Genomic DNA, 54,492 nt, shown 5'->3' on the forward strand with positions numbered 1-54,492 from the left:
GTGCACAATAATATCTAGAGTACTAATACACATGTAAGGACATATACGAGGCGTGTGCCAATATAAAATGGGCAATGTTATTAATTTAGAAAAAAACATATCTCTATCCATACGGCAGAATAATACATTGTGACATTTAAAAAATGAAAAAGAACACTACTTTCACATGGCTACTGCACCTAGATACAGAAGCACATGAAAATATCACCCTGCACCCTTCCCCCAAATGAAAAAAAAAATTCACATATATGTTGAAGCCCATGTATGCACTCTCATTTGACCCCACACTGGTGCAGGAATAATTATCACCTCCAATTCGCGGGTACCTCCAATTCCTTCAATTCCTCTAATAGGGTGAGTGGACCCCATCTTAGACAGTGTTTTTGGGCAGGGGGTAGGGTGGTCATTTCCGCTTCCATGTGAGGAATTGGAGGGGACAACGATTCACTGGTGCAGGCACTACATAGTATATTAAAATCCTCTGCAGTACCGGCGGGGTGGCGGTGCACAGCAAAGGCCATGTGTGCCATGTGTGCCACCTGGACAATGCTGTGCCGTCGGATGTGCACCGCCGCCCCATCGGTACTATAGAGGATCCTGGTACCTACACTACTAGTAACTGTTTCCTTGTTTTGCAATTATCTCTGTCACATGGAGGATCAATTTCATCATTCTTGCCATTGGAAATGCTACGTGTCCAAATTAGTAAGCACTCAATTAGATGGCTCATCATGTATTGGATTCTTCCTTTTGTATAGATGTATTTTCTTAGAAAAACATGCATTCCATTCCATAAACATAAAGGTTTAGATATTACCTGAACGGAATGGAGATGCAGCGGAAGGGATGATCGAACACGGCATGCAGTTACGAGCACTCCACGATCTCTATAGGCTTCTCTCTCTTAGAGAAATCCACACCACAAAACCCTAGGCTAGGATGGAAACCCAAAGGAAAACACATAACTTTAAAGAGTGGATAGACTGTTCTCAGTTATCTGTTTTAGGGTTTAAGCCAATTTTTATTTATAGGCTAAAACTCTGGGCACCCCACCTATCCGATTCCCTCTGGGACTCTGGAGGATAGGAGAGGTAGAGTGAGGATCGGTCACTTAAGTGACCGTCCCTCTCTCTCTCTCTCTGTTTGGGTTTGACCAGTCTGCCCCATGTGGGCGAACCGGTTGGACCCGGTGGCCCATCCATGATTTACATATTATTTCTATGGAAGAAAACAAAAATCACGCTAAAACAAACTTAGGATTGTGTCCCTTACATAATCAACAGCAAAAACCCTAATTCCTAATTCTATCATCTGTGACCTATATAGCCATAGTATTAACAAAACATATACAATCATCCGAAGTTCCTTCCAAATAACCAACTTAAAACATTTTAATAAGCAATCAATATTAAACAAAATATGAAAAAACTCCGATGGCCATTGCTTGGTTGCTCCATCTGAGAAAAAAGGAAAACAGCATTAGACTGCTCAGGGCTCCCGAATCTTGAGAATCTGATTCTCAATGGTTGTGAAAGTTTGGATGAAGTCCATGAAAATATTTCTTTCTGCTTAAAACTTCAAACCCTGAACGTGTGTGATTGCAAGAGACTCGAATTACTCCCAATGCTTCCATCAAGTTTGCGTCCTCTTAATGCATCAAATTGTTGTGCATTGAAAAGGTTACCAAATTTGCCAAATTGTTAGAGCTTTTGAAGTCTACAGAAACGATAAATTTAGAAGACTGCATTAATTTGAGTTTGTTTGTACAAGAGAGAATCTTTCAGGTTCAGGAAAAAAACAAAGAATTTATTTATAGGACCGAGTTTTCGGTATTGGCAGGGTATTCTAGGAGGGGTTTGTGAACCTTAGGATGGTGGGTGAATCGTCCTCTAAGGGTGGAGTAAAAGTTTGTTGTAACCACTTGGTCACAATAGAACAACCTTTATCATTGCACCGAGGCCCACCCTCAGTAAGATTTAAAAACAGATCAAATATGGTCATTGAAAGATGAGATCGTGCTGCTGCAGACAAAGTGGGGGATTTACATGTTTTATTTTTTTGGGAGATTTCAGTACTTGATATGATATCATTGACATTGGCATTTCATAGTTATTGGATTATCCAATTGTGTATGCATGGTTCATTAAGTGCACCAAGTTTTGTATTTCCATCCCCATCTATCTCCTTCTCTAATCCTTGGTAGTTTTTTTTTATTCAAGCATATAGTCAAAGAATTCTATAAATCATATGGTTAGCATGGTCAGGTCTGAGGGTGTTTGTTCTGAACCCAAACCGATAAACCGAACTAAAATCCGGTTCAATTTTCACTATGAATCATTGATTGCAAACTGATAAACTAATAAAACATTATATAATATTTCTTATAAAAAACAGGAGCTTAATACAAGGAGTGGCTGAGAGTGAGAGAAACAGAGTTTTGACCCCTCTTTCTTTCTTTCTTTCTTTCTCTCATCTATGCAAGAAATGTCATTTTTTACGACAGGAAAAAATATTTTGAGCGATGGAAAAAAGTTCTTTTTACCGCCCAGATTACGGTTGGTAAAAAACAGAGGTTGGTTGTTTTTGGCGACGGAAAAAACATGATCTCCATTGTCCCATCCAAAGATGGGCAAGATGAAGAGTAGAAGTAATTATGGATGATCACTAAAGTAGGAGAATAAAAGTGCCCAAAAACTCCTTAGAGCACTGAGCCGCGTGGTCTAATAACCGATTGGGTGAATGAGTGAACTGGTAAACCTTACATATAAGGTAACACAAATTTCATATAGCCAAATTAATATCCTTCAAAATTAAGTCTAGAACACACAATTGATAGTAGTCAAAAAAAATATATACATACATAAAGGCAAGAAGTAGAAAATTAACCATGTACAACTTATAAATAAGAATACACTTAGAGTTCACTAGGAAGGTAACCAAATCCATTCACTGTAATAAAAAAAATTAAGTTTCATTTATGTTAGGTTATCTATCATTTGTTTGGAGTAAACCAAATGGGTGGTGAGAAAGGATGACAAGCATAACCAGAGTAATGAGGCTCAATGTGTCCATCTTCCAAGTGAAAGACTCCCATGTCACTACCACCCCAACCTTTGAAAGTAAAATGATGTGCTTCAAGATAGTCGTCATCTGTGAAATAAATACAATTTCTCTTAGACTCCTGTCTTTGAAGAGTCATTACAACAAAATGAGAAAGAAGTATTGTAACTTAAAAACAACGATTGATCACCCAAACTTTTTATCCCAATCCACTTCTTCTTGTAGAAGTTTAGCTTGAAAACATTGAACCCAATTGTTTTATGAGTAGGAGAATCATCTTCAATATCTATATGTCTTATAACCTGTAATAGCTCCCCTGAACATTCAACCAAGTACTTCTGCCCAAAACTTGGTATCACAGGAGGAGTTGTGATTAGGGTAGTCTTTGGATGAGCACCAACATCAAAAGACACAACCACCCCCCCCCCCCCCTCCAATTTATGGCATAAAATTGTTCTTTGTAGTATATGACATCACAAAATATAGACCTTTCACATGATATGGTAGTCCATGCTTCATCTCCAGGTCTAGCAATTGCCAGTTTCGAAAAATCATAGATGGCCATAGCTATGTAGTTAGGGTTTGAAGGGCTGGAAGATAACACAACTTTTAGAATGAAGATGTCACGCAAGTTTTCTGAAGTGAAACAAGGTGGAAAATGGTTTTGATCCTGGAATGTCATTAGATGTGGAAGTTGAATTTGAACTCTGGTATATGGATTGAAGAGATGGATCGATAAACTTACATCCACCATTACAAGCCAGCCTTTCGAAGATCCGACGCAACGCTTTGCATGAGCTTCAGGTAGCTCTAATTCAAAAACATTTCTATGAGATAAAATGTAGAAGCTACGGATCATGCTATTGTCTTCCCTCTCAGGAAGCAACAAACATGGATCTTGGAAAGTTAAATGGTGATGCATTTTCACCATAGTAGATTTCCATGACTGGCATACTGCACCAAATCGAACATAATCAAGGAAACAAGTAAACTTCCCTACAATAATCTCAAGGAGTTCCTCCAAAAGTTTAGACCAAGTAATTGCATCGCGTTTCTTCATTCTTCTAAAATGTCCTACAAGACATGAAATGAAGTTAGAGAGTTCAGTTTGAGGAAAATTTACAATAATTTAATATAATTATTAATTAGAAGGCGGGCCTTGGTGTAACAATAAGGTTGCTCCATTGTGACCAAGTGGTCACAAGTTCGAGTCTGGAAACAGCCTCTTGCGAAACAAGGGTAATTCTGTGTACATCATCTCTTCTTAGCAATGATATATAAAAACTGGTTTTAGGGATCGACCAGCTGCGGATAGGCAGACTTGGATTGGATCAGTATCAGTGGAGGGCGATCCTGATCCGTCACCAATTCTGTATCGACAGATTGGTACGGACAGGGGCAAATCCATCCGATACGGACCAATCCGGATTGGTATCAGCCAAGACCGAGATGATTAGTAAAACCCAGTACAACAGTACTAAAGATAGGCTCTTCTCCAACATAACATTATGAACGATAAAAAATAATAAGTCTACAGAGTTCAGATTTCAATAGAGAGAGAACTATCAGGTTGTGTTTGGTATGCATTCTAGGTCGATTTCATATTTTTGGATGCTAAAAATTTATTGTCCGGGAATGTGAAATCGACCTAGAATACATACCAAACACCTTTTCTGGGGTTAAAGTGTCTCCACAGCTGCAACGCACCTAGTGGAAGGAGTAGTTCCTTTGGACTTTGGCCTCAACTCAGAAAGCAGTGGAACAGCCGACACGAGCAGAGATAGGGCGAGAGTTAGATTGATGCGGCACTTGCAGCGGCGCTATTCTGTACAGATTTGCCAAACACAGATTCCTGCCAAAACCTAGTCTCTGTTCATCCGATGACTCGACCCCTCACACCTTATAATACAAAATTAATTGGGTAACAGAGGATTATATTTGGAATGGATTGTTCAGTTTCCTATTCGATAACAGTGTCTTTTTGAATGGGTTTTTCAGTTTACTATTCGACAAGGGATTCCAGTAAGATAGGGATTAGATTCCGATAACAGAGGGAGAGGAGATTTAAAAAAACAGCAATTAGCGTAATTGGAGAGTCCAGCATTGTTCAGAGTCTGTAACTTACAACCATAGGAGAGGAGGGAAAACCGGGAAGGAGTTCACCATAAATGGGCTCTCTCTCTCTCTCCCTCTCTAACAATGGCGATGAGGAGAGATTTCAGAGAACTGATCATAAAAATCTCCCTTGACCCAACTTGGTTTTCAGCTTAATTTTGCAAAGCTGTGTGTATTTAACAAGGAGAAGCCTAGTATGAGTGAAACACTTGCATTATATACTGATTATTTATTTATTATGGTAAATACATGTCAAATCTCAACATCCATAATTTAGTATAATTAAAAGGGCAGGGAGGTCATTACACAAAGGGAGGGGAGAGATAGACATATAGGTACAGGGCGTAGGGTATGCTGCTGGACAGAAACATTCTTCCTTGTTAAAAATAATAGGATAAATTACATGTCAACCCCTGATTTTCAAACGAAACTCAGATCACCCTGGTTTTTTTGAAAAAACTCAAATCACCTCTTCTACAGTAATGGTGTTAGTTTGCTGTTAGTTATTGGTATGAAGGGTCTATTTTACCCTTGTACTAAAACATTAGAATTAAATTTTCAATACTACCCTTCATTCATCTTCAACATTGGTCAATGGTAGTTTAGGGATTTAAATTTATTTAACTGGCTGACATCATCACTTGACAACATAAAAGTAACGGCAGGGACTGATTTGTCATATTGGGGTCTTAACCAGGGGGTGATTTGAGTTTTTTTTAAAACCAGGAGGTGATCTGAGTTTCGTTTGAAAACCAGGGGTGACATGTAATTTACCCAAAATAATAGGTTATCTTATGATTTTGCTATATTAAATTCCCACAAGACAATTTTTTGTGCAAGTGAATGGAAAATTGAGGGATGTTTGTCACCTAAAAAGGCTGAAGAGATTGCCAAGATAAAAAAAGAGTGGAGCATGCCAAGGACATGGGAGTTTTAAGCTCTTTTTATGCATTCTGAGGCTAGAGAAGTGATATATAATTTGCTTATTTCAGGTTATGAAGAATGTTGACTGGGACATTTTATAAAAGATTAAAGACTCAGCTTTTGCTATTCTTTAACAACTCTATTGTTTTTACTGTTTGAACAACTTGGATTGATCATCAAGTTGGATCTATTTTGAAAAACCAAGCAATCTTTAATCAAAGTTTGGCTTGTGAAAGTGATTCTTCAATTCATGTTACTGACAACTTTTGTCCTGAACTTTCCAAATGAGAAGGGATGGCATTCATGAAGAAACATCCAGACCTTATCTTGTTGCCCATTGTAAGAAACTACTAGCACCAACTGCTTGATCTGTGCTAGCAAAGAAACGTGGCTTGGGCTCAGGATTAGGATACATGCACAAATCTGTTGCCAAGAGATACAAATGATTTAAGCACAGACACGATAACATCGACAACCCTAGAACGAAGCTAAGACATAAACATGATTTCTCTTATTGAATCAAACTCGAAAAAGAACTATACATAAAATATTTGTCCAACGTTCAAAAGACTCTCATGAGGAACATTGAAGATCACACTGTTCTCTCTACAGATTTTCCTAAGAAAAGCATATATGTAATCTATGGAAATTTTCTTAAGTAACCTCGAATCTCTTCTTGCCCTTATCACTGTATTCCCCAGAATGTGCACCACCCCAGAATCTCTGCAACTGTTCAAGAACTCCATCTCGTCCGACTCATGGCTGGTGTTCCCTGACGACCTCACCATGGTCATGTTGTTGGCAGGCAATGGGGAATCAACGGGTACAATTGAGTCATCACCCGATGTTATGCGATCCATGTTGGAGTTCACTGTGCTGCTACTCTGGGTTAGTTGGAAGTCCCCTGACTGCATGGTTTGCTGACCATTCAAAGTGTATTCCTCTGAATCGGAATATCCCTCCATCATCGACTCAAGACGGACAAACAAGATAAGGCTGTCAAAGAGCATCTTCTCAAAATCATCATCCTTCTTGTGGAGATCCTTGTAACCATACCTTACAACACACCGAAACATATGATAATTCTTAGGCCCGATCCGCTTTACAAGGAATCTCTCATCTTGAGGCACTGTGTATACAGGGAGGTACTTCACACACACAAATACAACAACAGAATGGATGGCAGGGAGGTTGGTGATAAAATGAGAAAAAATGTGGGGCACCCCGCTTGGTAATTCGGAGTACACAAATCCTATACCAGGGACTCGGACCAACCCCAAGCTGGGACCTAGCCCAAGGATCCATGCCATGGAAACTTTACTGTGCATCTCAAACTCATAACGCTTCACTGTTCCATAATGCCAAACATACATGATGACAAGAAAGGCTGCTGCAATTACGAGTGGGACCCAACCACCTTGATCAACCTTGAAAAGTACAGCTGAAAGGTATGGCAGTTCCACAGCACATGATAAAGCAGTGAAGATTAGCACAAGACTCCAATGGCAGCGCCAGACAAGCAACATGATTAGAATCATGAGAAATGTTGTCACCAGCATAACTATCACAACTGCCGTTCCTATTTTCAAAAAACAAGATAAGATCTTATCAACGCAAGTGTAATTCCAAGGTAGAAACTTGTAGTAGGATTAGAATTAATGAAAAAAAAAAAAAGATATCGTATTTATGGCCTTCTAAATACTTATGTGGTCCCAATAGTTCTTTCTGTAGTCAAAATATCATTAATGTTTACACTAAGTAGGATAATATTCCACGTAACCTCAATGTGCATGTTGTTTTCAGCTTCATTCTCTAACGTTTGGTGCAGACACTAAATTCCCAACAAATATTAGAACAAATTCACCAATTATAACATGTTACACAACCTTTTGTATTCTTGAAATTCGTCCCTTCTGTCAATGGACTCATTTGTAAGAGTCACTTCATTGCCGAAATATTTTATCACCCCCCCCCCCCCCCCTCCCCCCTACTCTTTTTGCTCTTACAAACTACAGTTCCAGTCTTCCAAATTGCCACCTCTCTCAAGTCTCATCTGTGAAGACACCAAGTGTTGCCACTGACAATACCATTTTCCAATCTGATTTGGAAGAGTTCTCATTCATTTCACCTGTTAGGGTCTAGAAGTTCAAAACAAGGATTATGATGTAGTCCTACCAACCATGGTATGGCAAGAAGCATGGGATCAAATCATCAAAAAGAACGGACCCCAACTTCTAAGTGAAGGGAGAAACAAAGGAGATGGGGCATTAAACAAAAGGGCCTTTGTCAAAAAAAATAGCTGTCAATAAAGGACCACGAAGGGTCATGCATCTCAAATGGTCAAGTGGGGATCCAAGAGAACAAGTGTTAACGATGACTTTGTCCTTACTTGAGCAGCTGAGTATGAACTGATGTAAACAGGAAATGAGGAAATGTGATGAAAAAGGATCACTCATGCTTTATGTTTGAAGGTAGAAGCTGCTCATCAAAAGGAGCACTTATGCAGTATTGAGGATCAAGACTAAGCTTAGGAAGACCACAAAAGATTGGCGACAAGGCCGAAGGGTAGTTCAGTCTCTTAGTTTGTTGTGGTTATTGTAATTGAAGTTAATTTGAATTGGGGTCAATAGGTGCCATATACAGGTATTTGGTAGAGTTTTAGTTTCAGTTTTTGAGTCTTTGTGTTAGAATAGGAGTTTTAAACCAGGCTGCACGTTTATTAAAATCATGTTTAAAGTTTCAAAATTATATTCAGTGTTAGGGACCAATTAGGAGTCCAAATATGAATTGAGTAGGACTTTTCATAGCTCATTTATGTAATTATTCAATAGAATTTGGATTTTTTTAGAAGGTTGCTGCTGTACTGTGCCTGCGTGACTGGTGACATATCCAGCCAAGATCTTCAACTTCTTTCCTCTTTTACAACTGATTTCTCCTGATGAGGTGTGATCTCTCCTCCTACTTCTGTACTATTCCACTTCTTCTTACTTCTTAGTTCTTATTCCTTCTACTACAGGCGGTCCCCTGTTTTCTCAACCAGTTTCAGCTTGCTTTAATTTGTCATGTCTCAAACTTTGTGGTTAGCATTCTATTTATGTTTCTTCTTGAATTCTTTCATCAGTTTCTAGTTTATTGTCCTTTTCTGTTATTTCTACTCCTCAGCCCTGTTTTAGCTCGACACCATATGAGTTCCAATCCTTCTCTCTATACATCTGTTAATCCATTAGGATAAATCGATCCCACTCCCAGAATTACAGATCAGTTTTCCTAAGTCTTAGGAACTCCTGCAACTCTTTTAATTAACTTGTTGGCCGTCCCACTCTTCTTCTAATTTCTAAAATTTTTAAAAATTATTTCTGTTAGATACAAAGTCCAGTTAGTGTTTAGTGATTATCTGAATAACTGGTTTGGTTCTAAATTGCATTAATTCCTGGATCTTGTCAAAATTCTCAATTTTTATCATTCTGGTAAGTCTGATTCTGGACTGTCATTGTGGTTCCAGCACTGTTGTGCTTCTAGATTCACTTCTTGAACCCTGAACCACATCAAGATGTGGCTTGAGCAGCATGAGACACAGGATTGACCTACTGATGCTACTGATTGTGGTTCTGTTATGGCTGTCGCAATGTTCCTATAAGGATGACTATACTACCTCCATAAGACTGATCATGCCAGTTGAATGATTGAATCGTATTTGAGAAATATTACAATTAAAATCTGTCACTTTATCCAAAATAATGTATTAAACAACCAGCCTAGAATTTTTGCATATTAAGAGGTCCATCTGATCTGGTATTAGCTAAATCCACTTGGAACCCACTGAAGACTTTCCAGAAGGTACATTGATACTATCCCATGTACAAATTTTTGGTAAAAGCGTCCAGCTCTTCTTGTGACACCTTGCTATATTTTGGCTCTGATTATAATGGTTGGCTAGGGAAAGTAATTTCTGAGGTCACAAGAAGAGCTGGACGCTAAGCATTTCCAATCAAGAAATATATAATCACATGAAGTACTCGAACAGAAAAACCTACCATAAGCATTTCCAATCTGGCTCTGATTTTTGAATCCAGCAGTAACAGCAATGCATAGAATCATAAGGACCCAATTAATATCTGGAATATACACCTGGCCAAGGAACTTCTTTGACGTATGAACCACCTTTACTCTGGGAAAGCAGCCAAGTGCTTGGGCCTGTTTAATAATTGAAAACGTTGCAGATATGGTGGCCTGACTAGCAACAATAGCAGCAAATGTTGCAATAATAAACATAGGCCAGTACACACTATCTGCAAATAAGCAATTACGAACCACCAGTGAATGGATGCTTCATGATTCACTTTTAGTGAGTAAATATAATGCCAAGTAAAAGATCAGAACAGACCTGGTATGGAATGATAGAATGCATCTATCACATGATCCTGGTGTCTCAGAAGGTAGGCAGCTTGTCCGCAATATGCTAAAAGTAGGCAAGGGAACACAACTACTGTGAATGCAATCTGAACAGCCAAGACAGGAAAATGTCCTAGGTCAGCAAAGAGTGCTTCTGTCCCTGAAACAATTAGAAGTACCCATTGTAACCTTAAGATACAAGTTTTTTTCTATCAGATTAGAGAAGAAAATACATTGCATGATAGAAATATGACCTGTGATACTAAGCATGATCCCTCCGAGTGAGGTCCAACCATCTTTCCCTTCTCGACTGAGATATCGACCAATGTAAACAGGGTAGAAAGCTTTCAGAACACTACTATCATACTTCCATATGTTGATCGCACCAATAGTTCCAATAAGGAGAAACCAAAGGAGGACAATTGGAGCAAACAGCCATCCAACTCTATCTGTGCCAAAATGTTGCATGCTAAACAAACCTACTAATATTATTACTGCAACTACGATAACTACATCTGTACAAGAGAGAAAAAGATAAGAATTAGGCAAACTTGAGGTCCCCGAAAGAAGAAAACAAAGTTGATTCACATAGAAAAAAAATGTATAGTCTCAGAAGCGGAAACTACCGTCACTCATTTTAGGGTGGTCTACCCTTATTCCCCCAGCAGCTGAAAGAACTACAGCACAAAAAATTTAAAAAAAATAAGCAAAGGTTCAGGTTCAGCACAATTTAAAAGAACTAAGGAGAGAAAAGTGTCGACTTCTAACAATACCATGGGCTAGCATTTCAAGAATTCATAGTAGAACAGAGACTGAATATGGAAGACAATAATGAGAGAGATAAATGGAAAAGATTGCATCAAAACACCTAGCTTACACACATTAGAGAAGATATTGAAGATCATGATGTTTGATCTGTGTCTAGTTTGAAAATTTACTCCAATATATCAGCAAAGGATTTCATTTTTACATTTGATTAGTAAATATGTTTAATTTGTAATGAAAGAATTTATACTGCACCATATATAAGAGTATACTGGCCTTATTCACCAGGATATACACAAAAGTAGAAAAATAAATAATTAAGGATCTTTGAGACGTGGATTTGCAATCCAAAGATAGCTTAGGATGGCTACATATCCTGATCATGGTGGGAATATGGATTAGAAAGATCTTGATTTCTGTATTTATCACTGACTAAAATTGTATTTTAGTGGGAATTGGATAACCATGAAATGAAGTAATGTGAATCAATCGCATAACAAAGGACTACAGGGCCAATATTGGTTTGGGTTCGTACATCTATCAGAACAATAAAATAAAAAACCAAGAAGGAAGCAGATATGGTAGTCTCTCTCAGACTCGGGTCTCTCACCCACGGCTTCTCACTGTATTTTGGTCTCTCACCAATGGCATCTCACCATACTCTCTCACAGAGCAAAGCACAAAGCTATTTTTTTTTTCTTCTCAATCTCATTAATCAAATTAGTGTACAAGGTTGTAGGCCCTTACAAGTTTATGTAGAAGACAAAAAACAACAGACTCAAACACTAAAAAGGGAAGACCTAACCCAATCCTTAACTAATAAGATAAGATAAACTGACTAGGAAACTAAAATAATGAAAGAAACTGACTAAAAACAGGATTCTAAGTAAACTATTGAAGTAAATCCCGGTTTCCTACTTCTACCCATATTTTAAGCCCATTCAAGTGGCTTATTATGAAGAAAACCCATAGGATCAAAGGCCCAACACCTACATATCCCAACCATTGAAAATAAGCCCTTTAGGTGACTTATCTGCATCAACTCTCCCCTGCTTGAAAAAAAAAACTCGGTAGAGATGCCAAATCAAACTTGCATGATCATCCTTTTGTGGGAAGTAGAATTCAACAACCTTTGACTCAATTTGTCGTCCCTCCATGGCTCTAATACCAAATATTGTAGACCCAGTCACAAGTAATAACCAGTGTAAAAGAGGATCGCAAACTTCAGGTCCAGCAACAGTAAATACTTCGATCGGTTCTCAGATTTGCAGGAAATTTCAGAACAATAAAGTTAAACAAACAAGAAATCGAAGAAGATAGGGTCGTTTCTCTCAGACTCGGGTCTCTCACCCATGGCCTCTCATCATATTTTGGTCTCTCACCATACTCTCTCACAGAGCAAAGCACAAAGCTATGTTTTTTTCTCAATCTCATTAATCAAATTCGTGTACAAGGCTGTAGCCCCTTACAAACTTATATAGAAAACTCAAAAACAAACTCAAACACTAAAAGGAAAGGCCTAACCCAATCTTTAACAATTAAGATAACATAAACTGACTAGAAAACTAAACTAATGAAAGAAACTGACTCAAAACAGGACTCGAACTAAACTAATGAAGTAAATCCCATTTTCCTACTTTCTACCCATATTTTAGGCCCATTAAAAAGTGGTTCATTACAAAAGAAAACCCACAGGATCAAATGCCCACCACCTACATAACCCAACCCAAGGCTTATTTCCAATAAAATTAGCCAAATAGGTGACTTATGACATCCTCTAACTATCTTGAACCATTTCCATGCACTACGGGATGAGAAGACTACCAACCTAACAAAATGGAAAGTGGTTGCAAATTTGAGCCAGAGAAATGCCAATTGAAATCTCACCCTCAGCCCAAACACAAATAACATCCTTCGTTTAATAATGATTGGTGGGTTAGGTTATTTATCCTTAATAGCCACTATATCGAGAAAGGCTCAACTAGGTCCAGAAAATCTGTGTTAGAGGTATAGTGGAACTAACTACAGATTTGATCCAACCTTTGCTTAACTTCATACCGATTCTCTATACAGAGTGAAAGAAAACAGATACTTTAAACAAGATGGAAAAGCTCTTTAAATAAAATTTGATAATGTATGCTTAAAATCGGCAGGGAGTTTCACATTTTAGATCCTTAAATCTGCATGTCTTTAAATACGGTAACCATCTACAGAAACTCCCTCCTTAATTGTAATATCCAATCTGAATAAGAAAGGAAAATATATTCACTAATAACATACGATGAAGCCTAAACAACTCAAACAGGGAAAGTGCAGGACCTGATATCGCTGGAGTTAGAATCCCATCCCCAATCACCATGCATGTGCCAACAAGGACAATAATAAGAAGTACATTCTTCTTGCATTCATGGCCCTCTAACCATCTCTTAGTTTTTGCAGCAAATGATTTCTCATGGAATGCACGTCGGCTGTATGTAGTTAGCTCCTCATCTGTCCTGTGTTGGTTCGGTATTGTTTTCACCTTAGCATGTCGGCAGAGTAATGAATAAAGAGCAAATGTTCCACCTGCAAACACAGAACATGATCTTTCGGGAAGACAACAATATTTCGTTGACATCAATATAGGAGATAATAAAATGCTATAATGCTGAACAATTATTGGAAGCCACACCCCACCACCAAAAACATACCCCTGGGTGAATTACGCACAATCTATGATTATAAAGAATGTTATGTCAGGGTATCATGTTTGTGCTTGTTTAATTAATCTGAATACAGAAACACTCTAGCAATTCTTATTCCAATTTTACTTTCACATATCATAACAGATAACAGTATCCCCAGCTCTGAATGAAAAATCATATCTTAATGAGAAGGTGAAATCTAAGAAATGATGTCGTAATTATGATGAGTATGCAAATTGGTGACCATTTAGAAAGTGAAATCTAAGATATGATGACCTGATTATGATGAGTACGCAAGGTGGGTGACAATTTCAAGTGGAAACACTTCTCTGCTCCCCCAAACAAGGTCTGCCACTAATAGAAATGTATTCTCATAGATTTACCATCTCAACCACAATTTATTACATACTTCATGTAACACAAAGATCAAAAAGCAATTTTAACAGCTTCATACATTTTAATGCATACGACTGTCTAGATGCACAGTAAGCTCAACGTCTGTTCCAATTTTTTGTCGATTCAAATTATCAAACAATTATGAAGCAAGTGCATGCTCTGAGACCAGTGTACCTTGGCCATTATCATTTGCTCTCAACACCACAAAGACATATTTGAGGAGCGGAACAAGAGTAAGAGAGTATATAATCAATGAGAGAGCTCCAATGACGTCATCTGGATCTTTGATTCCGCGAGGAAATGTGTTGTAGAAAACATATAAAGGAGATGTGCCCAAGTCTCCATATACAACCCCAAGACTCTGGAATGCAAGTCTCAAAACTAACATAGCCGAGAATTTCTGGAGAAAGATGCAAAAGAAAGAGGAACTAAATCAGCAAACTAATGTATGTGATAACCCCCATCTCTGAAACCGACCCCTAAACAACCAAACCGGTTCATAGCAGAGTAATACTGCAAGGAGAAACTCATGAACTGGTATATAATTAACATACCACCCAAGCAAGCATAAGTTGAAGGGGGTTCTATTGAATGAAAAAGGCAGAACTTAAATCGGAAAAAGGTAAAACAGGACAATGATATGTCCCCTGTTACTCTCACCTTTTCTCTATACATGTTTTTGATTCTTCCAGCCTCCTCGTCCATGGGCTGATCAAGCTTTTGCTCCAAAACCCACATGTTACCTTTATTAGTGCCACCATGGTCATCAATCGATGTCGAAGCCTCAGAAGCCATAAATCTGGTACCCGATTCACTCCCTGCTCTTTCAATCAATCTTCTCAACTCCAATACACCAATAACCAGACCGCCAAAGCGATAATCCACAAGAAGAAAACTTAAAAACCCGTCTCAGAAGAATAGCAGAAAACCCACGAGACCATGAAATTGAAACCTCAGAGCAATTCATCCATGGCTACCGACCTCCCAGAGGATTAAAAAAAAAAAAAACAGCTGAAGATGACCGCTTGGATAGGAGAAATTTTACCTATAGCTTGTCATTACAAATACCCAAGTGGGGTCAGCTTCAAAACAAAGAATCTCAGCCACAGGACAATAAAAAACCATTAAAATCTCAAATACCAATTAATGAATGCAAAGTGTTAGGCCAGTCCATTGAGGATTCGAATAGCCACATCAAATCCAAAAATTCCCGGAGCTTGAAATTGATTCCGAATGTCAAAATTTCAACAAAAACTTTCCTTTTATTTTTTAACAAAGAAGTTTCTTCCCTAATTCATTTCCGAGGATAACAATCCACAACAACTCATCATCAAATATACTGTACCCAGAAATGCAAGAAAAAAAGGTTAGGTTGCAGCAGAGGGAATAATTTAGAGTTCCTGCCGCATAAAAACGTGCCTTTATAGAACACACAAAAAAACATCCTTGCTATTGGAGGAGAGAGAACGAGAAATTCCTCTGGCAGTTCTCCTCTCTCTCTCCCTGCAACTCGTTTGGAACTTTCGAAGATTCGATTAATTGGTAAACACATTATTAAACGCAATCATTATTCATTTTCAATTTTTTTTGGTAAATTAATTTTAAATATAGAGAAAAGATTTAGTACACAGCCGTGTATAATGCACGGTAGAACTTTCAACTGTTCGATGAAATGATTGTGTAATCTTTCATTCTCATCCAACGGTTGCAGGGACGATCGTTCACGAAACCTTTTGCCATATATTGGGGATTATTACAAATGGAATTGGAACGGAAGAAGAAGGAAAAAACAATACAAAAGATAACGATTTGAATAGGAAAATTTCCAATGATTATCTGGTGAAAGTTTTCAGAAAAAGACTCTGTCAGAGTGGGGTCCACTATGACATGGTATAGGACCCCACTCTGACAAGGTATAGTGATGTGGTCCCTGCAAACTGGCCGACATCCGTACGATAGGTCCAAATTTGCTGATGATTTGGTAGGAGTGTTTCTGAACGGTTAAAATTGCGTTTCAGTGATTTTTTCCTGTAGGCCGTCCTATTTTGGTATTAAGTGGGGTCGGTCCTATATGGCTATAAACAAGTGTGTCAAAACCTAGCTCCAACCGTTAAAGACTAGAGATGTAAATGAATCGAATTTGATCGGATAGTGGCATTATCATATTCGTATTCGATTATATTCGGACGGATTCGGATAATTTCCAGATAGTGAACATAGATCGAATACGAATTTTCGACTATCCGTTGATATGTTTACCGTTGTTATGATGAGGATTAGGATTGAGACTTGAGAGTTCAGCAACTACCCTTTCTTCTACTCTTCTTAGTCTTTGATTTTCTTACGTTTATTATTTTTGATTTTATCTTGTATTTATTTTAATAGATATGTGATTCCATGTATCACATTGCATAAAACAATATATATAAACCAATAGCAAATCTAGAAAAAGAATAACATTATCTTAACTTATAAATTTATAAAAATAAGATAACAAAATTCAATAAGATAATTTAAAAGGATAGACAAACCCAGAGATATATTTCAGATATTTTATTACCTTTGGATTGCTAAACAACTCGGATAATAATTGGTCGGATAGGAGGGTTATCATATTCGTATCCGATTAATTTCGGACGGATTCGGATTCTCCTAAACGAATACGAATGCGGATTGAATACGGATTTTCGAATATCCGTTTACATCCCTATTAAAGACCGATAAATTGATTGAAAAAATTTGGATTGAATCGAATCAATTCTTATAGGATTGGTTTTGGATTGGAGTATGAGTGTATAATGGAGATTGATTGAAAATGGGACCGCATCGGACTGATTGATAAGTGATAACAAATCGAATGAAATCGATAAAAATTTCATTGAGATGAATAGGTGAATTGATTATCTATTGATTTCAATAATAGTGAGCAAGTTTCTGATTGTAAAAAGAATTGTTATAAATCAATGAGCATGAGGTTATGAAAATAGAGAAATTGATTTGTAATAATGCTTCTTCCATTGATTTCCTTGTTCATTATGCAAAATCAATTGATTGTCAAATAAATGATTTGATAGTATGATTCATTTTGTGATTTCAATATTAGTTATCTTCTCATTAAGTGTTCATTAATTTCAATATTAATTATCTTTCTCTTGCAATTAATGATAAAGAAGTATATAATTTGTAACAATGATTTAGCTACAAAGTCTATTTATCCATTGATTTAAATATTAGTTATCTTTAAGGGTGTCAATTGGGACGGTTTTCGATATTTGGGATGGGTCCATACCGATATCGGTACCAAAGGTGTCAATCCCAAAACCGTCCCAGTTAATAAATGGGACTAAACCTAGGTCTCAGTCTCGATTATTAACGGGATGGGACGGTACCGGTTCCTAAACGGATCTAGGCCTGATAAAAAAAGGAAGAGGAACTTTAATGGTTAGAGATTGTTCTATTATTAGAAAACAATTTAGAATACGAAACCAAGATAAATTTCATGGATTTACTTCTTCAAACTCCTCTTTAAGATCATATGAAGATTCTCAAAACCACGTCTAAGAATTGATGAGGATGAAATAACCAAACCCATATATGGTTTTAGTGCCATCACAAAACAAGTTTATAGAAATAGAAGTAAAGGTCCATTAGTTGAAACCTCTACAAGAGAAAATACCACTGGAATACATTAAACTACAACCATAAAACTTCAACACAAGAACATGATATATACCATTTGAAAAGGTACTCATAGTTCTAGTACCTTACCGGTATTTTGGTACTGGTACCATTGGGAATCCCATCCCAAAATCATCCTGTCCCATTTATCATTCAGTACTAAAATTAGATCCCAATACCGTTCTATTTATTAATAGGATGGTCTAGTATCGGGTTTTAGCGAGAAGGTTCTGGGACGGTTCTCGGTTCTGATCCCAAATTGACACCCTAGTTATCTTCCATTATTCCCTTTACAATTTATTCTTCTTTGTTTGGATTACAAAATGAACATATCTTATTCGTGGTTGTTTACTTGTTTTGACTTAGGGAAGGTGAATTAAAGTGTTTTTTATTGAATTTTTTTCACAACAAATTATGAATGTAAGATTTCATTGTGGTTTAAACCCAAAAACCAACTGATCTAAACCGGTATTATCCCGATATTAAAAACTGAAATAAATTGAAGCCGCACCGAATCGAAAACGAAACCGATTGAAAACCGAAGTTTCTTAATGGTTTGGTTTTGATTTCACTAATTCTAAGACCGAAACCGAGCCGAACCGACCATTTGACCTATAGATAGAGAATATGGAGTTTTAGTTTTTTTTTTTTTAATGAAATATGGAATTTTAGTTTTGATGATAGATTTTTGGGAGAATGTTCTCTGTGCCGGGGCCGCAGGTTGTGCCCAGACACATGGGGGTGGGTGCAATGTGTTGGACAAGTGTGTGTCCATCAAACCCGATTCGATCCGGTTCAACCCGGTTCACCTTTGTATTGAACATTTATACATTTTAGTTTAATATTGTCACATGCAATATAAACTTTTTGAGCATTATGTGTCCGTAAGTTATACTTAAAATGGTAGTCACGACTAGGGTTTGGGCTGGGCACCCTTATCATATGGTTGTCGCATTGGGTATGCCTAGACATGTGATGTCAAGGTACGAATGCGAGTGCTCACATGTTTGATGTGTGCATTGGCGAAGAATCTACTTTGTCGATTCCCTCATGTATTACTGCCAGATGTAGGAAGGGATAGACATGTGTCACCAACACCCTGTACCTAAGAGAACCCTGTCACTGCAAAGTGTGATCGCATTCTTTGGTTCATCAATGACTGAGACTCAAGCGAGTCAAAGCCGGTGTTCGGGAATGCGTGAACACTTTGTGAGTGAAGGAGTTATCCAACACGGTCACCTTTGCCCGATTGGGGAACACCAAGATAGAGACTGCATCGTGCATGGTCGGATCGAATCGGATCGATCGCGTTTTGGAAATGGTTTTGCAAAATTTATTTTACATAAAATGATACATTATTTATAGTTATTTCAAATAAAGTGTTTTATCGAGTTTTGCGGGACCCGATCGAATGCACAGACGCTCTTATATGGACATGTACTATGGATTGGGGTTTGGCAGTACATGTGTACATGCCCTAGATTCCATAATGATGGTGTTGATTAGTGGGGGGTTGTATATGATAAATTGTTATCATATAGGGAGTTATTTGGAATTTGTTAATTTAATTGGCTCTTTATTTAATTAATGGATTTGGTGCTAATTGTAATTATCCATTAATAATTAAATAAAGAATCTAATTAATACTTTTCCTATTAGATTCTACTTCTTCACCTGTGTAGCACTTTGAGTTTAAACAAAACTGTCAGACTGAGAGAGAGAGTCAGACTCTCACTAGGGCTCTATTAAACCTATCTAGGATTTAATTAAACCCTATTATTATAAATAGGGGACCATAAAACGCAAAAAAAAAGAAGCTCTCCACGTTTTTGGAGCAGACACTCTCTCTCCTGTGTTTTTGATTTCTCTCTCTCCCTCTTGTGATCTCTCTTCTTCTTCTTGCTTCTCTCACCTGTGTTTGAGAGTTAGGGTTTGTGAAACCCTAGATCTGTGCTGAAGAGTTTGAGGGCATCTGGGATTGGTGTGTAGAACCTCGGTAGCACCATGGGAGGTTCAGATCTGTTTGCTTGGAGCGCTCATTGGAGGAAGAACCATTGTCTATTGGAGGAGCAACACTTGAGGCTCACCAGGTTAGCAGTTCTTTATCAATTCCTTTTGTTCATTGATTATTAATATTTATGGGATGCGAAAGAAACTCGAATCGAGTATGGGATGGATCACTCTTGTCATGTGATGGACTAGAGACGAATTTCTCCGTCCCTATTGTGATAATTAATTTTATGGAATGCAATAGGGAAGGAGAAACCCTAATAGGGATGCACCAGGGTTCCCATGGGCAACCATGGGAAACCCTAAAATTAAAATGGGCCACCCATGGGCTAACCCAGGGCGTGCAAAACCCTAAAGATAAATATATTGGTCTCCCTAGGGAACCATGATTTGATCCCTGAACCGTTGGTTGGCCAATAGTGTGGTATCAGAGCCACCTTTCCCACCCATGAATATTAGATAATTAATGGTTAATATGATTATCATGAGTGGGATGCAAGTTGGCACATGGGTGGTTAGGATATGGTTGTTGTAACAACCTTCCCATGTGCACATGGATAGTTACAAGGTTGTTAATGTAACAACCTACCCATGTGATGATGGATTTGGTTTGTTTTGTTTATTTCAATTATTGAAGCATGTATCCAATTAGGTTGTGATTACTAATTTTTATTTTAAAATTTTTTAATCATGTTCTATATGTGGGGGGGGGGGGAGCGCACGCTGCCAAGCCTCTACGCACGCCTTTCCCCATGAACCTACCCTTGTGCGCATCCCCTTGTGGGTTGTTGCCTGCGGGCAGCAAGCTTGCGGGCTACTGTTCATGGGCCCTGTGCCTATGGGTTGCGTAGGGAGTGCCTGCAGCTTGCGCAAGTGGGCTGCATGCACCCCCCTTGTTTTCCCTCCAGTTTAACAAAAAAAAAAAAAAAAACAATAGATTTTTCAAAACAGAATTTTATTATTTTGTTTTGTTTTTTGAGGATGATGATGGGTGAAGAGATTCTCTCTTTACCCACTTGTAATTAAAATGCGATTTTAATTTTATGGGCTTGGATACATGATATCACATGCGATGTGGTGGTTCAATAATTGAAGGAATCCATGTTTTAATTTTTGGTTCACTTGCTTTAATGCCCATGCATGAAATTATATTATGATGTGATTATGGGAATGACATTCTAATAAATGGATGGATTGTTTATGTATGTGATACATGGGGTTATGGGTGGATGTGATGCTTCTATCTCTTTATCTCTCTCCCCTTTTTTTTTTTTATAAACAAATGTACTCCACCCCATGGGCAACCCAAATGGTGGGTTTATTTCTCCATGTGGGGTTTCTTTATTATTATGGAAAGAAAAGTATATAGAATTTTTTCTAGATTTCCATTAGAATTTTAGAGGAGTTAGGACTCCCAGGGCATGTAAATGCTGATCCACATGTGGCGCTCAAAGCTTATGAAGATGCAAGTCACCTACTTTGAAGACGTGATCGGGTGGAGGAGATGATCGAGGCGTGGCATCCATGGCATGATAAATGCACTCAAAGTTATTAGTTTTATTTTTATTGGGAGGGTTCTTTAATTGCTTCTGATAAAAATGCCGCCATCCCATAATCACTTTTAATTAATGTTGATTAATTATGTTGTTTAAATCTATCCATGTATGTGAGAATTAATTAATCCCTCTTTATTCACAATACATGTATGATATGGACTAGTCTTAATCGGTAGGCATGTCCATGGCCTCCTATTGAAGATAAATGTAAAAAATATGTGACATGACCCCGCATAAGCCGGCAGGACATTGCCAGGACCTCTGCCACGCATTTATCTATATTTACCTCCATCTAGATACATTAGGGTATGGATAGTGAGAGGGCATTGCGATAGTGGGCCATCTTTCATGATTCCATGATTCTAACTAATGCAATAGGTAAGTACATGACTTGGGTGTATGTCAGCCGACAGGATCTGGACATGACACCCAAGTGGCCAAAAATATTGGAAGCCCATGAGGTGGACAACTTAGTCCACACTACCATGGTGTGTATAATGACTCCCGACAGGATAAGTTATGCATGCAAGGGTTGTAGGTATCCAATTCATCTTTTGGGATATGAGGAAAACCCAAATCATGAAAGACCATTGATGTGTGTGTGCTCAATTTATTATTTTCAATGGTCATTAATTAGCATGTGGTTATTTACTTGTGCATGTGTAGATTAATATACGATGACTGCCTTTAATTCCAACCTGTTAACACTCATTAGCGAATACAAACTTAATGGTACAAACTATGTCGATTGGTAGGAGCATTAAGTTGCTCCCATTCTTGAAGGGATGCACGTTCTAGATGAACAAGTTCCTCCTCAACCCGACCCGAACGATTTTTAGGCAAATGAAGAGATGCAAGGATTCCTCATGAGGGATTCCAAGGCATCACTCTATATCCTAGGATCGTTGAAAAAATCAGTTGTAGACTCAGTCAAGGATATACGCACTACTGGGGGTAAAATGGATAAGCTTGCTGAATTGTTCAATAAGCGGTTGACACATGCACATTACGATGCGGTGAATCAAATCCATAACTCCAAGATATCTCGGGGACTCGGTGATGGATCATGTAATGAAAATGATCAACTGTTTGAAAAGCTGGAATCCATGGGGTGATTTCAGCTGCGATACAAGACGATGTGATCTTAGCGTCACTCACTTCGCCTACGCACCTTTTAGGATGTCCTACAAGATGTCCGAGAAGGAGATGGAGCTCACCGAGCTTGCTAATGCACTGGTAGAGGCTGAAGCATCCTTGAAAAAGGACAAGGTGAGGTCAATGCAGCGAGGTAAAGCCTTCTTCAAATGGGAAGAAGAAGAAAAAGGGAAGTAAGGGCAAGACCACGAAAGCCAAGGGTGGGAAGTCGACAATAAAGGCAAAGGCAAGTGCTTCTATTGCAAGAAGGAGGGTCATTGGAAAAGAAAGCGTCGTGCTTACCTGGCAACTTTGAAAGACAAGAAGTTGGATGAAACAGAGGCTGCTAAAGAAGGTACATGTGATGTTAACGTTTTTTATGAGTCTAATTTGTCTTTTGAACCGATCAATTCTTGGTTGGTGGATAGTGGATCCACTGTTCACATTTGCAATGATTTGCGGGGTTCAAGGAGACAAGGAACTGGAAAGAAATGAAGTGCATCTTCGGATGGACACTGGAGCGAGACCATGGCGTTGGCTGTGAAAAATTTTATTTTAAATTTTAGTTACGCTAGTTTAGTTTTAAAGGATTGCTATTATGTACCCTCTTTCAAGAGGAAGATAATTTCAGTTTCAAAGCTTGTTTTGGACGGATATAGTTTTTCCTTTAATTTTAAATTGATTATTCGTTTTAATAATTCCTTTGTGGCATCCGGATATATGCAAAGTGGTTTGTATTTTCTAGATTGCCCTATTAGAACGAATGTTGATTTCAAATGTTGATTGAAACGGAAAGCGCTCCAGTGAACTCAACATATCTGTGGCATCTAAGATTGGGTCACATTAATGTGGACCGAATCAGTAGATTGGTGAGGGATGGGCCCTTAGAGGGTCTGAGGGTGGAACCATTCCCCACCTGTGAGTCATGCCTTCAGGGCAAAATGACCAAGAAATCCTTTAGCAATAAAGGTGCTAGAGCCACAGATTTGTTGGAGTTGATACACACTGACGTGTGTGGACCCATAAACATACAAGCAAGATATGGGTATGAGTACTTTATCACGTTCATCGATGATTACTCTAGATATGGTTACATATACTTGATGCGTAGGAAATCGAAAGCCTTTGATAAATTCAAAGAATTCCAAGCCAAGGTCGAAAAACAGCTCGACAAACGCGTCAAGTCCTTACGATTAGATCGTGGAGGGGAGTATCTATCGGATGAGTTTAAAGAACATCTCATATCCCAAGGGATAGTTAGTCAGCTAACTAATCCAGGCACACCACAATAAAATGGTGTATCCGAATGACGCAATCGGACCCTATTGGATATGGTCAAGAAGATGCTCACTTATAGTGAGCTGCCTCTTTCTTTCTGGGGGTACGCTTTAGAGACGGCGATATATATCTTGAATAGGATTCCATCTAAGTCTGTAGCCAAGACACCCTTTGAGTTGTGGAAAAGATGAAAGCCCAGTATTCAACACCTTAGGGTATGGGGTTGCATAGCACATGTGCGAAAGCAACAGACAGACAAGTTAGAATCCAGGACTTCGAGATGCTATTTCTTAGGCTACCCCAAAGGCACGATAGGCTATTATTTCTATGACCCAGTTGACCAAAAGGTCATTGTAAGTAAACATGTCACATTTTTGGAGGAAGAAATGATGATCCAGAGGTTCGAACCAGTAGTCATAAAAGAGCTATCAGATGGCTCAGAAACGTCACTTCTAGAAGTGAGACCAACTGACATACCCGCTGAAATACCAACACCTGAGGAACCTCGACGCAGTGGGAGGACTATTAGACCACCCACCAGGCTAACTCTTCTAACCGAAGAGGAAACAGTGGAAGAGTTCCACATGGTGTCACGCCCCCATCCCAACAAGGGATAAAATACATTATAAGGGGTGACTAGGACAACGCTTGTCATCCTACTAAGCTGCTAGGATCACTGACACAGTGTCCCAACGCACAGTCATAACTAATATTAAAACAATATAATATCAGAGTGCGGAAAAGGAAATATTACATTCCAAATGATCGGTAGTTTTGCGAGCGTATAAAATCAATAGTTACAAGATGATCAAAGCCTAGATGATAAATCGTAGTTAATCCATTTTTCATTACCATCTAATAATGATTAAGAAGGGTATAAAGAAATGTTTTTACATGGGCCTACGCCTAAAATAAACAAAAGGGGAACAAGTCCCAAGAATTCTCACGGCCCGTAGGCGCAATCGTCACAAGGATACCCGTTGCCATGTTCCTCTAACACGACTTCGGCTCCTCCGCACCGCATCATAATCTAAAAATTGTGTACACGAGGGGTTAGCTCTCCACAGCCAGTGAGGGGATGGGGATGCACAAACACACAATTCACATAATCCAATGATGCATGCATATGTTAAGTAAATTTTCCACCTAACATCACAACTAAGTCGGAGGTATATGCTACGTGACAACTCGGGAGACACCGTGGGTCACTTAACTTATCGCCACAATGAAACCTCAATTGTCACCTGGGACCTACACCGATCGAAGCCTCCAAGACCACTCGGTGGCGGACCCCGATAATCAATACTACCATGATCGGCCTCTCCCACCTCCACAGAATCCGGTGTGCGATTACCCAACACCTAAACCCCTGTTGGTAAGGGTCGTAGCATAAGGGTGTAAAATCCTAGCCACGACTACATGCAAGTCCTATCGTCCCGAGAGGTAATCCGGGCGCATCAACTTTTCATCCGGTTTAGTGCCCGGTTACCAGCACGGCCGGCTACATAGATTCAACATGACATTCAAGATAATTTCTTCATAATTATATATATTATCCGGGGTTCAAGACGCACCCACCGCACCGAGACCCATCAAAGTAAAGCATCTCCAATTTACATCATAACATTCATATATAAAATATGTAATATGCACAAGCATGCTTAATAATCTATAATGATGACATAATATACAATGCAATAATAATATCAAGCCCAAACAACCAAACCCACTCACTATTTGTGTTATGTCCCGATGTTATGAGTTGTCGCCGCAATCAAGTAACACGTCACAAGATGAAAACTTTAAACCTAAATAAATAGTGCAAACAGGATTAATTAAGTAAAGGGACGGATCCCCAAAAGGTCTCCCATTAATCATTTAAGTATAAGGTTTCAGAAGTGAAGTGGTTGCAGGTGTGGTTTCATGCCCAAATTCTGCAACCACATGTAAATCCTAGGAAACTCGGGGCCCGGACAGTTTTAGTCAAGGTCGGATGCAGATGTGGTTTCGAAAACTGAATCCGAGTGTAAATCCTAGGAAACCGGGGCCCGGACAGTTTTAGTCAAGGTCGGATGCGGATGTGGTTTGAAACGAATCCGAGTGTAAATCCGAGCTTCACGGGGCCTTTTCAGGGAGGTAATTTGGGTGGTTTCTTGCAGTCGAAACCACATGTAAATCCTAGCTAACCAGGGGCTTAGGATAGTTTTAGTCAAGGTCGGATGCAGATGTGGTTTCGAAAACTGAATCCGAGTGTAAAACCACATACCTGCAGAACCGAAAATTGAAGGGTTTCTCACTAGGGATTCATTTTCCAAGGGGTTTAAAGGTAGGGAGGCTTCAAGAAAGCTTCCTCCTAGGTCCATTAGGGTTCTAAGACCTCATTAGGTCCATGTAATCCCATGGATTTAAGAGAAAACAAAGAGAACCTAAATTAGGATATAATATGGTAGAAACCTTAAATTTCTTAAATGGAAAGAGATTACTTAGGCTTAGGGCTTGTAATGGAGTGAAATAACTCCACCATAGTCTAGATTTAGAGGTTCCATCGATTCCTTAGGTTCCAAGAGAACCCTAGGTCGAATTTCTCCCATTTCCCAAACCCCAAAACCCAAAATAGAAGAAAAGAGATGGGATTGAATGGCTTACCCACCCCAAGGTAGAAGGCTCCATGTTGAGGCTCCAAGAAGTGATCTTCAAACCTCCAACCAAGATTCTCCACCCTTCTTCCTCCTTTTCTCCTTCCTTCTTTCTTCTTTCCTTCTTTCTTCTTTCTTCTTTCTCCTTTCTCTCCTCTTTCTCTCTTCCACGATTTAGGCTAGATGGGAGAAGAAATGAAAATGAATCCTTCTCCCCCTTTGTCTTATTTATAGAAAATGGGCTTGGGTCCTTTAAGCTAAATGTGTCAAATAGTTAAATGGGTGGATCCAAGATAAATGGGTCATTAGGCCAAATGGGTAGTTTAAGTTAAATGGGTCAAGAGGGCTTAATGGGTTGACCCATGGTCTTATTTAGGGTACAGGAATGGGTTAACCCATCTTTGGGTCAAATAGAGTTAAATGGGCCTGCCCACAACCTTAATTAGGGAAAAGCCCATTCTTAGATGGGTTCATAAGAGATGGGTATAAGTCCCCAATGTACTTCCTAAAGGTACGTGGGACCCGAACTTAAATTATTCCCTTCTCTCATGAAATAGCTCGAGCGGTTCAAGCCCGGACCCGCACTTCGAGGTTACCAAGGAAGAATAATTAATAAGACTTGAGGCTAGAACTTACTTTTCCATTGCCATGGTGAGTCAATGGTAAGCCCGTATCATGATCAATAATTTGTAAGCTGGGTTTGACCACCCGGTGAGAACAGCTCACCGACGCGTGGCGTTGATAACCACACGCCACGGGGAAGAAATAATAATTAATTATGATCCGAGTGCGGGTATAACATCCTCCCCACCTTACAAGAAATTTCATCCCCGAAATTTGAGGCAGCTAGGGTCTCAAGTGAGAAGGGTGTTGGATAACAACATCCCAAGTCACCCACATCTTGAACTAAGTCAAAGGTCGGATCAAGATGAGGCAGTGCCTACGTGGCACAGCAAGTAGTTCCACAATTCTCTTTTCCTTACAGGTCGCATTACCACGGGGTGTGGTTCACACACAACCCTAGAAAAACAGGGTTCCAACTACTAAGTTAAGTCTCAAGGAACAGAGTTCCTAAATCTTCCAGATCGGTGATACCATTCTAGCCTTCACTACTCCTGGTCGTCTTGGGTTACAGGATTTAAACGTCCATGTCCCAACATAGGGTTCACATTCTAAAGGCTTTCACATCCTGGTTGTCTCATTACCTAACCCAACTTTAGAATGATTTGGAATATTGATGGAATCTCCTATTGTTCACTCGATGACGGAGGGGACGCATTTAGTGATCCATTACCCCATTCATATCCTGTCGTTGGAGAAGGTCTTGTTACATCCTTCAATCTCGCTTTCACAACCTTTAAACCTACAACACGCTTATCCCAGGGAAGAGTCCACATCAGTCCTCTTTCGAGAACCAATAACCTTTTAATAGTTTTGGTCCAAGTCAACTCTTCAAGCATGTCTCAATAATTTAACCTACTCGATCATTAAATTCATTATTCATTTCCCTAAGGTTTGGTCAACCAAGGTCAGGGCTCCAATTAGTTTCACAGCGAGGTCGAGGTAAGTCATACTTGTAGTACCAGAGAATCACTCTAGTCACACAAGTCCAAGGTTCTAAGGTATATCTATATATATATTTATCACACCAATATGTAGGCATAAATTCAATAATTACATTCACATCCCTATGGACATATCTGTCATCTAGGTCAATCCACCAGAACAAGAAGTTCTCAGGTACGGTTCACTAAGTCTTTTTTTTTTGGAAAGTCAAATCACGGTGTAGGACTTTCTCTATGAGTCTAAACAAGGTTTGGATGGACCAAGTAAAGTTCAAATAGAGTCGTCACTAGCTTGAGGTGTTATGAATGACTTCCAAATACACGTGACCTTTATGGCTTACTCAAATAAACCAGTCTATTACTTTCCTTTCCTACGCACCCCATTGAGGGTCTCTACCCGTATAGGTTTAGGTTTCTCTATCCATAAGGTTCGGGTCTTTAAATTCATAGGATCGAAGGTCTTTATCCTCAAAGGTAACTCTTCTTCCTTTATGTAAGGGAGGAGTCACGTGATTACCAATGCCTGCTACTTTTTATTAGTGGCCTAGTCGGGTACAAGTCCTAACCTCTTTCAATTCAAGGTATTGACTAGACTTAGGTGGTTCCCACAAATGGGTCACACAACGGGTGTCCGATCTAGGGTATAGGCACATAATCACATATAAGTGTAGTCAAAGGTCTCCAAAACAAGCTAAAAATCCTAAAAGAAATCGGGTGAACTCACGAGCGGTGTCGATGCAGGTCCGTTCGTGGCTCCTCCGCAAAATAGGGAGAGCAGACTAACGGCGGATGTGGAATGCGAATCCGTTCGTTTGTCCGATCTCAAAAGTCTCAATGGCCGAGAGGGTTTAAGTCAAACGGATTTACGGACGGATGCATGAGTGTGGATCTGCTTCGTTGATCCGCATGCATTTATAATGATAATTTCAAGTTTTATGCGGAGCGGATTCACGATAAGTGGATTCGCTCGTTCGTTCATTTGCAGAAATTTAACATAGAGCCGCGAGTTTTAAAACTCACTTTTGGCTCCAAAGAAAGGATATAACTGCGAGGGAGAAAAAGCTCTCTGAGGGACTTCCTTTCAAGCTTCCCTTGGGTGGTTTTCTTGTAATCTCAAGGTTCAACTCTCAGTTGTTCAAGATATGGCTTTCTTCTCATTCCTACTTTCTCTTTTTTTGGATTTGGGATGAATTATTTCAAGTTGTGATCATGTCTTGACTTTGCTTGTAATCTCATGGCTATGTACACCAAATCCATGCCAAATCGATTGAGACTAGGGTTTTTGGGTGTAAATCAAGTCCTATTTGATCGATGACACTAAGTTGTTGGATCCTTGTTTGATTATTGCATCTTTTATAAATTTTCAAGTCTTTGCAAGCATTTTAGAGATTGTTGCTATGTTCGTCATGTCTAGTTGAATTTTACTTGGATTATGTTCAAGTTTTGGTTGTAGTAAAGTCCTCAATTCACAGTATTTTGGGAAAACTCTCCAAGTTCAAATCTAATTCTTTTACATGTCATAAAATCTCATAGAAAATTATCACATTGTCTTATCTTCAAGCATATTCTCTTGTATACATGATTGTTGATAAAATCCTTAGAATCTTTCCTCTTTTCCTCAAATAAATAATTCTTGTCTCTTGTTGGGGTATTTTCATCCAATAACATGCTTGTTTGATATTGGTTGGGATGTAAAGTAGCCAAAAGTATATGTTGTTCACATTGATCTCATTATTCACATCCACGCATTAGGAATCTCACATGGATTTTTACATGTGCATTGATCTTATTCATTTCTCTTCACTCCAAACATCTTCCTATGGTTGTCGTGTCTCATTTTCCCTTATATGCTCTTGTCACAATATAATTTTCACATCTTGTAGACATTTCACTTCTATACTTTTATTTGCCAAGATAAAGCTTAAGTTACCGGGGTAAGATATGCCACAAGAGGGGCGAGGAAACATCAAATAGAGGTAATAAAAGCCTAACATAGGTTGGTTCATCAAGACAGGGCAAGAAAACCCTTTACGGCTTGGGCGGTTTTAGGTGTGGTTTGATGAAGTTGCAACCACGGGTAAATCCGAGCTTTTACGAGAACCAAATTTTGTTATCGAAATTCGTGGATTCTCAATGGGTTTCACAAAATTGAATCCGCAGGTGAAACCGCATGGCCCAAAAATTAAAATTTTAAAACCCGTGACTTAGAGGTTTATTTTCCTCCTTCAAAACACAACTCTAAAGCTCCGGAGAAACTCCAACTGCGACCATACTTGCTCTCTCCTCACTTCTTGGTGGATTTTAGTGCTCCAAATTACTCCTCAACAACATCCAATCGCATTCGGGTAAGATCTCTCTCTCTCCCATTGATTTCTCTCAAGGAGAAACCCCAAAATCGATTTCAGGTTTATAAAACTTGGGGTTTTTTGTTTCCTTTTGCTTGGTAGGTTACTCACAACCTAATCTTAACCATTTTCTCATCATAAGCAACCTATACAAGGGCTTGCATACGATCTTGGCATCTAACTCAAGGATTTAGGTTGGATTTTGGAAAAACCAAAACCTACTCGAATTTTCCTCTTCTCTTTTGTCATGTATGAATCGGTCTTACTAGATAGGGCTTAGTTTACATCCTTTGAGTGGTCACAAGCCAACTTTACTTGTTTCTCAAGATTCAAACTTCCAATCACAAAATCTAAAAATTTTCTTTAAAGTTTATAGCATGTTTCAAGATCAAATAAGTCCATATTTTGCTTGAACTCAACTGCTTTTGCATAAAGCATTACTTTCTAGGCATATTATGACCATGAATCTTCATTATTTATCATGTCATTCACATAATGGCCATGCCTTTCCTTTTTTTTCCCAACTTCTTAGATCACAATTGGATAAAAAAATAGAATTTTCTAGCCTAAGAATTTTGCTATAATTTAATTTGCTTTGAAAGAAAATCAAGGGCTAGGTTTTGAACTTCACAACCTTACATTGATCATCTACTTAGGCCTTAGCATTCAAGGTACTAATTTGCTATCTATTTGACTCTTGGCTGCAGGTTAAAACAATTAATGGCCCCATGAGCACGGCGTACATGCGTTGAACAAGTTGCACCAAGCTGTCCTAGATCCACTATGGTTTCAAAAGATAGAGGACCAAGAGCTTTACCCGGACTACTTCCGCTTAAAAATATAGTGGAAGGGCGGGATGTAGTGTTGGATGATCTCAAAGCTTACATGGTGGGGCAGAGATTCGAGGCATTGGGGTGGACCAACATTCTCAACCTTCCTGAACCATACTACCTACAACTCATTTGCCATTCTATACAACTGGACACCGAGAACCCAGGCATGCGAATTATCGGGTTGTTTCATGTCAAGGGGGTTCCTATAGCCTTCATTGCGGCACGTTGGCGGCGTTATCAACGTGTCCATTGGAGGAGCAAGGACCTATTGTTCACTTAGAAGGAATCCTTATACCTTAATCAAGTGGGAGGTATTGACATTTTGATGGCCATCAAGCGGCCGAACTGCAGTGGTGGATGGCTTCGATGAGGTCACGAAGCAACTCTCCAATCGAGACTTGACGCCTAGAGGGTATCGAGAGGGGTAGATGACATCAACACCTTTCTTGGTCGCGGTGGTGGCGGTGGTGCAACGTCTAACCCAGCTTTCTCTCAACAAATTGAAGTTATTCTGGATCAGTTCTTCTAGTTCTTATCTTAGGATGACCAACTGGGAACTTTTTGAAATGGTAGACTTGTATATTTAATCTGAGATGAACAGAATCAAATGTTTTGAGTTGAAACAGATGAGATCTTGCATTTTGAGTTGGGAAAGGCACAGTTATGCCGAAGCAGAGAATCTGGAACAATTATGATGTTTAGATTAGTATCTTTTGATTGGGCAGGATAGAATCATATGTCTTTGTTGGAATAGATGAAATCATGAATGTTGAAATGGGAAGGATATGATTGCCTCCCAAGAAGATTTGGAATAATTGAATATTTGTAATTAATCTTATATGTATCTCTATGTATTTGCTTACTTCTTTCTTGTTAAAATCATTGTTGATAACTATGCTTGGTTATAATTGGTTCATTATTGTTTATAAATTATAACATATAGTTACCCATTTATGACCTACTTAAGGCTCAACCAAGCAATTATATAGTTGTAGCTTAACAGCCTATGGTTCAAGTCCTAAGTTCCATGTTACCTATTATCTTCTAAGTTCTTGTTTCACCACAATCAGTCTTCTCCTATGTCTGCACACAATCATTTATGTTCTTGAAGATTTTTTAGTTTAGAACCTAATTGTGGAGAGTAAATCAAGAGTCCGCGAGATCTGTGGTCGTGCAGAGCATCATTGCTCGATACCACTGTCACGCCCCCATCCCAACAAGGGATAAAATACATTATAAGGGGTGACTAGGACAACGCTTGTCATCCTACTAAGCTGCCAGGATCACGACAGTGTCCCAACGCTGATCATAACTAATATTAAAACAATATAATATCGAGTGCGGAAAAGGAAATATTACATTCCAAATGATCGGTAGTTTTGCGGAAGCGTATAAAATCAATAGTTACAAGATGATCAAAGCCTAGATGATAAATACCGTAGTTAATCCATTTTTCATTACCATCTAATAATGATTAAGAAGGGTATAACAAGTAAATGTTTTTACATGGGCCTACGCCCTAAAATAAACAAAAGGGGAACAAGTCCCAAGAATTCTCACGGCCGTAGGCGCAATCGTCACAAGGATACCCGTTGCCATGTTCCTCTAACACGCTTAGGCTCCTCCGTACCGCATCATAATCTAAAAATTGTGTACACGAGGGGTTAGCTCTCCACCGAGCCGTGAGGGGATGGGGATGCACAAACACACAATTCACATAATCCAATGATGCATGCATATGTTAAGTAAATTTTCTACCTAACATCACAACTAAGTCGAGGTATATGCTTTGTGACAACTCGGGAGACACTCGTGGGTCACTTAACTTATCGCCACAATGAAACCTCAATTGTCACCTGGGACCTACGCCGATCGAAGCCTCCAAGACCACTCGAGTGGTGGACCCGATAACCAATACTACCATGACTGGCCTCTCCCACCTCCAAGAACGGTGTGCGATTACCCAACACCTAAACCCCTGTTGGTAAGGGTCGTAGCATAAGGGTGTAAAATCCTAGCCACGACTACATGCAAGTCCTATCGTCCCGAGAGGTAATCCAGGCGCATCAACTTTTCATCTGGTTTAGTGCCCGGTTACCAGCACGGACACAGCGCATACGATTCAACATGACATTGTATAATTTCTTCATAATTATATATATTATCCAGGGTTCCAAAGACGCACCCACCGCACCGAGACCCATCAAAGTAAAGCATCTCCAATTTACATCATAACATTCATATATAAAATATGTAATATGCATAATCATGCTTAATAATCTATAATGATGACATAATATACAATGCAATAATAATATCAAGCCCAAACAACCAAACCCACTCACTATTTGTGTTATGTCCCGATGTTATGAGTTGTCGCCGCAATCAAGTAACACGTCACAAGATGAAAACTTTAAACCTAAATAAAGAGTGCAAACAGGATTAATTAAGTAAAGGGACGGATCCCCAAAAGGTCTCCCATTAATCATTTAAGTATAAGGTTTGAAGTGAAGTGGTTGCAGTGTGGTTTCATGCCCAAATTCTGCAACCACATGTAAATCCTAGGAAACCCGGGGCCCGGACGGTTTTAGTCAAGGTCGGATGCGGATGTGGTTTTTAAAACTGAATCCGAGTGTAAATCCTAGGAAACCAGGGGCCCGGGATGTTTTAGTCAAGGTCGGATGCGGATGTGGTTTTAGAAAATCAATCCGAGTGTAAATCCGAGCTTCACGGGGGCCTTTTCGGGAGGTAATTTCGGGGTGGTTTCTTAGTGCGAAACCACATGTAAATCCTAGCTAACCAGGGGCTTAGGATAGTTTTAGTCAAGGTCGGATGCAGATGTGGTTTTAAAACTGAATCCGAGTGTAAAACCACATACCGCAGAACCGAAAATTAAAGGGTTTCTCACTAGGGATTCATTTTCCAAGGGGTTTAAAGGTAGGGAGGCTTCAAGAAAGCTTCCTCCTAGGTCCATTAGGGTTCTAAGACCTCATTAGGTCCATGTAATCCCATGGATTTAAGAGAAAACAAAGAGAACCTAAATTAGGACATAATATGGTAGAAACCTTAAATTTCTTAAATGGAAAGAGATTACTTAGGCTTAGGGCTTGTAATGGAGTGAAATAACTCCACCATAGTCTAGGTTTAGAGGTTCCATCGATTCCTTAGGTTCCAAGAGAACCCTAGGTCGAATTTCTCCCATTTCCCAAACCCCAAAACCCAAAATAGAAGAAAAGAGATGGGATTGAATGGCTTACCCACCCCAAGGTAGAAGGCTCCATGTTGAGGCTCCAAGAAGTGATCTTCAAACCTCCAACTAAGATTCTCCACCCTTCTTCCTCCTTTTCTCCTTCCTTCTTTCTTCTTTCCTTCTTTCTTCTTTCTTCTTTCTCCTTTCTCTCCTCTTTCTCTCTTCCACGATTTAGGCTAGATGGGAGAAGAAATGAAAATGAATCCTTCTCCCCCTTTGTCTTATTTATAGAAAATGGGCTTGGGCCCTTTAAGTTAAATGGGTCAAATAGTTAAATGGGTGGATCCAAGATAAATGGGTCATTAGGCCAAATGGGTAGTTTAAGTTAAATGGGTCAAGAGGGCTTAATGGGTTGACCCATGGTCTTATTTAGGGTACGGAATGGGTTAACCCATCTTTGGGTCAAATAGAGTTAAATGGGCCTGCCCACAACCTTAATTAGGGAAAGCCCATTCTTAGATGGGTTCATAAGAGATGGGTATAAGTCCCCAATGTACTTCCTAAAGGTATGTGGGACCCGAACTTAAATTATTCCCTTCTCTCATGAAATAGCTCGAGCGGTTCAAGCCCGGACCCGCACTTCGAGGTTACCAAGGGAAGAATAATTAATAAGACTTGAGGCTAGAACTTACTTTTCCATTGCCATGGTGAGTCAATGGTAAGCCTGTATCATGATCAATAATTTGTAACTGGGTTTGACCACCAGTGAGAACAGCTCACCAGCACGTGGCAGTGATAACCACACGTCACGGGGAAGAAATAATAATTAATTATGATCCGAGGTGCGGGTATAACACATGGTATCGGTTGAATCGGATGATGATCCGATGACATACTCTGAGGCTCTAAAGGATGTTGATGCCACTAGGTGGCTGGAAGCAATGCGCTCTAAAATCGATTCGATGCATTCCAACAAGGTCTGGACTCTAGTCGATCCACCACTTGGCGTCAAGGCGATTGGATGTAAATGGATCTTCAAGAGGAAGAAGGCGCAGATGGAAAGGTCGAGAGATTCAAGCGAGACCGGTGGCAAAGGGTTATACCCGTAAAGAGGGTATAGACTCGAGGAAACCTTTTCACCAAGGGCAATGATGAAATCCATCAGATTTTATTGGCTATCGCAACACACTTTGATTATGAGATCCGCGGATGGATGTGCGATCGCATTTCTAAATGGGTTCCTTCAAGAGGAAATCTACATGGAACACGAGAGGGGTTCTCTTCCTTGGAGGAAGAAAGAAAGGTGTGCAAATTGCGAGAGGTCCATTTATGGGCTGAAGGCTTCCAGGAGCGGAACATCGGTTTGATCAATCAATCAAATCATTTGGTTTTGATCAAAATATGGATGAACCATGCGTTTACAAGAAGATCGATGGGAGGGCGAGTATGTTTTCTTGTTTTATACGTAGATGACATATTGCTGATTGGTAACGATGTAGGATTCCTTTCATCAAGTAAAACAAGTGGTTATCCACAACGTTTCGATGAAAGACCTTGGTGAAGCCGGCTATATCCTTGGGATCAAACTCGTAAGAGATCGCTAGAAAAGGATGCTAGGCTTGTCACAGGCTACCTATATAGACAAAGTCCTGGCCAGATTTAGTATGGAGAACTCCAAGAGGGGAAGTGTTCCCTTGGACATGGAGTCGGTCTTTCCGGATCTCGTTGTCCTCGGTCTCGGACGAACATTGAAGAGATGAAGAGGATTCCCTATGCCTCAAGAGGAAGTCTAATGTACGCTATATTGCGCACGAGGCCGGACGTCTGCTATGCAGTAGGTATTGTGAGTCATTACGAGTTTAATGAGTGGAGGTGCTATTGTATAGAAGAGTACAAAATAGAAATCTACAGCCGATCCCTATTTTTATGAACACCTTGCATCATGTGATGCGGCTAATAAGGTGTTTGGGTTAGGAAGTTCCTAACATTTCTGGAGTAGTCCCTGATCTTGTTAAGGGCCCTATTCCCCTGTTATGTGACAACAGAGGGACCATTGCACAAGCTAAGGAGCCTAGGGCTCATCAGAGAAACAAGCACGTGCAGCGAAAGTATCACCTCATCAGAGAGATTATCCAGCAGAGTGACGTGAGTATCTCCAAAGTGGACACAACTGAAAATGTGTCTGATGCCATGACAAAGGGTTTGTCACCAGGAGTTTTTGAGAAACACATGGAGGGCATGGGTTTAAAATGTATGGGGAATTGGCTTTGATGTACAAGTGGGAGATTGTTGGACGTGTGTCCATCAAACCCGGTTCGATCCGGTTCAATCCGGTTCACCTTTGTATTGAACATTTATACATTTTAGTTTAATATTGTCACATGCGATATAAACTTTTTGAGCATTATGTGTCCGTAAGTTATACTTAAAATGGTAGTCACGACTAGGGTTTGGGCTGAACACCCTTATCATATGGTCGTCGCATTGGGTATGCCAAGACATGTGATGTCAGGGTATGAATGCGAGTGCTCACATGTTTGATGTGTGCATTGGAGAAGAATCTACTTTGTCGATTCCCTCATGTATTACTGCCAGATGTAGGAAGGGATAGACATGTGTCACCAACACCCTGTACCTAAGGGAACCCTGTCACTGCAAAGTGTGATCGCATTCTTTGGTTCATCAATGACTGAGACTCAAGCGAGTCAAAGCCGGTGTTCGGGAATGCGTGAACACTTTGTGAGTGAAGGAGTTATCCAACACGGTCACCATTGCCCGATTGGGGAACACCAAGATAGAGACTGCTCGTGCATGGTTGGATCGAATCTGGATCCAGACCATTTTGGAAATGGTTTTGCAAAATTTATTTTACATAAAATGATACATTATTTATAGTTATTTCAAATAAAGTGTTTTATCGAGTTTTGCGGGATCCGATCGGATGCACAGACGCTCTTTTATGGACATGTACTATGGATTGGGGTTTGGCAGTACATGTGTACATGCCCTAGATTCCATAATGATGGTGTTGATTAGTGGGGGGCTGTATATGATAAATTGTTATCATATAGGGAGTTATTTAGAATTTGCTAATTTAATTGGCTCTTTATTTAATTAATGGATTTGGTGCTAATTGTAATTATCCATTAATAATTAAATAAAGAATCTAATTAATACTTTTCCTATTAGATTCTGCTTCTTCAGCTGTGTAGCATTTTGAGTTTAAACAGAACTGTCAGACTGAGAGAGAGAGAGTCAGACTCTCACTAGGGCTCTATTAAACCTATCTAGGATTTAATTAAACCCTATTATTATAAATAGGGGACCATAAAACGTAGAAAAAAAGAAGCTCTCCACGTTTTTGGAGCAGACACTCTCTCTCCTATGTTTTTGGTTTCTCTCTCTCCCTCTTGTGATCTCTCTTCTTCTTCTTGCTTCTCTCACTTGTGTTTGAGAGTTAGGGTTTATGAAACCCTAGATCTGTGCTGAAGAGTTTGAGGGCATCTGGGATTGGCGTGTAGAACCTCGGTAGCACCATTGGAGGTTCAGATCTGTTTGCTTGGAGCGCTCATTGGAGGAAGAACCACTGTCTATTGGAGGAGCAACACTTGAGGCTCACCAGGTTAGCAGTTCTTTATTAATTCCTTCTGTTCATTGATTATTAATATTTATGGGATGCGAAAGAAACTCGAATCGATTAATTTCCGCTGCGCATTCGAGTATGGGATTGATCCCTCTTGTCATGTGATGGACTAGAGACGAATTTCTCCGTCCCTATTGTGATAATTAATTTTATGGAATGCAATAGGGAAGGAGAAACCCTAATAGGGATGCACCAGGGTTCCCATGGGCAACCATGGGAAACCCTAAAATTAAAATGGGGCACCCATGGGACACCATGGGCTAACCCAGGGCGTGCAAAACCCTAAAGATAAATATATTGGTCTCCCTAGGGAACCATGGTTTGATCCCTGGACCGTTGGTTGGCCAACACAATGACCACCCTGCCCTCCTGAGTGGCAGGCCCATGTGTCTGGGCGCAGCCTGCGCTGCGGCACAGAGACCATGAACCCTAGATTTTTATTATAATTCATGAGAGATTCCAGAAAGCATATTGGACAATGCGTTAAAATCTGTTAATCGTCCCACGTGACAGTTGGACAGTTAAATATCTCCCTGTTTTCTTACAAGAGGTGTCCCTTTATCTTTAGTTTTTTTTTTTTTAAATGGATACGTCTTGTTGTCACCAAAACCGTAAAATTAAAAGTTATAACATGATTTCCCATACTACCCTCTTTTCAACATTGGTTATTGCACACGGGCTTCGAAGGGAACCTTCCTCTTTCTTTATTTATGGGAATGTTATAATGACACCTCTATAGATGTATTTTGGAGAACTTGACATCTTCTTTTAATTGTCCATTGTTTTAATCTCAAAAGTTCTTCCCTTCTTTTTTTTTTTTTTTTTTTTTTTTTCTGGATAGAAATCTCAAAAGTTCCTTTTAAGGTAAGAATATTAAAAAAAAAAAAAAATTTAAAATTTGAAAGTGATATCATTATGGCATTATCAATAGGTGTCATAAGTATACTACTATACATGTGAAATGACAATACTTACTCGCATTAAAAAAAACAAGGTTTGTATGTTATACTAAAAGGGCAAAAAAGAATGAGAATTCTCTCCCCATTCTTTAAAAATATTTGGAATGAGTTTTTCCACACCCATGGTCAAGAGAGAATCCCTTGATCAAAGGGTTTGGATAGTGTCCATGGGGTGTGCAACAATGGAGGTATTATCAACTACACATAAATATGGGGTAGACATTTATAGTCATTGATGACCATTGATGTACAATTAACATCTTCTTTTAATTGCTTCTTGTTTTATTGTTAAAAGGTTTTTAAGATAGGGGCATAAAAGAATTTTTAAAAATAAGTTGAAACTTGAATGTGACATGTCATTATGTCATTTCTCAAAAGTGTTATTGTCATACACATTTTTTGAGTGTGTATATGATTGACATTATTTTTTTTATTGAAAAAAAATTGTGTATCATACCAAAAAAGGTAAAAAAAATAAAATTACAAATTATTTGATACCTTAGTTGTCAAAAGAAAATCCATTTAAAAATGTGTTATGTTAAGAGGGCAAAAGAATAAGGTTACGATTTATTTTTTCACCAACATTAGTTACAACAAGATTTTCCTTTTTTATATTCCACTTATGGGATTCAGTAGAATGATAGATGTTTTTTTTTGGGGTGTAAAAAAGGTTATAGATGATCTAGTCCATTAAGTATTTATGAATGATCTACTTAGTTGTGTTATATTGATTGATGATGGGGTAATTATGACAATAGGATAGCGCGCATTAGAATGTTTTAGATTGATCATTTGTCAAATTTGATGCTTAAACTTGTATTTGATAAGCATTCTAGAATAGATTTTGGGTCAAGAACGCATTATCTCATTATTGCTTTAGAGTGCGTTCTCCCATATATTGTCAAGCACCTGTTTATCTTGTACTTGCTTGGTAGTCCTGGATTTTTTAAAGTTTTATTTTCTCACTTGGCTAACTTCAATTGAATTAAAACTTAATATGTGAATCTAACATGTTAAGTTACAAAACTTTGATACAATGAAAATATATCATTTAACACAACATGTTCTTGTTGAAAAAAAACAATGCAGTTTTGATTGAAATAGAGCTGATCTAACAAATGGGCAAAATATGCAGTTTTGGTATTCAAATCTCATCACTGAATAGCTTCATTTCCTCAATGTTTTCAACAATGTTTGATGGGAACAATGAGTTCAGATGGTCTGAGTTCCATGTTTTATCAATGTTTATAAGTTCAGAGATTGAAGTTTAGTTAACATTACTAGGAATATGGGCTGGTAATTTGAATCCAGTTGTAGGGATATTTCTGTCTATTTCTCTTTCCAAGTCTTCAGCAAATTAAGGAGGACAAATAAAATAAACTAGAATGGCTAAGGAAGGTCTTTTGGCTTCAAGCAAATTGTAATTTTTAAAATATCTTGCTTTTAGGACTTTAAGCCATATGATGGTTCTTTGAAACTTATCCAACATAATTTGGTGATTAGAGCTTTTATTGTGATTGATGGTTCTCCAAAAAGAGACTTGGCATGATGGGATTGAAGATAATACCATTTTAATCAAAGCTGTTTTGCCTGCATAGAATAAATAATTCATTTTTTAAGTAGGTAGTGTTTTCTTTCCTTAGGATGAATAGTTTGTTTCCAAAGAAAAAGTTTGTGGGTAAATGTTTGTAACTTTAAGTGGGATAGTGAGGAATTTACACCTATAGGGAAATTATTTGAGAAAGACAATTCCATTTTGTTTTTTTAAATAGAAATATTTTGAAACTATGAAAAAAAGTTAATCGGTCTTGTAGCTACTACATTTAGACTCATGAACATACGAAGTTATCGTTCTACACCGGCCTGTTGAATCGAAAATCCCATTCATGTTGATGCCTGTGTACACGTTCTCATTTGCCTTTGTGCTAGTGCAGGGGCTACACACCCAGATGACAATCTCTTGCGGTATACTGTACAAGTGGTAATACACAAAGAAACTACTAAAACACACCATTTATCATTCAACCCCAAGAATACAAAGATTGGTCTATCATGTCTTCACTCAAGCATGTCATAAGCTTTGGACATATCTATTTTGAGAATTAAAGTGTTGGTAATAAATTTTGAATTGGTCGAGCCAGATCCTGATTTATGCTGATCTGAATCGACCGATCTAGGAAGGTTTTCTAGCGTTCAGATTGATTCCTACAAATTTTGTTCAATTCCCAATAGATTCTGGCTAAATCGAAATCAGCTGAAAGGAATCTTGTTGCCGAATTACGCTTATTTGAACCCTGCATTGCATTTGGTGAGTAAATTCTAGGGTGTTTCCCTCCTTGTTTCTCTGAGTGTGAGATGAATTCATTAAAATCTCCTAATAGCATTAAAGGTTGTTCTATATTCTGAAGGAAAGACAATTAAGTTGGGATTCTAGTGGAGCATATAGACATATCAAAGTCCAAATTGATGTGAAAATGGGTTAGTAATTGAGTGTGATGTGTGCCTATTCTTGCAAAATGTCATTAACTAGAAAGTAGGGGGGTTTACCAAAAAAAAAACCTATTAAGTAGAGGGGGGGGGGGGGGGAGAGACCAATGTCTCTTTACATGTATTAATTTGCTTTAAGGATCTACATGATAATTATAAAATAAGATTATTGTCGAGATATTGGGAATTATAGAGGTGTATAATCCCAAACTGGTAATTATATGGGATCTTGGATATGTCTTAATATACCCTTACCTCATCTTCACCTAATGCTTGTCTCCACTAACTTAAGATGGCAATACATTTTATCCATAGAGTTACCCTACAACTTTTCTTCAATTCCCACGTGTTCACCACGTCATGAATAGATTACTCTTTACCGAAAAAAAACTGAGTAATAGAGAGAGGGAGACACTAGAGAGATAAGGGGCATGGTAGGCAACAAAAAGGCTTTTCTCTCAAGTGAGAAAAAAAAGGGTCCGACTCCTCTACTTCCGCCTGCCTGGTACTACCGTGCGTCTCCACACACAAGTGCTTCGAAAAGTATCGCCTTTCCCCCGCTCGGGCAAGGCGCTCGGGCAGTGGTAAAGTGGCATATTCTGCCTTGTTTGTGTGTGGGACGCACACGGCAATAGGGGCAGGCGGAAGTAGAGGAGTCCAATACAAAAAGATAACAATCAAAGATCAGCAAAAGTTGAGTTCTGTTTACCCAACTTTACCTTGTCCAGTCTTTATTTCTAGTAATCTCATTATTTCTCTAGACAAAGATGGTGACATACATGTTACTTGATCAACATTTTTCCCTTACATACAAATTCCATCCGATCGAGTTGGATTGACAAGGGCTTGACAGGGTTTAGTGCCTATGCATCTAATCTTGCATTAAATTCCAAAGTTTAGGTGCATTTCATTATGTAACTCCATTTTCATCAAGACAAAGTGTGCATATTGCAACACTTAAACAAGGGAGGTAATTAAGAAAGGCCCCAATAGTGGGGGCAATACCCCAAGCAAATGGAGGGTCAGATGGGCCCAGAATGATGTAGACTCAAGAACCTCTAGATCTTTTTGCTGAGAGTGATAAATGATTAAGTAACTCAAGCTTTTAGGTAAGATGATTGTGCTTGTCTCTTCCTTTTTTAGGTTTTTTTTTTAGGTCTATTTTACCTAATTGTCCAATGGGATTTTGGAGAAGGGAAGGGGAGTGCCTTTATGGCACAAGGTGAAGACAGAGAGGCAAATCCATGATCTCTTGGGAGCCTGCACTCTACTGGCAAGGTACTAACCAATTGAGTAAGCAATTGTCTTCATTGTGTCCTGCCTTGAATGAAACCAAATTGAGACAAAGTACCCCAATTCTTCTGGCAACAGGGCTCAATCTAAGTCTTAATCCTTGAAATTAACAATTAGATAGTGAGCAACATAGAGGGCAGGCAGGCCTTGGTGCAATAGTAAGGTTTCTCCATTATGATCAAGTGGTCACAAGTTTGAATCTGGAAACAACCTTTCTATGAAAACATGGGTAAGATTGCGCATATCATGAACCTCCCCAAACCCCACAGTAACGAAAGCCTCGTACATTAGGTGCGGCCTTTTTTATAATGAGCAACATGTATTACTTGAGAGTATACTTTGAGTGAAGCCAATCAAGGGTGAGGAGAGTGTTTCTAGAAGGTAAACCAATACATACTTTTAAATAAATAAATAAAAGTGAAGACAATGGAAAACTAAAGTAAATAAGTAGTCAAGTACAAAATCACCACGTAATCTATTTGTGTTACTCCTAACCCATTCATGGGCTGAAAAAACGAAAATAGATTCTGACCAACATAACATACAAGAGAACCTAATAAAGTTTGTTTGAGAGTGACAATATAATATCAAGGGTTTTTTTATATAGTATCAAGGGTTTTTTTCATGTACCACCCCTGAGGTTTGCCTTAATTATAAAAACATCCTTCAATTTTAAAAAATCCTGAGAGATATTTTCATAATTACGTTAAACCTCAGGGATGGTACGTGAAAAAAAAACCCCCTAATATCAAATAAGATTGCATAAAATTTTCTTTCCCACCTTGAGACTTACTCAAGTGATAGTAATCTTCCAAAGATAATATAATAACTTGACTAGTAATCTCCACTCCATTAAAAAGAAAAAAGTGAAGTAGTCTCCAAGGATGAGCCATAGGCATTAGTTTATGTAATGGTTATTGCTAACTGAGATAATCATGATCAATTATTTCATATTTTTTTCATTAATGATCATTTTAGGATTCAGTTTTTTTATCATGACATGGTTGTAATGATAGTTTAGGATAGTTGACATAAGTTCAAGTTGGGCATAATTATATCCATTTAGTCATTAAAATAAATTTTTCTAAGAAGAAAGAGATAAAAATGTATTAAATGAAATTGCAGAAGGCAACAAAAAGATATAACCTAATTATCATCTACCCTCAATAGAAGAACCAAACAACTCCAAACCAAAACACAAATATACCTTTCATGAGAAAACCCCAAAAAAGCCAACCCCTTGATATATTAGCAATCAATCTAATCCAAGCTTCAATGTTACATGTCTCCTACAATAAGATCACATCCCTCCACTCCCCAGTCTCAGAAAGCTATTCTCTTAAACCAATCTATCACACTAGAATGCTCCGTCAGATGTCCAAATATTTTTAGGGAACATGTTCTCTATTCAGAAGTATGGCACTTGTGCCAGCGTGGAGCCAATGAGAACGTGTGAAGAAGCATCAACAGAGCAGTATTTTCGTCTTTCATGGGAGAGCTTGGCAGTCATTTCACTCCATCTTATGTTTGGGCGTAGGGGCCACACTCTCGGACAGTCTCCTTTGTTCCATATTTTAATCATCACATAATATATTATCGATCTAGAATGCAAACCAAATGCAACCTTACTAACTACTAGTGCATTCTTAGCATATTTTTCGATATCATACTTCTTCTCGACTGCAATGGGTTATGAGAGCATGCACAGGTCATCAACATGGATGAAATTTTTTATTCTACAAGGGATGTAATGATAATTTTGCATGCCCTATATCTAGACACATACATGAACCATGTCATTAGATAACATTTTTCAAAAAAAAAAAACAAAGTTTCATTCTTTTTAATAAAATTTCATCATTATTGAGAGAGAGAGAGAGAGAGGACTTGTCTCCCCACCCAAGTCAAATCAAGATTAACATAGCTAATTTGGATAATTGACCCAAGCAATGAAGCAATCAATCTTTTCATCTTTATGTTGGTCGGTATAGGTTGCAGGCGATCTATCTCAAAGATTAAGATTGGAGAAGTGATTCCATCATTTCAGGCAGGGATGTAACTGAATAGCCGAAATCTGTTTCCGTATCCGTTTAGCATTATTCGAATTTGTCCGAAAGCTAAACGGATACGGCTACGGATACGGATAGGCTAAAGCTATCCGAAAAGCTATATTTACATGTAAACGGATAAAATATCCGATCCGTATCCGTGTAGTGTTATCCGAATCTGTCCAAAAACTAATCGGATGCGGATGCGAATGCAGATGCGGATATAACATTATCCGAGTCAAATCCGATCCATTTACATCCCTACATACAGATGGCCTTAGCATTTTTGACATATATATGTTGGAGATCTCTTGGACTAATCCACATGTTTGAATTTTTTTATTTTCTATTTTTTATCAGAGAAATCTTTTTTTATTTTATTAAGAAACACTGAAATGGAAGGATTCCATGAGAGAAGAGCATGATCACAACAACAAAGAAGAACATGGTGGATTACCCCACCAAACTTTAGATAAATGTAAAGAAAGATGCCTCCGAAGCAAGAAGATGAAGACAAAAAATAAGGTATTAAAAAATAATATCGATCATCAATAATAGTACAAGTGAACAACCGCTACCTTGATTGGTTGGAGGCTTATCAATTGAAGTGCTTGTCCCCTAGGAGATCATGGGTGTTGGAGAGAAAGACTACGAGCTAGGAGGATACCGTCACTTGTTAGATTTAACCCATAAAAATGTATTTATTAATTTTCTTATATTATGGTTTATAGCCGAAAGTTAGCTAGTCAATGGTGTAGTTAAGAGAATTCGTAGTCTGAAGAAATAAACCACATAAATGAAATACTTGCTCCTCCTCTATATACAAAGTGCTCAAAAGTCCCTCAACTCGTAATTTCCGTTTCCAAAAAGCCCCTTCTCTCTCAAAATACCCTCAACCTCATAATTTCTGTCTCTAAAATACCCTATCCTCATCGTCGTCGAGTAGACCAGCAATCCCTCCCTAGCCAATACTCAATAGTAGCCAATTGTTTATAAATACTTTCTAAAGCATTTTAGGACAAGGGATCGCTGGTCTACTCGATCACGATAAGGGGAGGGCATATCAGAGACAAAAAGCAGGAGTCGAAGGATATTTCAGACACTTTATATACATGATGAATAATTATTTGTTTTCTTTTCAATTATACATATGAAAAGATAGTATTACCTTCATTGGAACAAAAATAAATAAATAAATAAATATATATATGATAAGGGATTTTCAAAAAATTGAAAATCATTTAATATGGTTTAATGTGAAATGACAAATTTACCCTCAATGAAAAAACTTGGGAATAGTACAAGGGGCAAAAAAAAAAAAAAAAAAAGGTTATAACTTGTTAGTTCACAACTTTGGTGACAAGAAGTTATTCCTTAGTTTAAAGCTCTCTAAATTTTTGGGGTCTTCTAATTTTTATTACCCTTTTTTAAAATGATTTCTTTTTCAACCAGCCAAGATATTGGAGAAACAAGTAATTCCTAAAAATTAGTGACAGCTCAAATTTTCTAAAATTTGCATTTCCACATTGAGAGGGAGGGAAAAAAAGCATAATTTAATAAATCTTCCATCGAATCTTTTATTGTAAAAATTTATCTCTTATAGTTGAAATTTGAAAAAATAAAGATAAGGGACAATCATCTAATTATATTGATTTTTATTCCAAGTAGATCTCTAAAAGGGATTAACTCCACAAATTGAAAAGGGTAGGCACCCATCAAAATTAAAAGAGTCGTGTGGGGAAAGTTTTTGATTCTTTTGTCTTCATCTCTTCTATGTTTACATTTATTTAGTAAGACTTTTCTTTGTTTTTTTTGGTAGAAATTTATTTAGTAAGACAGGTTTAGATATTTGGGTGTGCTATAAGATAATAACTTGATAAGTTACACTATAATGGTATATTCTAAGGAGACTAAGCTTTACAATCATTGATAAGATGGAATTTGTCTCCAATCTTCAAAGTATGTAGGCCATGAACTAGAATAATAGATTAGATGACAAAAGGTTAGACCATAACACTCTCTATAAGATAGTGTAGAATATAGGATAACACATTTCACTAACTATTATGGCATTCTTGATGGTTTATGGCTTCATATTTTATTCTTGAATTGATCCTCCACCATTGAACTTCATTCAAGCTTTGTGAAGTAGAGCACAAGACTAATGGAGATGAGTCATTAATGGAGAGAATTCAATAAAATTGATAAAGGATTGAGTTTTCCTTCATCCATGGTGAATCTCTTCATCAATGGTGATCTGACACTATGATTGGGATTTTAGGATTATCATTAATTCCCACATTTTACTGTTCATGATCCGAAATACTCTTTTTCTAATCCAATTAAAAAGTCAGATAATGTCGATGTAGATATTCTCTCTTCACCATGGGTGGAAAGAAACTGACTCGATTAGATTTTTCTTTTTGTGTGTGGGGAGGAGGGGGGGGGGGGTGAGGGGTGGGGGAGGAGTTTAGCATTTTCATTACAATAATACACAATGTATTTAATGGTACCTTGTCTTTTCCCACAACATCTTATCTTATTATGACACTAAGAAGTCATCGATGGCACATCAAATTTGTACCACATGAAGGGATGATTTGGAGATTCCGATTGCTAAGGAGGATATTGTCTAGATTGAGTGATTGACCATCTGTCATATTTCGCGGCCAAAATCAATCAGACAAATGCTGCTCATGGAAAAAATTTCTTGGAATTTTCATTTGTTCGCCGATTTTCAATTATTTATGATTGACATATCAGTAGAGGACATTGAGGCCTACCCATCTATGGCCATCATGATCAACCATGTGCGCCGATGTCAATCATAAAACTCATCATATATGGACTTTTTCTTCTTTGATAATTCAATAATTTTTATAAAACTATTGTGAACTTTATAATGGTACTTATTTTTTGATATATGATGTTTGGAGTGTGGTAGTTTGAAATCATAATTATAATTGAATGATGGTGTGGAAAACATGTTCTCTGAATTTTACCTCTGAGAATCCACTAAACCATGACATGGAAAACATCAAAGGTGTGACGAAAAGCCCATGGGCTTAGCTATTTATGAACCAAGCTTGGTCTTAATGAAGCCCAGTCAGAGGGTTGCCGCTATAAGGGGGCCCTTGAAGAGTTGTGGCCAGGTCTAAATCCTTGAATAACACACTTCCCAAAGAAGAAAAAGCCCAGCCCAAGACACTTATGGATTGGGCTTATACTATAACTTAACAAGGTCTCTAAACCTCCTTCCCCAAAAGAGGGTTGAAACAAAAAAGGGATATTTTGATTAGGGAGACAACTTGGGTACAGAAACCATAAACCTTAATAAACCATCTGATTTTTTCTGGGCTTGGGTTGGGATTTTCAGCTTATGGGCCAATTGGGCTCAGTCTGGCCAAGCCATATCCTACCCTCATGTTAGTGTTAATTTTTTATTTTTTTTTTGGAGACAGGAGGAGTATCTGACTTTAGGCCGACTAAATCCCCCTTGGGTGCGTACATGACCCCCGCGCCACGCACGAACCGAGAGTTTCTGGGCCCTAGTGAGCCTCAGGCGGTGGCCCCAAGAAATTATGCAGTGGTGAAGGTTTAATCACGAGACCTCGCTTCCTGAGGCGGAGTCTCATGTTCCCTCCAAGCCAGCTGGGCTAACCCCTTGAGGTTATGTCAGTGTCAATTTTGGATGTGCTTAGAGGTGATTTTCTCCTTTCAAATGAGGTTTTGGAAATCCTCTTTTCCAGATGATCTCTTCCCTATTTTACAATAATTTTTGCCCTTTGAGGATGAAAATTTTCCTCTACAAACAAGGTTTGCATAAAAACATTAAAAAAATTTAACATGGGATCTCATTCATTGGAAACCTATAAGAAAGTAGAAAGATATAAATAACCCCAAGGAGTTAGCTCAATCGGTAAGGATCACATATCATAATTAAGAGATCATGAGTTTAACTCTCTCTAGGGCCCTTTCACCTTAAAGTTAACTCTCTAGGGCTTATATATCTCTCCTCCCCCAAAAAAAAATATAAAAATTTGGGAAAAAGAACTTTGAAAGGCAATGTGGCCTTGTGCCTAGATACAAAGGGGTGTGAAATGATTACCTTCCCCCATGAAAGGTGAAAATCTCACCCCTGTTGATACTTCTGCACATGCCCATTGACCCCTGCTCTAGCACAGGGGACACGTTGCCTTTTAGGAAATCCTCTTCAGGAAAAAGAATCCTAAAAGGCAGTGTGACACCCAAGCCTAGGCATAGGGTGCACGAAATGACTGTCCCGTCCCCTTGAAATGTGAAAATCCTATCCCTATTGATGCTTTTGCACACGCACACTTCTATTGGCCCCGAGCTAGCTTTCATGGAACCCTCTCCTTCTTGACATGAGGGTTGGAGACTTGGAGTGGACAATTAGATCACCAAAGCTATGATGTTATGTTGGATTTAAAGTCAAAAGATTCAAAATCTCTTTTGTACTTTTTGTTTCCCTCACTTTTCGAACTTTTTGTTTTCCTCCTTTTCATTAATTTGAACTTACACTTGTTATGGTTGGAACTAAAAGCAAGCAAAGAGTATGGGAATCTATCACTTTTAAGTCCCACATTGCTTAGCTTGAAAGAGGTGACCTTGCATATAAGTTTACTTGAGTCCTTAAGGGACATAGGGTTCCAAGGGAAGTCTCTCTTCTATCATGGGTGAGGTTGGGGTCTGGGGTGCTTTTCACATACGCGCGTCATGGCCGCGGTTGTAGTCGAGGTAGAGTGCGGGTCGGGTGTGGGTGTATATATATTTTTTGAATTTCGAATTTAAATTTCATTATTTTAAATTTGAAGGACACACACCTTAATGTAGAGGTCAAGCAACGAACATTGGTGTGCTATTGAAAGATTGTTGAGGTATCTAAAAGGTACCATTAATTATGGTCTTCACTATAGCGGAAACCCAGTTTTTGTGATGCTAACTGGATATCAGATACAAATGAATCGTTAGCGACCAATGGATATATATTTATACTAGGAGGTGGAGCGATTTCATGAAATTGGTTAAATAGCCCTGTGGGACAGAATCCACAATGGAAGCAGAATTTATTGCCATGGAAAAGGCAAGAACTGAAGTCGAATGGCTAAGAAATTTAGTGGCAGATATTCCACTATGGACAAAACCTGTGCCATCGATATCACTTCATTGTGATAATATGGCGGCTATAGCTAAAGCTAAAAGTAGAGTCTATAATGGAAAAAGGAGGCATATTCGCCTACGACATAATCTTATAAGGCAGTATATAAATGAAGGAACGATAACTATCAATTTTGTGAAGTCGGAATGCAATTTAGCAGACATGTTCACAAAACCAATGCCTACATAGATTTATATAGAATCATTTAAGGGAATGGGCTTAAAGCCTGTGACATAGAGCATATGATGGAAACCCAACCTATGTGAAGATGTTTAACTCTTGAATTAGGTTCAAAGGGTACAAACAAAATCACGGGATGACCTGATGAGTACTACCAATCGTTGCTCATTCTATTAGATGGAAAGGTAGTACCACCACAATGAAAAAAGGATGAGTTAGTAACTCCTAATCAAGTCGGATCTCACAAAATGTGGGGGTGTGTTAACTGTGGTGCACACTGTGGGCTGACCTAAATGGATTTAGGAGGTAAGGCCGCCTACCGATGAGAGTTTTAAAGGTGAACTCTCTAAACATCCATAAGACCAAGATATGGGACAAGGACGGGTACTACTTGAAAAGTAGAACAAAATGTCCGTGTCATGTATAAGGGTACGCCACTTAAAGTCGACTAATAAGATATGGGTGGTGCACTTGCCGGCTACACCAATGAGGAAATGTTCAAGAAGTCTAACTTCACCCGTACTCTGTAGTGAAGTTCATCAGACCTAGTGTAGGTTCAAGTCCGAAAGACACCTGCAACGATGTGTCCTATTATGTTTAATACACTCAATACTTCTTTACTTCATCGTTATTTTGAATCTTGTGGGGGATTGTTGGATTTAAAGTCAAAAGATTCAAAATCTCTTTTGTAATTTTTGTTTCCCTCTTTTTGAACTTTTTGTTTCCCTCACTTTCCTCACTTTTTGTTTTCCTCCTATTAATTATTTTGAATTTACACTTGTTATGGTTGGAGCTAAAAGCAAGCAAAGAGTATGGGAATCTACTACTTTTTAGTCCCACATTACTTAGCTTGAAAGAGGTGAACTTGTATATAAGTTTACTTGAGTCCTTAAGGGACATAGGGTTCCAAGGGAAGTCTCTCTTGTTTCATGGGTGAGGTTGGGGTCCGGGGTGCTTTTCACACATACGCGCGCCGAGCAGAGCAGAGCCGGGCCAAGGTCGGGTGCTGATGTTGGTATATATATATTTTTTGAATTTTGAATTTAAGTTTCATTATTTTAAATTCGAAGGACACACACCTTAATGTAGAGGCACCGGTTGGATACATGTATTGATACAAGGATACAGTCACATCTGTATGTATTCAGGGACGCCTGTATACGTACAGTCACTTCTGTATGTACACAGGGACGCCTGCATGTGTATAGACTCACCCCTACATCTCTATAAATATCATAGAGCAAACAAAAGGAGTATAACGTGCTTCTATGCTTCTGGATACATAACAGAGAGTGTGTTCGGCATTCTATCTCTGAGTTCTAAAACCAGAGAGGCTTTCCTTTCTCTACATTTGGTTCCTTCCTTCTGTATTCTTTTCTAAGAGCATTGAGTGTAGCTTTTGGGCCCCTTCTGTAATCACTTAGGAGTGCTGCCTAAAGTGATTAGTGGATTGTTTTATCTTGGAGGTGTAATCGCACGTCAACCCAGTTTGCACTAATAAGGGGCGATTAAAGATCTTAAGGAGAGTGTCTTGTTGATACGACTTAATCCAAATTCCTGCCTTCGTCTGCAACGAACTGCCGGTCACTAGTAAGTGTGTGTTATTTATTATTTACGTTACTATTTTATAGCTTTGCTTATACTTTTATATCCTTCAGCCCGTAGTGCTTATATAACATGTTAGCCATCCAAAAAAAGGGGGAATTACCTGGATCTATTCATATAGCTGGCAAACCATGAAAGTCCATAAAACCATTTAAGGATCTTACAACAACTACAAAAAGAGTATCCAGATAGATTAACAAACGGAGGCTTTTTGATCAAATGTTTAATAACATGTACAATCTGACTTCCATGTTGTGACCAATGAGCTATGTTTGGAATGCAAGAAAAAAAATACTTCAAAAAGAATGGAAAGAAAGACACATAAATCAATTAAACTTGGGATAAAGAGTGGGTTCCTCATCAGATCATAGCAAGGGAAAAAGAACGTTGACTCATCGCGTGGTTCTTGCACCCAGACACAAGAACGCGTGATTTTATCGTTCAGTTCTCAATAAATTAAAAAGTCTCATTCGAGAAGATCCTTCTATCCGTGCTTTCATTAACCTCGCGCTGGTACAAACACTACATGAGGAAACAACTATCTCTTGCTCTTAATTAAAACATGTTTTAAATGCTGTTTCTTTGTTGTTTCATGTTTTTTTTTTTTTTTTTGCCATTTTCTGAATTAATCCCCACTATACATACACGTTTGTCATTTTTTTTAGTGACAAAAATACGACACTTTAAAAAATAATTTCTATCCAAAAAATTATAGTACTATAAAAAGGGAAATTAATATCATGGTTGTCCCACTACTTATTGCGAATGGTCTTTCATCATTTTGTTTTTTTTTTAAACGTAATTCACACTGGTTACATGTATAACAACTCTTATAAAAAATGTATAACACTATAACTCATACATTTAATATTCATAGTTAATTAATAAAATATGATTTAACTCTACAATTTTTTGTATATATTATTGTTTAAGGCAAGAGATTGTTGTCTGGTCATGTGATGCTTGCACCAGTATCAATAAGAACGCAAATAATTTTTTTTTGTCGAACATAGAGCATTTAATTGAATAGAATTTTTTAATTCATTGGGAGTTGAGGGTAACTGTGTGATCCTATGAACCATGTGACCACGCAATCTGGTTAGCGTTATGTTATATGCCCAATGAGGTCCACTGTAGTGTTTGAGCGCTAGATTGAGCCAGTCTAGTAAGAGATAAGTTGAAGGGTTTGATTTAACACGTTCCATCAGCTCTAGAGTTTTTGGTATATCTAGGCATATCGATCAAGTGTACCTAACACATTCTTATGTTTTTTCAGCATTTTCCCTTTTTAGATCTAAACGTTTAAATTGCATCACCATTTATAACCAACTGCCTAATAACGATATACAATTCCCTATTCTGTGTTGCGCAAGCCTTTCTGAATCGTCCATGGGCCTAATCGGCTGGGGGTATTGCTTTTTGATAGATGGCGACAGTGTTTTAATGTCTGTAGGAATTTCACGTTCATCCAACCAAAGGGAGGCTGGGCTAATAGGACTCTTGCAGGGATGGAAACACGCGCTCAGGAATGGAATCAATCCAACAAAGATATGAATTTCTAACTATAGCCTTAGTGGTTTTTTGCGCCCCGATTCCCACCTACCTGTACCTTGGACAATGATCAAATTTTTATCCTCTCAATTACAATCTCCGTACTTGACCTCAAGTACATCTAATAGAGGGAGGTGGACCCCATCTCGGGCAGTGTGTTCGGGCAGGGGATAGGATAGTCATTTCTACCTCCTATGTTAGATGTACTTGAGGTCAAGTACGGGCAGTGTAATTGAGAGGATAAAGATCCCTTGACTACTACGCTAAAAGCTCAACCATACATGTCTTAAACGTTTAGATTTGTTTTTTTTTTTTTATGAGAAAAGGATATATTCTATTAAAAAGTCAGAAAGGTATGTACATTGTACAAGAAACACGTCGAGGGGGAGTTAGTCCTTATGGTAGCCAAAATATGGGAGCGTAGAGCAGCATTCCATTGATTGTGTTGTAGGGAGATTGGGGTAATAGTGAAATTAGCGATTCTGCGAATTCTACAAAAGGAGAGATCATTGTGGATCTTTGTCTTCTCAATTACACTGTCCGTACTTGATCTCAAGTACATCTAACATAGGAGGCAGAAATGACTATCCTATCCCCCGTCGAACACACTACCTGAGATGGGGTCCACCTCCCTCTATTAGATGTACTTGAGGTCAAATATGGACAATGTCATTTGAGAGGATAAAAATTCAGTAGTCAAGTACCTTTACATTGCCTACCAAAAAAAAAAAAGTACCTTTACATTCTTGTTATTTTGTTAATCTAAGGAAAATTTTCATCGTCACCCCTTTAAATGGATCAATATTTTAATACCACCCCACAAAAAGCTAATATATCACTTTGGGCCCAAAAACTAACGAAAAAACCTTTTAACTGTTAATTAATGATGTCAGCATGTCAGTTTTTTTTAAAAGTCTATTTTGCCCTTCCCCTTAAAACAACTAAACCTAATCTAATCTTCTTCTTCCTCAGTCGACTTCCCATCT

The 54,492-nt window shown here is 38.5% G+C and overlaps 1 protein-coding gene across 1 annotated transcript; it reads right to left on the reverse strand.

The window, feature by feature from the left end:
• Positions 1-6,589: 6,589 nt before the first annotated feature.
• LOC122640118 (probable potassium transporter 11) lies at positions 6,590-26,717 on the reverse strand. The gene is made up of 9 exons (XM_043833252.1): positions 26,712-26,717; positions 14,997-15,174; positions 14,511-14,736; positions 13,576-13,821; positions 11,118-11,168; positions 10,746-11,006; positions 10,484-10,651; positions 10,134-10,388; positions 6,590-7,678 (listed from the first exon to the last, which is right to left on the reverse strand). The coding sequence occupies exons 2-9, from the start codon at positions 15,129-15,131 to the stop codon at positions 6,636-6,638; spliced, it is 2,385 nt and encodes a 794-aa protein (XP_043689187.1). The 5' UTR covers positions 15,132-15,174; positions 26,712-26,717; the 3' UTR covers positions 6,590-6,635.
• Positions 26,718-54,492: the final 27,775 nt, after the last annotated feature.

Source organism: Telopea speciosissima, chromosome 9 (genome assembly GCF_018873765.1).
Source record: "Telopea speciosissima isolate NSW1024214 ecotype Mountain lineage chromosome 9, Tspe_v1, whole genome shotgun sequence".
In the NCBI taxonomy this organism is placed as follows: Eukaryota; Viridiplantae; Streptophyta; class Magnoliopsida; order Proteales; family Proteaceae; genus Telopea; species Telopea speciosissima.

What these genes read in the sequence shown, in the direction of transcription:
- LOC122640118 (XM_043833252.1), bottom strand. Translation starts at nt 15,131, where the DNA reads ATGGCTTCTGAGGCTTCGACATCGATTGATGACCATGGTGGCACTAAT. An exon ending in TCTAACTCCAGCGATATCAG is followed by an intron (nt 11,169 to 13,575) that starts GTCCTGCACTTT and finishes TTTGTGCTGTAG; the next exon opens with TTCTTTCAGCTGCTGGGGGA. An exon ending in ATTCTATCATTCCATACCAG is followed by an intron (nt 10,389 to 10,483) that starts GTCTGTTCTGAT and finishes GCTTATTTGCAG; the next exon opens with ATAGTGTGTACTGGCCTATG.